Raw genomic sequence first — 72,089 nt, 5'->3', positions numbered from 1 at the left:
AACTTTGAATGTCACCTAAAACTCCTTTATCGTTGACTTTTACTGATTCCCGATTCCTAATGCAATATGGTCTCGATCGAAGCTCAAAATGCATTGGCCTAAATTTTAGAAATTGGATTCAAAAAAATGATTTCAATTAGGTTATGTTTGATTTTTGAAGCCCTTTTTTCCATTTTGCCGTTCTAGTTACGAAGTTTGGATCGTATGATGGTTGTAGTTTTGTGGTTTTTTGCGCATAATATGCCCACATTGCTAAGTGTATCCATAAGGATGCAGTAGGGTTCGATAATTGTATGCAAATCTGTATCTACACTTTGGTGTTAAGCCTTGACCTATTCTACCAGGGACTACAGTTTGGGCAACATTGCTCTACAGGATGTGGTACAATAGGTTATTTATAGCCTTCAGCTCGTAAGGCTAGGACAAACATTTAATCCTTCAATTTACTTTTGTGGCAAAACTCAAAATTTCCCTAAATCCAAAACCTTCAAAAAAAACTCCATAAAAACTGCGTTCAATTCCCAATTCCAAACCATCCACCAACTTTGCCTATTTTACAATCTCTTTCCTTCTTTTTATAACATTATTTTTTTTCTCTCGTTCAATTCAATTAATATTTCAAGTCATCGCTATGTGTGCTCTTTGAAATGAAAACGACGTCGAACGTCTGATGATGATGATGATGCCGATGAGTGTGAAGAGAATTGACGTAGATGATTATTGACAATCTTCAATTCTATGTCACATCCATGCACAGATATAGAGACACACTCGATAGATATTATATCATCGAACATGAGAATTGTTAAATTCTTGCCTGCCTTTTCATCTATCGAGTGGTGTGCGTGTGTGTGAGTTAATGGGCCGAAAAGTGAAATGTGTGTAGGGTTTAATGTGATCTTGATTAGTTCTCGTTTCAGTCATAGGGAGAGGATAATTTCCATTTTTTCTGCTGCTGCTGCTTTGTTGTTGTTGTTGCCTCTTGAAAGGGGTCGATGATAAACACAATGCTGTAATTTATGTCATATTTTTATGAGAGATGATTCCTCTTGTTCTCATTTATTATGAACATTAAAAAATATAAAGTCAGAGGGAGATGAGAAAATAAAAAAAGAAAACAAAAAACAAGCGACAAATTTATTTAAAAAAAAAATTTAAATTGTGAAATTAATTCACAGTTGGAGTTTATTGGAAGTGAAAAACTCTTCAGAAGGGAATTAAAAATTTTTGTTTTTTCGACACTCATGAAAAAAATTTATTTATTTGTATGAAACATTTAAAAATTTTTACAATTTTTAAAAAAAAGTTAAAATTATTTTTAATTTATGCAATAAAAAAACTTTTTAAATTTTTAAAAATGTTTAAAATTTTAGAATTTTTTAAAAAAAAATTAAAATTTTTAAAAATATGAAATATTTAAAATTTTTGAAAATTTCATGAAAAAGTAAATTTCAACTAGTTTTAAATTCAAAAATGTTTTTGAGTTTTTAAAAATTATTTTTAAAACTTTTAAATTATTTTTAAATTTAAATGAATATAAAAAAATATTTTTAAAATTTTTAAAACTTTTGAAATTTTTAATTTTTAAAAAAGAGAGATATTAAAATATTTTTGAATTTCTTTTAATAGTTTTTTTACAAAAAATTTTAATTTTAATTATTTTTTTAAAAACTATTTAAAATCTTTTTTTTAAAAAATTTTCAAAATTTTTGAAATCGCTACTTTTTTTAAATTAATTCCTAAAAACATTTTTTTTATTTCCATGAGTGTCGATTCATTAGAACTGAATCTTAATGAATGATTGTATAGATTAACGAGTTGTAGGTTCTATAATAAATATTTATGGATGAGATAATTGGATGCTTTAGAATTTTTTGAAAATGAATGTTACATCATATACATTTTTGATATGTAGGTATGCATTATGACAGCATGATTCTTGATTGTGAGAGGGTTAGAGACATTGATGAGATGCTTTAGATTTTATTGATGAGGATGAATGGAATTTGAGATTTAATTTTAAGGAGAATTTGAAAGGAATAAATGGATTTTTGTGCTTAAAAATGTTGAAGTTGTAGAACTGATCCATTATTTTGATAAGTTTTTGTTGGTTTTTATCATTTTTTGACACTTTGTGATGGTTTTTGATAAAATTTTGAAAGGTTTTGTTGATTTTGACATTTTTTGAAGATTTTTGATAGTTTTTGATATTTTTTAACAATCTTAGATCATTTTTGATCAATTTTTGACCAAGATTCAAAATTTTGTTCAGTTCTACACTAAACACCACTTGTTAAATGTTAAATCGAATACAAAAATGGTCATGACTCATAGAACGGCTCCTTAAGTGCACTACCCGTTAAGTGAGAGCAACCAAATTTTTTAAATCATTTAAATAAGCCAAAATGTTAAGCTACTTCTAATGCATAAAAGAAAAATATCTGCAAATGATGTGTTTATGAAGGTTCAAATCCTTGTTTTAATTATTATATGATAAATTTTTAGATGTCGATTCTTCCTTTTTTTTGAATTTTATTTCATTTTCTAACAATTTACATTATTTCTTGCATCTCATACAGAGTCTAAAGATCCATACTCCTTACCTGCATAAATTCCTCAAATAACAATCCCAACATCCGCAGACAATTCAAATTCACAAAAGGAATTCCATTTCACTCGATTAGTTCACCACCGTCGGCAGTAATTTAGATTTAATTTATGCAATGCGTGCCATTAAATAGAGACTATGTTCGCAATATGCCTTTTTGCACAAAAAAAACAGGGAGAAAGACTATAAAATTAATGAAAACAGCGTAGCAAACCCACAGCACTGCCAATTTATATTTTATTGAGCGATGCGATAATTATACGAATTTGAATGATTCATTGCAGCGTAGCAATTACGGAAATGCTCTTCATTTTGCAGTTTGATTGCATACACAACATACTAAATGAAATCTACAATAAAGAATCGAGGCATATAAAGTAGAACCAGAGTGTGGACGTCTCAAATTCGAATTCTTCGACATTCGAACATTTCGAACTCAACTTATTTTGAAATAAAAATTTCCGTTAAAAAATAACGGTCAAAAAAAATTTGAATTTAAGCTACAAAAATATTTTTTTTGAAAAAATTAACAGTCATTTTTGAGAATGCCACACTCTGAGTAGAACCTTGACGCATTACAAAAGAAACACGAAATAAAATTGTTGCATGTAAATTTTTTGTACCTTTGAGCAAATAGACCCAGTTTCTCCTTCAATTCGAGCATGTTTTTGCATTTAATTTTTTTTTTTTTTTTTTTACATTTTTCTGTGTTTTGTTATTTGTGAAACAACACAACGAATTGTATTTGCTGCGAAAGAACTATGTGAATGTTTAATTATTTATATTTATTGTTCGTTCAAAGTTACACATGCTCGTACATTATTTTTTTTTTGTTGCTGGTTCTTTTTTTTTAATTCTGCTCCGCTATTTTCATATCAAATTGTACTAAGGTACATGAGCGTATGTCTATATGTACATGTAGAATATGCCGTTCATGAACAAAATATATAAATTGTAAGTTGGAATCGATAGCGGGTTTTGCAGTCGGTGAATTAGTTGGACTTTTTATTTGAATTTTTGTCAACAAAAATTTAAAATCACAAAAAAAAAAGTTTACTCGAATTAATTGTAAATCTTAATATCAGAAATAACTGATTGGATTCGAACCCATTCTTTATTGGAATACCCATAAAATATTCATTTAAATTTCAAATTAATTGTTATGGAATTGTCAATATGCTACATTTAAATTATACACTCGGAAATTAGGGTACGTTCGCAAATTACATAATGCTTAGGGAAGTAGTGGATAGCCTGTGTGTCACGGCATATTATTTTGTCGCCAAGCGTGTGTTCTGTGAGACGCAGAACAGACTTATATGGACTGTACATGTTATCAGAAGGCATGTGGATGCTCTATTGATACTTACTTAATTTCTTGGCACGAGGGCCCCTTGCCGCGGATAGGAAATGTCTTAAGACAGCTCTATTGTTAAAGGTATTTAAACCCGAGTTTTTAGATGACAATAGATGCAGCGGTAGGCCAAAGAACTCATGGAAAGAAGCTGTCGATAGAGATAGTGTCACACTTGGAATTGGTAATTGGCAAGCGGTAGCCAGCGATAGAGCCAGCTTCAGGCGCCGACTGAGGGAGGCCATGGATCACACTTGATATGTACGGCCAGCGAAGTCAGTAAGAAATAAGTAAGCGATAAAATAGTAATTTGATGATTCGGAGTCAATGCTCAAATAAATTTGAGATCTTTAAGATGTTTAATTGCTGAGATCTTACGCTTCATTCAGTGCGCCTAGCCCAGTTACACTCACTCAACATAACTTACATTGGCAATTCAAATATAGTTTAATGTTAGAATCATTAAAGTCAATTTGAAATTTAAAGGAATAATCCGAAAAAGTAATGAGTTCGAATCCTATCAGTTGTTGATATTTAATTTTTAAATACATTATTTGAAACATTTTTTTGTTGCAATTTTATAAATTTCATTAAATTTAAACCGCGTTTATTCCAATCAGCCTTAACATCCACTTCATTCTTCTCAATTCCATTGAAAATTAAATTTCCTTCACTCTTGCTTTTTTTTATTTTGGTATATCCATATTCATACCAAGACAAAGTCCCAAGGGGTTAAATCGTGCTCTTGTCGTCGCCACAATATTAAAATACGGTAGAAAGGAAGAAGAAGTTGGGAAAAAAAATGTAAATTAATTAAAAACCATTATTCATTATTTTCGTATAAATCATGTGAATGATATGACTGGGTGGAATGAACAGTAACACAATAAAATAAAATTTAATTTTTTTGTAGCTGCTGGTCTTTATTTTATTTCCAAAAAAAGCAGCAATAATCATCAGCACAACAATTTTTGTTATTTGACTGACAGTGTGTGAAGAATAGAAATGAATGCAAAATTAATGACATTTTACTGTAAGTTTTATGTCCTTATAAGTCACTTAATTATAAGCTTGCATGCAAATTGAGCCACATTGTGTGTACATTTTAATTTCAATGTTTCATGTCAACGTGTCGTTAATGAAAAAAATTGGCGAAAATTGTGTACATTTACTCTATAATTTGGAGATGATTGGAGATTTCTTTTAATGAATAACGTACAATTGTTGGGGTCGCTTGGCAACGGCTGTTGTTGCTGTTCTGATGGACTTTTCATGTGGGAATTTTGCAAAAAAAAAAAAGATAAATAAAATAATAGAGCATTTTAAAAATTCTTTCAATTAATTGGGATTTGAACCTATGGCTGATGTCTGTATGTTATATAATTGACTTTCACTCAGATAGGATTTTTGGCTTTAAAGTATATTAATCACTAAGTTTGGCACAATTAGTGTTGTTTTGGATTATTTTGTGTCTTAATATTCATAAAACTAGTTAAATTAGGATTAAAAAATTAGAAAATTGCAAATAAAAAGCAAAAAAAAAAAATTAAATTCCGAATTGCAGCAGATGGTCGCTTTAGTGTTGCATGAATTCAGCTATAAACTATACTCCACAGAAGTATGATAAAACAATATCTCTAATTATTAGAGTTTGATTTCTTGCATGTCAGATGCGGAGGCCTACAGTTTTGGACAGTGTATCATAATTTCTCCAAGGAAGCAGGTCTACAATTTTGGACAAACCCTCTTAATTGCTGACGTTTCAGAGTTTATTTTAAATTCCTAATAAATTTCTCAACATTTTATTACATCCAAAAAATTCAATTTCAATGCCTATAATGAACAAAATCTCAATCAACAAAATTTTTTTATGATTTTTAAATTGATAGAAATTTTCTCGAGCTACCAACTGAAGCCATAAAAAAACAATTCGTGAATAATTTTTTTGGGAACGTTTGGGAATTACGTAAAACGCTTAAGGAGGGTTTTATATCTCTGATGGGGAGTCCAAGTATGCTTTCTCGCTATTGGGATCGGGATTTCCCGGGATATCCTGATCCCGAAAAATCCCGGGATCCTGAAAATTTCAAAAGTCGGGATCGGGATTGAAAATTGCAATTTTTAGGCAAATTTTGCATTTTAAATGTCAATTTTTGTCACGAAAATTTATCGGGACCGGGATTTCGAGAAAGCATAGGTCCAAGAGGTGGGGGTCTCCTTCTGGTTTACAATTTTTGTGCGGAAGTCAAATTTGGGTTCATGATTTTGATTATGGTGAGTTCCTATATCATTGTGTATTGGCAATTGGCAGGCCAAAGTCACCGATAGAGTGAGGTAGGCTATGGATCACAATTGATCTATACGGCTTTGAAGTAAGTAAGTAAGTAGTTCCTATTGATCCACTGTAAATCGTAGGGCTTCAATAAAGTGGTTGAACAGGTTTCTGTTCTTGGCTAGAACTGCTGATTCTGCTAATTCCTTGTGTTGATGATTCTTGATTAATGATTTTAGTACAAAGCATTCAAGTGTGAGGGTTGGATGGGAGCCTTAAAACTAAAGGTTTGGCCAAGAATTGCAGGCTTTCTTGTATTTTAGTTGCAGATAGTTTTTCGACTGTATATTATACTTCGTCCAAGGTTGCAGTCCTATAGTTTTGGACGAACCCTAACTAAAAACACATACTTAAGCGTTACTTAATTTCCGAACATTCTCCTCTTTTTTTTTGAATATTATTTTTATTGATCTAAAGAAATAACTTTTATTTTCACGTCTTTCGTGCAGCGAAACTTCGAAGAAAAAAAATTAAGAATGCAAAAAAAATTGATACAAAATGTTTATGAACTTAATGATGTCCAATAAACAATGAATCTTTTATGATCCAATATAATGACTGATCAAACAAGTTGATTGCATGTTTTTTTTTGCTTTCGGAATTTCATTCCACCCCACGGCTGTCTCATTCTTTTCATTTCCAATTACTTACTTTTTTTCAGCAATTTTTATTTTATTTTTTGAATTAAAAAAATTATTCACGAAAACAACAAAATTAAATTAATGTGAAATGAATTATTGCTCGAAAAAATGCGATGTGATAAAAAAATGCCTTTTTTTAAGACCGTCTTCTTGCTGCTGCCTTTTACTTTGTACGAAGAGAAACAAAATTAACAGAAAATTTAATTAAGCATGTTTTACGACACATATAAAATGAAACTTTTTTTTTTCTTCTTTAAATTGATGAGTTTTTATAGAAGTGTAGGGGGTTCTTGAGTCTATTGACTTGAGTCTAGGCTGATTTGTTTGATGAGTTTGAAGTTTATGGGCTGGGGATTTTAATACTTGATTTATTGAGACATTAAATTAGTTGTGAAATTTAAATTGAAATTCTTTAAAGGCATCTGAATTGCTACAAAGAGACTTGAATAGCGTAAATCAGCTGATCAATCAAAAATCCGGTCGGAGGTCGATGAGATTCTGACTTGGAGCCATTTTTGGTTCAAACTTGTGCAAATTTGTCTCAAATCTGGCAGATTCGATTAAAATTCGGCAGATTAGGTTCAAATCTGACAGATTCTTTTCAATTCCAACAGATTTGGTTCTAGTCTGGCAGATTCGGTTCAAATCTTGCAGATTCTGTTAAAATCTGACAGATTCGGTTGTAATTTAGCAGATTGGGTTCAAATCTGAACGATTTGGTTCAAATTTGGCCGATTCGGTTCAAATCCAGCAGATTTGGATCATATCTAGCAGATTCGGTTCAAATCCGGCATATTCTGTTCAATTCTGGCATATTTGGTTCAAATCCAGTAGATTCAGTTCAAATCTGGCAGATTCAATTCAAATCCGGCAGATTCGGTTCAAATCTGGCAGATTTGATTCACATCCGACAGATTCGGCTCAAATTCGGCAAATTCTGTTCAAATCTACCATCATGTCAGTATAAAGCCATCCTGGTACCGGATTTTGATTCAATTAAACGACTTGTGCTATTCTAGAGACTTAAGAAGGTCTGGCAAGTCATGAGGATCTAGTCATGCTTCCCAAACTCTTCCTCTAAATTAAAATCGAATTTCTGGTAACAAAAAAAAAAAAAAAAAAAAAAAAATCATCAAGAGGTGTAAATAAGTATTTTTTTTTTCTTCATAGAAATGAGTCATGCATGAACTTGCAATTAATGAATTTACATTTAATTCTTCTTTTTATTTTGTATGTTCTTAAATTCTCATTCAGATGTGAAGTGAAGAAAATTTGTTACACCCGCATAAACAGAAATGTGATGTGATGTAAAGTAAAATGTTGTCGAGATATTCTTCGCTGTTTGACTTTCGGTTTTTGAAATGGGAAGAAGTGTGGAGGTGATCTTATGGTAAATTTTGTTAGAAAGTTGGTGAGATTTTTGAAATTTTTTGGAATTTATAATCAAAATAATGAAAGTTTTCACCAAAAAATCTGAAATTCACCAAACTAACAAAAAAAAAGAAAAATTCACCTCACTAGAACCAAAACTCTATAAAAATTACTAAAAAATTGATTAAATTTACCAAATTGACCATATCCACCTAACTCACCAAATTCACCAAATTGACCATACTCACCAAATTCACCAAATTGACAACAATCTTGAATTTTAGTAGATTTTCACTTATTTTGGTGATAACAGCAAATTGTCTTAAATTACTACTAAAAAACTAAATTTAACACAAAACTCACAAAATTTGAAGTAACATGCCTTTGTAAATTTGCACAATTTTCTAACAAACTTCCCCCCGAGTGAGCATTCAATTTTCTAACGTACAAAGTTGAGGTTGAGTAAATATTTCCTCAAACAAAATAAAAATGAATCTCTTAAGCTCTTAAAGACGTTCTAATTTTCACATTTCTCATATTCATGTATATATTCATTATTGTCGACTCACAAAGCATTCGCTGCATGTAACACAGAACAGAATAGAGCGAGAGAGGGAGTCGAGTAGATTTTTCAACAATTTACTTCAGCAAATAAACATTATTTAATTTTGACAAACAATTATATTCATATGTACACATCTTTCGTCTTTCAATTTTCTGTATATTTCCATATTCTATTTTCATTGTAAAGTTGAGTCGTGAAGATGAACGATAATGTAAATGTAAATATTTCAAAGAACATCATTCTCATCTTACATCACGGCTATAGATGCAGAGGTGTAGTCAGAAGTTTATTTTCAGGGCCTTCACTTCAATCTTTCTGAATTTCTTGTATGGTTTTGAGTTTTTTGTATAGATCGCAATGTTACTAAGCTTAAGACTAAATTCACCATATTAGCCACACCCACCCAATTGATTACATTCACCAAATCGACTATATTGACTAAATAAACCATATTTACCTAATTGACCACATCAATCAAATTTACCACATCCACCAAATTGACCATAGGCACCAAATTGACCATATCCACCAAACTGACCACATTCACCAAGTTGACTTCATTTACCAAACTGACCACATCCACTAAATTGGCTACATTCGTCAAATTGGCCTTAATCAATCACCAAATTGACTATGTCATATAATTGACCAAATCCATTGAACTGACTAAAATCGCTCAACCCACTATAGTCACCATAATCCCCAATTTTACCTTATTCACCAAATTGACTGCATTCATTAAATTGACCAGATTTGTCAAATTAACCACATTCACCAAACCGACTACATTTACCAAACTGACTACATTCACCAAATCGACCATATCCAATATATTCACCCTATCCACCATATTGACCATCTACACAAAATTGACCATTTTCACCAAATTTACATACTTTCACCAAATTGTCCACATTATTGAAATTTATCACAATTTTACCAAATTAGCAACATTCAACAAATTGATTATATCCACTTAATTGACCACATCCACCAAATTGACCACATTCACCAAATAAAGGGCCAGAGAGTAAGCTCTCATACACCCCTGTATCACGCCATATAGATTCTATTTTTCATCATTTTAAGAGATTTTTCTTTTCTTCTTTTCATTTCATAAATTAAAACTAAATAGAAGTTTAAGATAAACACAAGGCATAAAGCATGTCTTATGATGCTCATGCACTCTCTATCGTCTCTTTTGCTTTTTTTCTTTCATATTTCATTATGTATATAGATGTATACACTCATTTATCATTTCTGTTAATTGTCGAGTTGCTTTTTCGTGTGTTTAAATAAATTAAGAATTCTTCTTTTTCATGTTATCATTTCAGTTAACTTGCTTCTTATTTCTCTTCAGATGGAAATTATGACTTGACTTGGAGATGAAATGAGGTTGAGTTAAGCTGTCAGTTTGACTAGATTCATTGCATATTGATAGATTTGAAACAAGTTGAATGAAGATGAACAGATTTTATGGTTTTTAAAGTTGTTGAATTGACTTTTATATTCGTGGAATGGAAGCAATAGAGTATGCTTTCTCGTTATCGGGAAAATTTCAAAAGTCGGGATCGGGAATGAAAATTCCAATTACTCTCAATCCCGAAAATTTATCGGGACCGGGATTTCGAGAAAGCATATAATAGAGACTTTAATAGAGAATAGTTAGGATTGATATTTTGAGAACTCTCTAGGTCTAGATGAGGATTCTATAGGTTGAAATTGAGTTGATCTTAGGTCTACAGATTAGTTTTTATTGTATTAGAATTCTTACAGTTAGTATTATTCTCATCTAAATTCTAGAGTTTAAGATTGACCGAATCTAAAGTTTGAATGGTATTTTTGACCGCATTTGGATCCTTTGGGGTTGAATTGACTCATTTTAGATTCCATAGAATAAAACTGATCATAACTCTCCGACCAAACAATCGTATTCACTAGAACACTGCTAAATCACTGTGTTAATGGTAAGATGCGTAGTTACGGTTTAAAAAATGCGGTTTGTTGCATTGTGCAGCTCGTGCTAAATTCTACAGATTAGGGTTGACCAAATTTAATATTTTTATTGGCCGGTTTCTTAAGCTACTCGGAATACTTTACCTTATTCATTCTTAGCTGCTCTAGGTTATCCTATCCCACCATATGTTAGTAAATTTAGGATTGGGGTACGATTATGGAATGAGGGTTATCCTAGGATAAGTCTACTTACCCGGGTAGGGTGAATTAAGGTGGTGTAACCTGGGTTACAGTATGGTAGGGTATCATGGCATGTTAAAGTAGGGTAAAGTATCCAGGGTAGGCTAAAGTAGGTAGTGTTTTCCGAGTTGGTTAAGAAACCGGTCTCTGTTGAACTTATCTGAGTAAAGAGTGACCTAATATAGAGTTTACTGGAAATGATCGACCTAATTTAAATTCTAATTAATCAAATTGATCTAGATCGAGATTCTACAGTATGAGATTTGGCTAATCTAACATCTACAGGTTAAGATTGACTTATTCAAAACTTCATGGTGTAGTATCAACCTAATCTAGTCTTTATAGGATGATAATAAACAGATATAGACTCTGCAAGTTGAATTTGACCCAAATTCAGCATTTTAGAACTTAACCTAGAATGTATTAGCATAGATAAGACCATACTACCAGTCATACCCCATCAAATTAAGATACCACCCTGCAAGCTAATCCATAATGTGCGCTTAATCCTCAAAAAATAAAGATCTTGATTCATTATTCACAAAAATTCCCATTTCTGTTTGCTTTTTTTCTTTTTCTATCACTCATTCGGCATGGATATTTGTATATACACAGACATGTGGAAATACACAAATCATATCTAGCATTTCTTCGGGTTTCCTCCTTCATCATCATCACTTCACGGTGTAATGGAATGGGAAATGTTAATTATCATAGTAAATTCAATATATATTTGTGCTGTATATTTTACTTATTCACATCTATTTACCCCCGACACAAAATCTCAAGTCTCATTAAATTGGCAATCACGAATGCTTTTTGTGTAGACAGAAAGGCTTTAAATTTGCAAATAAATTTAACACAAATGTGTGAAAAGAATGACGAGAAGTCTTCATTAAGCTATTAATTTTTTTTTTGTGAATTTCTTTTGCAAACAGCACTTTTTTGTGCTCATCGTGTGACCCTCGCTGCTTCATTTTGGGAACATTCATTTGTCTTCAAATATTCTCAAATGCGTGTACCACAAATGAATATGATTGATTAATGAGAACTCTTAGTTCCAGTGCGGTTTATTTGCCGACACATAAGAGAATCGATTATTCTCAGATGGCTGGTTTTTGTGTCTATTTGATGAATTCAAAAATAAATCAACATTGATAGATTTAAGTCAGTCTTGATTATTTGACGTTAAAAAGAGATCTTAACCCAGATTTGTTGAGTTTGAATAATTCTTTGTTATTTAGTGAAGAATAAGAGGTAATTGAATGAGATGAGACTGTTTGAAGATCAAAAGAATTGTCTGAGAAATGACGAATTTTATCTGAAAATTTAATTGGTTTGAAAAATTATGAAATTGTTTGAAACTCGAGCGATATAAATGAAGATGGCTCTTCTATGGAGATTTAAAGGTACTGCTAAACCTTTTTCATTAACAGCAAGTGGAAGCTGTCTCCGTTTCGCGGTCATATGGCTTCAAACCTAAATTTGGCCTTCTTCATTTGTATAGCTCGGGAAATAATTGTAAATGATGACTTTCTGGTGGTGAAATGTGGTGAGGATCTATTGAAAATGGTGAATTTTTGAAGTGGTGAATTATGAAAGGGGAAGGAAGTTACATTTTTTTCATGAAAATGCAGGTAAATGCATATGAATGCATAAATACATGATAATGGATCTACATTTAGAATCAAGTACTTAAATTTTGTGGTGAAGAAGGTAGAAATATATTCAAAATTGTAAGAATGTGGTGAAGATGGTAAGAATGTGGTGAAGATGGTGAGAATTGAGTTGAAGATGCTATGAAAATGATGACTTTGATGAAAATGGTAAGAATGCGATAAAAATTGTGGCTATATGCATTAAAGATGGTAAAAAGTTAGTGATTTTGATGAGTAATTTAATGTTAAATCAGTAATTTACAGCACAATTTCCACAAAATTAGATTTCTTAGTGAAAACTTTACTAAATGTTAGAGATACTTCCATAAAACTGAAGTGGATAATCCGATATTGAGAAAATTGAAAATTTCTAAGATTGCTGTAAAATTGGTGAGTAACTTGGCCATTTCATTGCTTAAAATCATGAAATTATGAACTAGTATCTAAGAAGTCATAAGATTTAGGATTGAGAATTAAAAGAATAACATTAAAATAGTTAATTATTTAACATCATTTCAAAAATCCAACACTAAATTCTCAAATTATTCTATTACAAACTAAGCATAACCCCAAAGCATAAAATTCCCAGAAACTAAACCCAACAACTAAAATAAATTAATCGCGCTCGGGTTAATAATTAATGTCATAAACGTTGACGTGTAATTTATCTTCTCACAAAACGAATGAGAAAAATCTGCTAGTAACTGCCTAATTAGACGATGATGATGATCGATAGTGTAGAGTGTATAGTCATCAAAATTGAATTTTCATGTAAAAAATGGAAAAATATTTTTTCATCTCAAAAAATATAAATTTATTATTAATTCCATCATTCATATTTTGTGTGCTGTGACATTAGAATGCTGTAAGGGTGGATAGAAAAATAATAATTTTTTAATAAGTTTGTCGAAGACATTTTTGTTGTTTGGGTTATTAAAATTAAGAAAACAAGGAGTTAATTGGATTTGAAGTTGGAATGTTGTGGAAAATAATATTGAGATTGGTAACTAACGCATTTTTATGAGTCAGATTGGTGACGCTACTCAGAACATTACTTACTTACTTACTGGAACCATACTCCGACTTGGAGCCTAGGTTGCTGCAAAACGCTTTCCATCTGACATTGCTGCTTGTTGTATCACAAAGCTTGTACAAATTCTCAGTTTTGACATCTAAATAACATTCCTTGATTACCGTTCTATGCCATGTGGTTAAGGTTAAGACGTTTCGCAGCTAATTGTTTAATAAGTGATGGTGCGTCAGATCACTGCACTCAATAGACCTACAGTTTATAGTGAGATCAGAATCACTCCTTTAATGACACTGTTACCAGATTATTGACTTTATCCTATAAAGGGAGCCTGTGAGCCGCGTTTCGATGCATATGATTTGAAATGAACAAGTGAATGAGTTACTTCTGATGAGTCTCCAACCCATGTTTGCTTGGACGGTATCATAATTTCGAGGTGTATTTCTGGTTACTTCTTAAATTAAGATAATGCATCGTGATGAAATTTCGCGTTTTATCGTTAATTATTCTAGTATTTTATCGGTAATACGGGTACGTCAGGGCTGTTCGGGTGTAAGATAATGAACAGTTCTATGACTAGTTCTATGACTAGTTCTACTTATTCATACTCAAAAGACATACGGCGAAACAAAGTCAGATATGTCTTTCACGCTGTAGTAACTGTTGATTCGTGGGCAACCTGTGTGCTACGGCATACTAGTGTGTTCACTCAATCAGTCACAATTATACTCAATTTTGTGGATACACTCATTAACATGCTCCTTGTCTATTTAGGATAGTGACTATAAACTCACAAATTTAAGCATAATTCTCAGAAATTTCATCAAAACACATCATATTACTCAAATTTCCAATCACTACCTCAAAATCCTCAAAAATCTTGAAATAAAATTCCCAAAATAATTTGTCAGTCAAACAAAGTTCAAACCATCACATCCATTCCCATTAAGATTATAAAATATAAAAAGATTTTTTACCCTCGATAAAAATAATTCCAATTTTATTCAATTGAAAAAGTTTTTAATAATTCCTACTTATCACGACTGTAAGTTGAATCCCGTTTGTCTGTGAGTGAGCAAGCGAGAGGATTACGGCGACATAATAAAAAATTGAATTCTCATAAAAATATTATTTTCGCCCCTTTTTTTTGTCCTTCTTCCTTTCTATAGACACAAAAACACAAAACTTGTCATCGTCTTCATCGTTTTTCTTTCATTGTTGTCACGAATTTCCTTCCATATATTTTTTTTGGTGCGGTGGCTGTGAGGCAGAAGACGAAGAAGAAGACCTCGAGCCATCCTCATCAACTGACATTAACATTTTAAGTTATTGTAGCAGAATTTTCTGACATAATCTCATTTTTCAATTTTTTTTTTCGTTTTTTTTACCCGCTTTGGAACTTATTAGCGGATTTTTTGAAGTTTAGTTTGCTTTTGGCCTCATTTTGTCTGAGCTATAGCTGTTGAAAGTGGCTGTTGACCATACTTTTCATACATTTCTCGTAAAAACTGGTAAAAACCTGACATATTTTGAAATATACATGTCAAATATCATTAAGCAGATTCAGTATCTATGTCTGAATATGAAATCGACGTCATTTTGTTTTTTGTGGGGCGTGAAACTACGCAAAGTTTACTTTTATAGCTCTAACTTTAATATATATTGACAATTTGATTTGAAATTTGGTATGTAGGTTTAATGACCATTCTTGAATATGGAACCGATGTTATAATGTATTACGAGGGGCATGCAACTACACAGAATTTATTTTAGCCTAAACTTGGATATATTTTACACAAATATAGCGGACTTTTTTATGTGGATTAAATGATTGTTTTAGAATATGGAACCAATGTCATGATCAATTTTCAGGGGTATACAACCACGATCTAATTTTAGGGGCATACAACTATGATCTATTTTAAAGGGTATAAAATTAAGATTTCTTTTGAAGGACATTTTACTACGATCTATTTTGAGAGGGATAAATCTACTATATATTTTGAGGGACGCGCAACTAAGATATATTTTGAAGAGCACAAAATTACGCCTGGCTAAATATTACATTGAACTAAAATCAATTAGGATAAACAAGATCTATTGCGTTGCATGAATTTCCATGTCATTAATAGAAAATGCGCTTCTGTTCATATTCTTTGCGAACATTTCTTACTCGTCTTCCTTCTTATTCCTTCATTTCAAGTAATGCTGAAAAATATTAAGAACATTTTCTTCTCTAGAAGTTAAATTAATAATAAATTGACAAAGATCCCGTATGAATTCTCGATGCCATTTATACCGTCATTACAATCAACCCCCTGCATCGCAATTCCCATACTATTTCTACATCTTATAAAAATCATGAAAAGAAATAAAAATCTTTTATAATGGAAATTTTTTTCTTCCATTCATCAGAATTTATTAAAGTGAAATTAATTTTTAGCACAATTTCTTGGAAGGTAAGAGGGTCGGTTTATGTCGAGAGGATGGAGTCATTAAAATTTAAGAATTGTTTTGGGTTGAAGGGATTTTTTTTTTGATACCTTCAATTTTCATATTTTTATGATTTCTTTTTGACTGATTGAGGCTGTTGATGAGTGTGAATAATAATGGGGTGTAAGGGATGGAAATGATTTGGTTGGCATTTGTATGGGTTTATTGAAATTGGCTTAATTGTTGGTTATAATTTAAGCTATTTTTTGACAACATCTGTTTAGGTTTTCTCAATTTCAGTACCTTTTTGTTCAGTTTTGTCAAAATTTGCTCACTTTTGTCAAAAGTTGCTCAATTTTAGTCAGTATTTGCTCAGTTTGGTCAAAAAATGTTCAATTTTAGTTCTTTTTTGCTCAGTTTGTTCAAAATTTGCTCAATTTTAGACATTTTTTGCTCAGTTTGTTCAAAATTTGCTCAATTTCAGTCAGTTTTGGCTCAGTTTGGTCAAAATTTGCTCAATTTCAGTTAGTTTTTGCTCAGTTTTTGTCAAAATTTGCTCAATTTTAGTTAGCATTTGCTCAATTTCTGCTAAAAGTTGCTCAATTTTAGTCAGTTTTGTCAGTTTTTTGCCAATTTAGTTAAAAGTTTGCTCAATTTCTAACAATTTTCTCAACTTTTTCCCAGTTTAACTCCCTTGATATCCAATAAATGACGTACAACGATATTTCCAATCAATTTGACCCAAAAATTTGCATCATCAACTTTGAAAAATAATTAATTCATGTCTGACGATGCTTCCAAAAATAGCAATAGACCTTTTTACAGTCTACAGTACAAAGTATGGTGCAAAATTTGTCAAATACGTCAATATAAATTTAAATTCATCTAAAATTTTTCATCATATTTACATCATGTAATGGAAATTGAGACGTGACGTAGCTAGCAACAGCGAAAAATCACCCAAATTCAGAGTTGCAAAACAGGTACCTGTGAAAGGCAAAAACCAAATTTTCCTAGCAAATCCATACAAATTGTCAAGAATTTGTACGGTTTTTAACTGTCACAGGTGCCAATTAAGCAACGCTGCTCAAATTCAACTAGATATTTCCTGAAATTGAACTTGGAATGTTAAGATCGATTGTCCGACACTCCAACTTCTACTTCACTGTTGCTTTTTTGTTTCATTCATTGGGATACGAACCGTTCCAAGAAAATGTTATTTATTGTATGAAATAAAAGCCCTTCCAAAGATTTCCGACAATCTGTGTTATCAATAAGAAGTCGGACGAGCAGAGTGAGAATTTTGAAAAAAAAAATAGTCATAACCGTTTTGTGTGTAAAATTAAAAATAGATTTGCAAAATAAAAATATACTTTCAAATTTCACCATCATATCTCGTGAATCTGCTTTTCTCGTGTATATGCCTAGTTTATAAAAAAATTTCAATCAGTATAGTTTCTAATTATTTAAAATAATGAAGAAACCAATTTTCGATAATTTTTGTTTTTGTTGTGATTTAAAAGTTGGTAGCTGTATAAACGTCTTTTTAGCTTTAATTGTCTCAATTGTACATTTAGTTGCAATTGGCATTTTTATGGGAATTTTTCGATATGCTGACGATTTAGAATGTGATGAATATTATAGACATAGACTTTTGGATATACTAAATGGATGTGCTTACGAGAAAGACGAGAAATTAGGATTATTCGGTTCAGATTTTCTAACGTACAAATGTAAGTATCGTGAATCATTCAACTTACTTACTTCGATGGCCGTACAGGCGGGTTCCACCTGCAAATTGCAAATACCAAATGCAATGCTGTCTCAATCGACAGCTTCCTTTCAGGAGTTCTTGGGTCTTCCACCTCTGATTTAAAGACCGTCTGATTGAAAGACCTTATTTAGTGGAGCTTCTACAGATCATCTAATAAAAGTTTCAGTCCGTCGGAGCCTGTTTACTTCTACGTTGTGGCTAGAATTGCGGAAAAGTACCTAAATCCAACTACTTTCCAAGTGATCTAATCCGGGTTGTTATGGTCGTTTGGACGAAATTCTAGCCAGAACACCAATGCCACTCATTTGTTGCATTAAATAAATAATCACTTGTCTAATAATTTCTATTTTACAGCGCTGATAAATTTGCTCTTTCTTGATTCTATCGTATCCATCATCACATGCGTTATCTTCCTCAAAGGCGTATACTCTGTAAGTATTTTAATCAATATAATATTTCCATTTAACGCAGCATGCTCATGTTGAAATCAGTGACCTACTCATAGATTACAATAGCCCAATACCTGCCACAATCAAATTCTAATCACAATTTTTATTAATTCTCCAGAGAAAGCCGACTCTCCTATTGCCATTCATCATATTTCAAACGATTAAACTAGTCGTGATATCAGTCGCGTTTTTATTCTACAATTATTGGCTAGTTATCGTTGCAGCTCTAATATTTATGTTGAACTGTTACCTGACAGCTGGACTTTACTCATTTTATGTTGCTTTGAAAAATGCGACTGCAAAACAAGTTTATCGCTATTATTAAGTAACTAATTAACAATAGATGCTTCGAAATGGTCAACGACAATATACTTGGAGCATGGTTATAATTGTTTCTTTAAATCAACAAATTTTAATTTTAGGAACAATTGTAAAATGTTGAAAAATATTGAAAAATATTGAAAAATACCGAAAAACTCCAAAAAGCATTAGAAAACAATGAGAAATATTAAAAAAACAATGAAAAATATTGAAAAACACTGTAAAACATTAAAAAAGCACTGTAAAACACTAAAAAACACTTAAAATCATTGAAAAACAATGAAAAACACTAAACCAATTAAAAAACGTGATGTTTTTGATTACCAAAATAAATAAGAAAGATTTGTTAATTTATTATAGTAGTAATGATTTGAAAGCTTTTTAATGCCATTTATTTTAGAGAAAAATGGTTTAATGAAATATTGATAGAAAGGGCTTTCTTTAAATAGAATTTAGGATGACAAGTGAGCGATTGTAGAAATTTGTAAACGATCTCTTGTCATGCGTGACTTATAAATTTTACATGACGTTGTTTTTCGCATAATTTTCTAAAAAAGAAAAATATTTTTTCAAATTTCACCATACATTGTTATGAAAATGCTTTCATACGGAGGATACGCACGAGTATCCTCACTAGTTTAGTGAGACAATTCAACCAGTTCAGACAATTTTCTAAAAAAATTCTAATGTTTGTTACAAAAATGAGGAGACCATTTTTCGATTATTATTGCTTGTGCTGCAGTTTAAAAGTTGGAAGTTGTGTCCACGTTGTTTATAATTTGATTAGCTCAATTATACAGTTTTTTGGAATTGCCGTTCTTCTTTATTTTGTAAAAGAAAATGGATGTGGTGAAGAATATAAACATAGGGAATATGATTATGATTATGAATATGAATATAGAAATAGATATGGATATATATCTAGTGAATTTTTTAACTTTAAAAAGAAAAATATTTGTTTGACGTTCGAAGACACAAAATGTAAGTATCAGTAAGCACACAAACCGAGTTAGAATAGCTGAATGGAATCTGAATCCGACTACTTGACCTGGGTTCGAATCCTGGGTAGGGTTTCTGATTAACCGCGTTTTTTCATAACCGCTGTTATGCTGTTATGAAAAAAACTCAAAACAGCTGTTAACGCGGTTAACAGCGGTTATTGCAAATTTTTAATAACATCACAATTTTACTATGCTAATGAACTTTTTATTGATATATTTTCTTGCTATTTCCCTCGTATGGTTAAATTAGGTTGCGTAGACCTACAAAAGTAAAGAAATTAATTAAAATCAAAGAAAAAGAATAATTTTTAATGATTAAACTCCAAAATTATTTTTTTCTTTTGAAAATTCATAAACATAAAGGAGTTTGCTGATATATTTGAATGCAATGCTGTTAATTTTGTTAAAAAATGTGCAAAAGTTGATCAAACATTTGCCAAGCGAAGCTTGCCTACACTGGAGCCTAGAAATTTGTAAGATCTCTTGACACTCTTTTTGCAACAACTTGGACCGAAATTTTCCTGAATTTTTTAAGGCAAGCTGCACGTAAAATGCCTTTAAATCCACGACAAGTTTAGTGAGACATTCGAGATTTTCTAAGAAAAAAAATTTTCAAAAATGAGGAAGACCATTTTTCATTATTATTGCTTTTTCAAAGGAGTTTTTGCCAATAATTTGATTAGCTCAATTTTTTGCAAAAAAAGAAAAATGGCATTTTCTTACAAAAATTGTGAGATTTCAAAATGAAATTAAATTTTTTTTTATTAAAAGCCTTCAAAATTTTCTTATTTAAAGCCTTTAAAATAAAAATTTGTGTTAGACACAAAATGACAGCAAAATTAATTTTCAATAAAAAATGCCGCTTAGTTAACCGCTTGCGTTAACCGCATTTTTAGGTAAAAAACCGCTGTTATGCTGTTAACGGTTAACCGCTGTCAGAAACCCAGGATTCCTGGGTAGTTAGGGACTTTTGGATGCAATTTTAAAAATTTATTTCTATTTTACAGCGAGAATAATTTTGCTCTTTCTTGCTTCCATCATAACCATCGTCACAAGCTTTATATTTTTCAGAGGCATGACTGCTGTAAGTATATTAATCAATAAAGCACACTAAACGATTGCCAGATTCAAATTTTTGAATTTTATTTCCCAGAAAGATCCGAAATTTTTGTTGCCATACATCATATATCAAGCAATTGAATTACCCTTGACTACAATTATGTATCTATGCTATTCTTCGAATTTTATATTATGGATCATGGCAATTCTTAAATTTATGATAAGCAGTTACCTGATAGCTTGTCTTGTTTGCTATTATTTGTCTATGAAAAATGAAGATGAAGATGCTGAGTATGAGCCACAAGTACTTGTACAACGACAGATGCCTCAATCCAGTCAGCCACAATATGGATACTCCCCAGTTCTTCCAACAACTTCTACAAATGAAGCTGTTAATGATAATTCAACAAATGATGTTGAAAGATATCAAAATTAAGTTTGAAGCCTTGCCCAGCCTTGCCATTCTGGAATCTTAAAAGTCAACATTGAAGTAATCTCAGGAATAATTAGACTCACGCAACGCACAGAACTCTGTTTTTTACATGTTTTATGGTTCTTAATAAAAAATTAAAGTTTATGCCAAAATTTGCTCAATTTTAATTACTTTTTGTCGAAATTTGCCCAGTTTTGCTCAGTTTTTGTCAAAAATTGTTCAATTTTAGTACATTTTTGCTCATTTTTTTGTCAAAATTTGCTCATTTTGCTCAGTTTTAAATTTGCTCAATTTCAGAGAATTCGCAAGCGGAAGCCAGCAGTAGAGCAAACTTCAGACGACATGTGAGAGAAACTATGACTCACAACTGATCTGTACGACAGGTGAAGAAAGTAAGTATGTCTAATAAATCAGAAAAAGCAAAGCGAATCTATTTTCGTGTAAAATATTCGAATAAATTCAAAACCGATCTTGTGTAACTCTTGTAAAAAATGTAAATGTAAAAATTTGACTTCCGGGTGGAACAAGGAAGGTATCTTTTCAATTTGTAGACTGTTTGACATACTAGAGTGCCGTCTTAATTTTTGGAAAATGTCACGAACTGTATGACGTGATCGGCTTCTGTCGAGGCTTACCATCAAGGTGTGCCACGAAAAATATCAGGCTGATCATCACTGACTTATCGGATAAAATAGTCCAGCGATTATTTAGATCCCATTTGCAAGAATGCACATAACGATGAGCTTTTGTGACAATAACTGGTCACTCACATTGTGTGGAAGTCAATAACCTGTATGTAATGCGTGTAAAATCATCAAAATAGAATAGATAGAGTTCATTGAAGTTTATATTTTTTTCGGGTGACCTTGAAGAAATACCGAAAATCATGCTCAGCATCAGTATCCTAGGTCAGGTTTAGTAGTGAATATTAGTTTATTGTGTAAATTCAAACACAGAAGTCAATTCTGCAAAAATTCTCAATTTTAAAAGAATGAAGGAACCAAAATTTAAACACTTTTGTTGTTGCTGTAGTTTAATGTTTGGTAGTTGCTTATACGTTGGACTTACTCTAATTAGCTCAGCTTATAAAATTCTTACAAGAGCTGACATTTTTGAGAGCAAAAGTAGTGGATATGGATATGGTAGTGACGATTTTGGTCTTAGAAAAATTGAACGTTTACAAAATTCAGAAGGTGAGTATCGCAAATATAGTTGACTTGGCTAGAATACCGAAAAAGCATCTAAAAAATAATTTTAATCCTACAGGTTATCAATTTGTGAGCTTTTTTGTTTCGGTCGCATACATTTTCTTATGCATTTTATTTTTCGTGGGCGTGTCAAATGTAAGTACTTTAATCAGTATTAACTGGAACTATATTTTAAATTTCTTTTATCATTTTCCAGAAAAAGCCGAAATTTTTGTTGCCATTCATCATATTTCAAGCGGTCGAGTTTGTCTTGACATCAGTTGCGCTTTTATTCTGCTTTAATATTCATGAGATGCTACCAATCTATGGAATTCTAGTGTTTTTAATAGGCAGTTACTTTACAGTTTGTTTATATTCGTATTATGTTGAATTTCGAAATGACACTGAGCAGTTTCATGATATCCCACAAGTTATTATGCCACAGATGTCTCAATATGGTCAGCCTCAATATGGTCAGCCTCAATACGGTCAACCACAGTATTTGTACTACCCTGTTCTTCCCACAACTTCAACAAATCAACAAATTTCAATTCCGGCCGTACCTAACGAAGCTGTTAAAGATAATTCAACAAAGGATATTGAAAAAATTCAAAATTAATTGTCAATTAAAGCCTTGCTCAGCCTTTCCATTGTGGAAACTAAAAAGCCTTCATTGTAGTAATCTCAGGAATAATAATAAATCTCAGGAAAAAATGTAAATTGCGTAAAAATTCAAACAAAGCTCCTTTTTAGAGACATTTTAAAAGTAAAATTTGTGTTAATAAAAATACTCAAAAGTGAGAATAAAAGTGCTATTTTAATGTATTTTATCCTTTTGAACAAGAGTTATCTGAACTATCGTTTTTAATACTTCTTGCAAGATCTTTACTTTCTTTCAAGAATTTGCTCAAGTTTTCCAAAAGAAAAATATTTGCTCAGTTTTTTATCAAAATTTGCTCAGTTTATGTCAAAGTTGCTCAATTTTAATTCCAATGTTTGCTCAGTTTTTTATCAAAAGTAGTTCAGTTTCCTGCAAATTGATTCACTTTTACTCAGGTTTTACACCCTTGATATCTAATAAATGACGTATATCTTAATATTTCCAATCAATTTGACCCAAAAATTTGCATCATCAACTATATGAAATAATTACAATAATTCATGTCTGACGATGCTTCCAAAAATAACATTAAATATTTTCACAGTCTACAGTACAAAGTATGATGCAAAATTTGTCAAATACGTCAATACAAATCTTTACTTATCTAAAATTCTTCATCATATTCCAATGATCTCATCGAAGGAAACTATTGATAAAGATAGTATTGCATTTGATATTGGATATTGGCATGCGGAAGTCAACAATAGAGCCAGCAGCAGACAACATGTGAGAGAGACTATGACTCACAATTGATCTGTACGACAGGTGAAGGAAGTAAGTAAATTTAATAAATCAGACTAAGCAAGACAAAACTATTTTCGTGTAAAAAATTCGGATATGTTCAAAAACGATCTTTTGTAGCTCTTGTAAAAAATGAAAATGTAAAAAAATTTGACTTCTGGGTGGAACAAGGAAGATATCTTTTCAATTTGTAGATTGCTTGACAAACTAGCGTGCCGTCTTAATTTTTGAAAAATGCCATGAACTGTATGACGTGTGTGGTTTCGGTAGAGACTTATCACCAAGGTGTACCACGAAAAATATTAGGCTGGTCATCACTGAATTATCGGATGGAAATTTTTCTTGATTATTTAGATCCCATTTGCAAGCATGCATATGAAGATGTGCTTTTATGACAGGAACTGGTCACTCGTGTTGTGTGGAAGTCAATAACTTATGCGTGTAAAATCATCAAAATAGAATAGATAGAGTTCATTGAAGTTTGTATTTTTTTCGGGTGACCTTGAAGAAAAACGAAAAGTATGCTCAGCATCAGTATTGTAGGTCAGGTGTAGTATTTAAAAATTAGTTTATTGAGTAAATTCGAACAGTCTTGACATCTTAAAAAAATGAAGGGAATATTTTTAACACATTTTTGTTGTTGCTGTATTAGCTTAAAGTTTGGTAGTTGTATATACGTTGGACTTACTCTAATTAGCTCAGTTTATGGAGTTGTTGAAAGACTTTTAACTTTTGATGGATATGGAGGATATGGATATGGTAGAGGCGATTTTGAAGAAGTTGAACGGTTCCTAAATTCAAAAGGTGAGAATCACTCTAATTGAGGTGGCTTGGCTAGAATACTGAAAAGGATCTAAAAATTAATTTTGATCCTACAGATTATAAAAATGTGCGTGCTCTGCTTTCCTTCGTATACATCATCTTATGCGTTTTATTTATCGTAGGCGTAGCAGATGTAAGTACTTTAGTCAATGAAATATTGCATTAAATAGATTACAGCTTCACTTCTACATTTCAATTCTTAAATTTCTTTTATCAATTCCCAGAAAAAGCCGAAATTTTTGCTGCCATTCATCAAATTTCAAGCAATTGAGTTTGCCGTGATATCAGTTGTGCTTTTATTCTGCTTTAAAATTCATATGATGCTACCTATCTTTGGAATTCTAGTGTTTTTAATAGGCAGTTACTTTACAGCTTGCTTATATTCCTGTTATGTTGAATTGCAAGATGAAATTGAGGAGCTTGAGGAAATCCCACATGAGATTATGCAACATATTATGATATTAAGAAACGAAGTTGTTAAGGATAATTCAACAAGGGATATTGAAAAAAATCAAAATTAATCGTTAATTAAAGCCTTGCTTAAGGAACTCTTTGACTAGCTTTGCCAATTTGGAAACTAAAATTCCAACATTGAAGAAATCTCAGGAATAATCAGGGGCCGTTCACTTATTACATTCGTTTTTATAGTGGGGAGGGGGTCTACGATTTTTGTTTGCATGGACATTTTGTAACAAGGGGGGAGGGGGGACTAAAAATCCGTTTTTTTGCGTAACGTAGTAAGTGAACGACCCCTTAAGAATCTCAGGAATTGTTTAGGAAACCGTCAGAAATTTTGAATTTAAAAAGCCGTTAAAATATAAAGATTTTTGATTTGATACAACACCTTTTTAGAAGCAATGGCTTTGTTTTATTGTACTTTTTAAAAAAATCAAAAGTATGAATAAATGTGCTATATTAATGTATTCTATGCTTTCGAACTAGAGTTATCCAAACTATCGTTTTTAATACTTCTTGCAAGATATTTACTTTCTTTAAGGAATTTGCTCAGTATTTGTTAAAAGTTGCTCAATTTTAGTCAATGTTTGCTCAGTTTTTATCAAAATTTTCTCAGTTTCTGTCAAAAGTTGCTCAATTTTAGTCAGTTTTTGTCAATAGTTGCTCAACTTTTGCTCAGTTTTTGACACTATTTGCTCAATTTTAGTATTTTTGCTCAGTTTTTATCAAAAATTGCTCAATTTTAGACAATATTTGCTCAGTTCATTGCAAAGATTCATAAAATAAACCAAACAAAACTAAAAATTTTCTGAATTTTTTGAATTCCTCGTAAAACATTCAACTATATTCGAATACGATTTTATAAAACACTTGATTTTGCAATCAGTATGTATAAAAAATTACTTTATGGTGGAACATGGAAGGCATTTTTCTAATTTCTTTTGAATTTGTCGACTAATTTTAGAATGTTTTTTCAGTAACCACCGGATAGAAAGGTTGACATCAGCTCAATATAAATTTTGACAATTTAGAGACCATTTGTAAGCATGCATACGAAGATGTGCTTTTATGACAATAACTGGTCACACGCATCGTGTGGAAGTCAATGACTTGTATGCTATGCGTGAAAAATCAATGTATAATTGAAATAATTTCTTTAAGAATGTATATTTTTTCGGGTGACCTTGACAACAAGCATGCTTTCGTATTTCACCATCAGTTTCATATAAACACTCCAGTGGTGTATAAAGTAATAAATTAGTATAGTGTATAAATTCTAATAGTTTTGACATTTTTTTATAGTTCTAAAAATACTAACATTTAATAGAATGGAGGAATCAACATTTAAGCATTTTTGTGGTTGTAAATTAAAAGTTGGCTGTTATATATACGTTGGACTTACTCTACTTGGCTCAGTTTTTCAATTAATCTTAATAATTCTCACTTTTATGAGCAGTGATCGATATGATGAATATAGTAGATATGGTGGGTATGGTGGATATGGTGGATATGGTGGATATGGTGGGTATGGTGGATATGGTGGATATGGTAGAGACGATTATGGATTTCGTCGATATTTTCTCAATTATATGCTAGAGGGATGCAAAAGTATTGCACTTATCCTAAATGCAGATGGTGAGTATAGCGAATTTCACTAACTTAGGTGAGTTGGTTAGAATACTAAACCTAAAAAATTTATTTTGATTCCACAGGGATTAAAAATGTGCTCTTTCTTGATTCCATCGTATCCATCATCCTATGCATTATGTTTTTCAATGGCGTGTCAAATGTAAGTACTTTAATCAATTAAAAGATTCCCAATTAAGGAAGAATGCTCATGTTGAAATCAGTGACTTCTGAAAACAGTGAATTCAAAGATTATCAGAGTCCAACATTAAATAGATTACAGCTTTTTTATTCATTTTTATATTACTATTTCCAGAAAAAGCCTAAATTTGTGGCATCATTCATCATCTTCAATGCAATTGAGTTAGCCGTGACATCATTTGCGCTTTTATTCACCTCGCCATTTATATTCTTCCTACCGATCATTGGAGCTCTACTGTTTTTATTTGACTATTATGTGACGTCTTGCTTTTATTCCTTTTACCTTGCTATAACAATTGAGTCTGCAGGAAATGCTAATGTCCCACAAGAAATTGTACACCAAGAGATACCTCTTAATTGTAAGCCCGAAACTAGTCATCCTGTTGCTTGTACATCTACATCATATGGGACGACTTTGATGCCACCAAGCAACAATACTGTTAATGATGATTCATCAAATTATATTTAAAAAGTCAAAATTAATCGTCATTTGAAGCGCTGCTTTAAGAATTATTTGCTCATTGCTTTACTGGATGACAGCTTTAAAAATTACGCTTATAGATTCAATTTGATTGACTGTCTGGATGAGACAGACAGTTAGAATGGTAATCCGACGCTCTAATCACTTGACCATTGCCGCTTTTTTGTTGCCTAGTTGGATAGTTTAGAACTACGATTAATTTGAGTTTACTTTCTGCTCACCAAATTCTGATCTTACTTACTTACTTACTTCGCTGGTCATACAGATCAGTTGTGATTCATGACTTTCCACAAGAGTCGTCTATCGCTAACCCAAATTGTGCTTAAGTCCATTGATCACTTGAGGAATTTTAACAGTTTTTTTAGAATTACAGCACTAACATTTATCACTATTTATTAACCAAAAAGCCTTAACAGCAATAAATTAAATATGCTCAAAAATATGTTCAATTAGAATGAAACAGAGCTCAAAGTAGAGTCGAGTCGAGTCGACTCGAGTCGGCCAGAAAAAATCAAGTCGAAGTTGAAGTCGATTACATTTGAGTTGAGTCGACTTCAACCATATCAACTTTGAGCTCTGAATGAAATCATATCATTAGTGCAAAATACTAAGAATGTTGCTTAAGATCTTAAGTTTTTGTACTTATTTAACAATTTGAAATACGCTGCTTTATTTTTTACGCACTTCAAAAATAAAACATTTTCTATAGTACTTAATACAGAGTTGCAATATAGGCACATGTAACAGACAAAAACCATACAAATGCATGATAATTTGTGAGGTTTTTCTTACAAGTCCATACAAATTATCAAGAAATTGTACGGTTTTTGTCTGTCACATGTGCCTGCTTTGCAACTCTGACTTAATAAAAAATAAAAACGAAAATTTTTTGAATTATTTATTTTGAATACCCCGTAATATATTTGATTATATTCGAAAATAATTAAGTATAACTCTCTGTAATCAATATGTAAAAAATTTGACTTCCGGGTGGAATATGGAAAGGATTTTTCTAATTTCTATTGAAATTTTAGACTAATTTTCAATTTTTTTAAAAGTAATCACTGGATAGAAAGGTTGGCATCAACTCAATATGAATTTTGAGTCCATTTTTAAGCATGCATATGAACATGTGCTTATGTGACAATAACTAGTCACACGCATTGTGTGGAAGTTAATGACTTGTATGCTATGCGTGAAAAATTAATGTATAACTGATTAATTCCTTTATGATTGTATTTTTTTCGGATGAACTTGACAAAAAAACGTGCTTTTTTATTCCAGAATCAGTTTTGAATAAGCACTCAAGTAAGGAATAAAGTCAATAAAATGAAGGAACCAACATTTAAATATTTTTGTTGCTGTTGTAATTTAAAAGTTGGTAGTTGTGTATACGTCGGACTTACTCTACTTAGCTCAGTTTTTCAATTTTTTGGAGGAAGTTCTACTTTTGACAGCAGTGATCGATATGATGAATATGATGAATATTATTATGGCGGATATGGTGGATATGGATATGGTGGATATGGATATGGAAGCGACGAATATGGTTTAAATTATATTGAACGACTCCTCAATTCAAAAAGTGAGTATCGCCAATAGCACTAATTGAGTTATATAGAATAGCACTATCTATGGAGTTTTAGTGTTTTTAATAGGCAGTTACTTTACAGTTTGCTTATATTCCTGTTATGTTGAATTGAAAAATGAAGCTGAAGGACATGTTCATGTCTCACAAGTAGTTGTGCAACAGCAGAAGTCTCAGTACGGTGAACCCCAATGTGTTTACTACCCTGTTCTTCCAACAACTTCCACAAATCAACAAATTTCAATTCCGGCCATACCAAATGTAGTTGTTAATGATAATTTAACAAAGGATATTGAAAAAAGTTAAAATTAATCGTCAATTAAAGCCTTGCTTAAAGAACGCATTGCCTTCATTGAAGTAATCATCTCAGCAATAATAAGGAATTTAAGGAATTCCTTAAATATTTTTTATGAAAATGAAGTTAAACCAAATCTCACAAGTATGTTGTGCAACCAAAAATTGCTTAGAATTAACTGATCAAACTGGATCTTGTTTTGTTGGTCTGGAATCCTACTGGATGTTGTTTTGTGGATCTGGAAGTTTTAACCAAAAATTTAAGATCAACAGAAAGTTTGAATTTTAAAAAGCCGTTAAAATATATAGATTTTAGTTAATATTTTACAGACAACGGCTCTGTTTTAAACATTTTAAAAATAAAATTTGTGTTATTGTAGCTAATAAAAATTATCAAGTGAGAATGAATGTATTTTATCCTTTCGAGTTGAAGTTATTTCAGGATTTCTTACAAGATCTTTACTTTCTTTCAGGAATTTGCTCAGTTTTTATCAAAATTTGCTCAATTCATGTCAAAAATTGCTCAATTTTGGTTAATATTTGCTCAGTTTTTATCAAAAATTGCTCAACTTTTGTCAGTAGTTGCTCAGTTTTTATTACAAGTTGCTCAGTTTTTGTCAATATTTGCTCAGTTTTTTTAAATTTGCTCAGTTTTTATCAAAATTAGTTTAATTTATTTTAAAATTTAACTTAATTTTGAATAATTTTAGTTAAATTTTGCTAAGTTTTTATCTAAATTTGCTCAGTTTTTATCAAAAGTTGCTCAGTTTTTGTCAAAAGTTGCTCAATTCATTCCAAAGATTCAAAAAAAATAAACCAATCAAAATGAATTTTTTTTTTTTTGAATTTTTTTGAATTCCGCGTAAAATATTCGATTAAGTTCGAAAATAATTAATAGAATTCACTTAAGAGTGTATTTTTTTCGGGCGACCTTGAATTAAAAAAAAATGTGATTTTTTATTTCACCATCAGTTGCGTGTAATCAGTCCAGTAGTGAATAAAGTAATAAATATTTTTAGTAAATTATTTTTTTAAATTAAAAAAATTTAAAATTTTAAAAGAATGAAGGAACCACTTTTGACACAATTTTGTTGTTGTTGTAGTTTAAAAGTTGGTAGTTGTGTATACGTTGGACTTACTCTAATTGGCTCAGTTTTTCAATTACTTGGAAGCTTTGTCACTTTAAAGAGTGATCGATATGATGGATATAGTGGATATAGTGGATATGGGGGATATGGAGGATATGGATATGGATATAGAAAGGACGAATTTGGTTTAGAAGCAATTGAACGTATACGAAATACAGAAGGTGAGTCTAATCGAGTTGACTTGACTAGAATACCAAAAAAGCATCTAAAAAATAATTTTAATCTTGCAGGATATAAAACATTGAATTCTCTTCTTTGCATCATATCCATCATCTTATGCCTTATATATTTCAATGGCGTATCAAATGTAAGTACTATAATAATTAAAATATTCCAAATTAAGGAAGAATGCTCAAGTTGAAATCAGTGACCTATACAAAGGTTATCAAAGTCCAAAATTAATTAGATTATTGCTTCACTATTATATTTTATTTCTTATAATACTTTTATTATTTTATAGAAAAAGCTTCAACGTTTATCTCCATTCATTATATTTAATGCGATTGAGTTTTGCGTGACATCAGTCGTGCTTTTATTCGGCTACGAATATCATTTCATGCTACCTTTGTATGGAATTCTAATATTTATATTTGGCTGTTACTTTACTGTTTGCTTTTATTCCTATTATATCAGTTTGCAAAATGAATTGCAAAGACAATCTAATGTCCCACAAATAATTGTACAACATCCAATGCCTCAGCCTCAATACGGTCAATATGTTTACTATCCCGTTCCTAAAACAGTTCCTATAAATCAACAAGTTCAAACTCCGGTCTATCCAAATGAAACTGTAACGATTGTCAACAAATAATATTGAAAAATAGAAAAAAAAAATTACAAAAATTACAAAAATCCTCGTGTTGATGATCGAGGGACTCAAAGCGCATTTTTGTCCCAACGATCAGTTATTGGTTGCAAAATTAGATCCAATAAGGTTCAAGGTCGACTACTTTCAAGGTCGAGATTTTTTTTAATTTTTTTTTTATTATTCAAACCTTTTAACTGTTATGACAAATTGAAATTTGGTTAGGGAAATACTGTAAAACATTGTAAAAACATTGAAAGACATTGAAAATAATAGTAAAAACATAGGAAAACCATTGAAAAACATTGTAGAAATATTGTAAAAATATTGAAAGACATACTAAACATTGTAAAAACATTGTAAAATATTGAAAAAAAAAATAGTAGAAATATTGAAAAACATAGTAAACATTGAAAAACATTGTAAAAAAAAATTGAAAAAAAATTGTAAAAAATTGAAAAACATTATAAAAACGATGTAAAAATGTGAAAGAACATTGAAAAACAGTGTAAAAAATAGTAGAAATATTGAAAAACATAGTAAACATTGAAAAACATTGTAAAAAAATTGAAAAACATTATAAAAACGATGTAAAAAATTGTAAAAACATTGAAACCATAGTAAAAACATTGTAAAAAATTTTGTGTGAATATGAACATTGTAAAAACACTAAAAAACACTGTAGAACAATCAATAAACGTGTAGTTTTTGTTTACAAAACATAAAGAATTGTTGAATATAATGTATTACTTCCGAAGTAAGTGAACGACCCGTTTGCTATGCGTAGAACATAACAATTAAGATTCGTATGACCTTGATTTTTGTATTAGATAGTACAAAAATAATTCCCAAATTTCACCATCACTCCTTATGGAAATGCTTATTCTCGTGTAGATCCCACCAGTATAGTGAAAACGTTCAATCTGTTCAGACAATTATCTAAGAATATTCTGATTTTTAACAAAAATGAGGAATCCAATTTTAAATTATTACTGCTTGTGCTGTACCTTACAAGTTGGAAGTTGTGTACACGTGGTTTATAATTTAATTGGCTCAATTATACAGTTTTTTATGTTTGGATTTGCCGCTATTATGTCAAATGATGAATATAGTGGATATGGTGGATATAGGAGATACGGTGGATATGGTGGATATGGTTCCTCAAGTTATGACCCATTTCAAACAGTTGCTATGGTTTTACTATTATCAAAATGTAAGTATCAGCAGAGTTGCGAAACAGGCACATGTGACAAGCAAAAACCATACAATTTCTTGATAATTTGTATGGATTTGGAAGAAAAACCACACAAATTATCAAGCATTTGTACAGTTTTTGTGGGAAAAGTACCAAAAATCTGACTACTTGACCTAAGTTCGAATCCCGGAAGTTAAGGACTTTTGGACACAATTTTAAAAAATTTATTTCTATTTTACAGCGGTGATAATTTTGCAGTTTCTGGCATCCATCGTGTCCATCGTCACATGCTTTATATTTTTCAGAGGCATGGCTGCTGTAAGTATATAAAGCACACTAAACGATTGCCAGAGTCTAATTTTTGAATTTTATTTCGCAGAAAGATCCGAAACTTTTGTTGCCATACATCATATATCAAGCTATTGATTTACCCTTGACAATAATCATATTTTTGTTCTTATTATACATGAGTATTATATTTTGGATATTTGCAATTCTTAAATTTATGATAAGCGGCTACCTGCTTCTTTGCGTTTATTCCTATTATCTTGATATGAAAAATAAGTCTGAAGGACATGCTTATGGACATGAACTTGTACAACGACAGATGCCTCAATATGGTCAGCCTCAATATGGTTACTACCCTGTTCTTCCAACAACTTCTACAAACGTAGCTGTTCATGACAATTCAACGAATGATGTTGAAAAAAATTAAAATTTGAAGCCTTGCTTTATTTCCCAGCATTGCCATTATGAACACCAAAAAGCCAACTCAGGAGTAATCTCATGGAATGGGATCGGATCCTAGTTGGTCACAAGTTTTATTTATTAACCAAACAATTCCTCAAAACAAAAAATAAATTTAAAATAACCTTCAGAAAATTTAAATTTTAAAAAGCCGTTATAAGGTTAAGATTTTTTGATATTCTTAAAATTATTCCACAAATTGACAATTGTGACTTAAATTTTACTGTATCTTGATATTTAATCCATTTCTCATTCTACATCACCCATGTGTGCCGCAGAACACAGTTTGGACCACACTGCTTTACTTTTTAAGCACTTTAAGCTCTATTTTTTATACGTTTTTTATTATAGAGCGGAAATCTGCTGTATTTTTGCCGGGACGCTGCTGTGCTTTTTTGCCTTGCTACTATGTCCCGACAAAGCCTCAAAATGTCTCGATTTTTCTAGATTTTTTTTTGACAAATTTTGAACATTTTTTTGAAGGTCCGGGTTCAAGCCCAGGACTGAAAATAATTTTTTCGGAATTTCAAATATTTTCTGCACTTTTTTGCAATTTTCGAACCTAATTTAACTAGTTCTTTGAATATTAAGACTCAAAATAGTCCAAAAGAACCCCAATAGTCCCAAACGTGTGTCCCGAAGTCCCGAAGTGTCCCGATTTTTTTCAAAAGTGTCCCGATATTTTGTGAAAATCCTCTGACCACCCTAGTTTTACAATATTAATAATAAAATATCAATAATGAGAACATTAGTTCTATATCAATGTAAAATGTCGTTTTTAATACTTCTTGCAAGATTTTTACTTTCAGGAAATTTGGTACAGTATTGATAGACAGATGAAACATATTTGTTCAGGTTTAGCAAAATTTACTCAGATTTAGCCAGTTTTTGTCAAAATTTTCTCAATTTAAGTCAGCTTTGGCTCAGTTTTTGCTTAAAATTGCTCAGTTTTAGTCGAAAATTGCTCAGTTTGGTCGAAAATTGCTCAAATTCTGTCAGAATTTGCTCAATTTAAGTCAGTTTTTATCAAAAGTTGCTCACATTTTGTCAATTTTTGCTCATTTTTAGAGACAGATAAATTTCGTATTTACGAAATTTTCGCGAATTGTTGCGAAAATTCGCATTTTTTGGCGATAGGTGCGAAATTTACAAAATTTTAAAATAAAAGTGAAAATCCGAAATTTTTTGAAATTTTAGCGGAAATTTTTAATGAATATTAAATTTCAAAGTAATTTAATGGAATATGTAACTTCAGGGCATAATTTTCGTGATTTCTGTTACGAAAATTTAATTTTATCTCATGAAAATTTTTCAAAAAAAAATTTCCGGTATGAATTTCAGTAACAGTTTTTTGAGATTCAAAATATCTAAAACTTTTATGTGCGAATCTCACAGAAAATAACATTGAAATTACAACAATGTTATGCTATAATGATTTGTAATTTCTTTAAATATATTTTTTCTGCCAAAATATTTAATAAAATTCATGTTTTTGATTGATGCGAAATTTCAGCGATATTTTTAATTTTAAAAAAAAAATAAATGCGAAATTTACAAAAAATAGATGCGAAATTTATCTGTCTCTACTCATTTTTCGTTAAAATTTGCTCAATATTTGACAAAACTTGCTTAGTTTTTCTCAAAGTTTGCTCAATTTTAGTCAGTATTTGCTCAGTTTCTGCTAAAAATTGCTCAATCAAGTCTGGTATTGCTCAATTTAGTAAACATTTGCTCACTTTTTGTCAATTTTTGCTCAGTTTCTTCCAACTTTTTGTCAGTTTAACTCCCTTGATATCCATTAAATGACGTACATCTATATTTTCAATCAATTTGACCCAAAAATTTGCATCATCAATTTAGCAAAATAATTAATTCATGTCTGACGATGCTTCCAAAAATAGCAATAGACCTTTTTACAGTCTACAGTTCAAAGTATGATGCAAAATACGTCAATATAAATCTTGATTTATTTAATAGCTTCATTATATTCCGATGTGCTCATAGAAGAAAATTGCTGATAAAGACAGTATTACATTGATATTGGAAATTGACATGCTGAAGACAGCGATAGGGTCAGCTTCAGACGACATGCGAGAGCGACTATGGATCATGTACACGGGTACAAGGTTTGAATTTACCAGCGTCATACATTCCGTTTACATACCAAAATTGATCAGCACAACCGGTGAAGTAAGGAAGTAAGTTTCAAAAATCAAAACGGGAATTTTTTGAATTTTTTTTAATTCCGCGTAAAATATCCGAATATATTCGAAAATGATTGTGTATAACATTTAGTTTTTGCAATCAGTGTGCAAAAAAATTGACTTCCGGGTGGAACAAGGAAAGTGTCTTTTCAATTTGAAGACTCTAGTGTGCCTAGGGATCCGAATTACGGATAACCATACCGACCGTTCCAGGTAAATATCCATTACCATCAAATTCCGATTACCGGTAATTTTCGGACCTCTATGTGCCGCCAATTTTTTTTGGAAATTCCATGAATCTTATGTCGTGTGTGGCTTCAATCGGAGTTGCAATCTGTGACAGGTCAACAGAAACAGTCCATTTGTCACAGGTCGTTACCTGTTGACAGGCTGACAGATTTGGCCTGTCACAGGTCTGATCTATCGCAGGTCACGTCTGTCACAGGTGATGGCCTGTCGACAGGCGAAATTTTTCTGCCTGTCACAGACGCGACCTGTCTCAGACGCGACCTGTCATAGACGCGACCTGTTACAGACGCGATGTGTCACTTGTCACAGGTCTTCACCTGTCGACAGGTCATATCTGTCTGCCTGTCACAGGTATCGCCTTTTGTGACAATAGCTGGTCACTAGAGTTGTGTGGAAGTTGATAACTTGTATGCTATGCGTGGAATATTAATATAGAACTGATAGAGTTCATTCAAGTTTGTATTTTTTTCAGGCGACCTTGAACAAAAAAACGAAAAGCATGCTTTCGTATTTCACCATCAGTTTAGTATAGGTCAGGTTCACTTAGTAGCGAATTTTAGTTTAGTGATCAAATTCGAACAGTTTTGACAATTTTTGTTGTAAAAATTTTAGAACAATGAAGGAACCAATATTTAAACAGTTTTGTTGTTGTTGTAGTTTAAAGACTGGTAGTCGGATATACGTTGCATTTATTTTATTTTTCTCAGCACTTGAATTGTTTCTAAGAATTATCAATGTAAATTCTGGAGATGGACCTTTTGATTTCGATGAACTTATGGGACTTAATAAATTAATGGGTTATAAATGTAAGTATGATATTTTGTAATTTAGTTACACTCATGGAAAAAATTTAAAAATAGTTTCAAATTTACACTCATGAAAAAAATTTAAAGAAAGTTTTTTAAATCTGCACTCAAGGAAAAAATTTAAAAATAGTTTTAAATTTACACTCATGAAAAAAAATTAAAAATAGTTTTAAATTTGCACTCGTGGAAAAAATTTAAAAACAGTTTTAATTTTACACTCATGGAAAAAATTTAAAAATAGTTTTAAATTTACATTCATGAAAAAAAATTAATTATACAATAAATTTTTATTCCACAGGGGCGAACTATTTTGGCATGTTTTGTAGTGCAGTATCCATCGTGACATGTCTTTTATTTTTCAGAGGCGTTTCTTCTGTAAGTATCTAATATCAAGCACAATCATATCCACACAACTCCAATAAATTTTCAATATTTCATTTAACAGAGCATGAAGATCCTTTTGACGCCATTCCTCATATATCAGTCAATTTATTTAGTTTTGGAGTCAATTATGTTGTTCCTCAATAATCTCATCTTTGGAATTATAGTATTTTTCCTACGCGGCTATCTGACAATTTGTGTTTATTCCTATTATGTTACTATGAAATATCCACCACGTGTACCTCCATATGCATTTGAACAAGGATCGCCTAATTATGCACAAGGATCACCTACATATGTACAAGGATCGCCTGCATTTGCTCCACAAGTATATGTACAGCAAGAGATGCCACAAAACTATCAGCCCCAAAATGCTTACTATCCTGTTCCAACAGCTCCTTCTAATCAACAAACATCAACTCCATATTTTCCAAACTTATATCCACCACAACCTTACAATCCTAATATTAATGGAACTACATCATATGGACCGAATTCAATGCCACCAAGCTACAGTGACTTTACTGATAATTCAACGAATGATTGTGAAAAATTGCCTGAAAAAAGTCAGCACTAATGTCGTATATCCATCATTTGTAGCGTTACTTAAAGCAGAGTTGCGATGGTGCAGAAGAGGTGATAGGTTCTGGCAAAAGATGACCTGTTACAGGTAGTTATCTGTTGACAGATAGATTTCTTTGGCTTGTCACAGACTCGACCTGTCACAAGCCACACTTGTCACAGGCCACTCCTGTCACAGGCCACTTCTGTCACAGGCCACTCCTGTCACAGACTCGACCTGTCACAAGCCACACCTGTCACAGGCCACAGTTGTCACAGACCACACTTGTTACAGACCACACCTGTGACAGACCACACCTGTGACAGACCACACCTGTCACAGACCACTCCTGTCACAGACTCGACCTGTCACAAGCCACACCTGTCACAGGCCACAGTTGTCACAGACCACACTTGTTACAGACCACACCTGTGACAGACCACACCTGTCACAGACCACTCCTGTCACAGACTCGACCTGTCAAAAGCCACACCTGTCACAGACCACTCCTGTCACAGACTCGACCTGTCACAAGCCACACCTGTCACAGGCCACAGTTGTCACAGACCACACTTGTTACAGACCACACCTGTCACAGACAACACCTGTCACAGGTCTTCATCTGTCGATTGTTTCAGTTGACCTGTCACAGATTGCAACTCTGACTTAAAGAATGATACCTAACAGACAATGAGTATACTCACTTAAATGAGCGTACTTATGAGGATACTCAATCAGTAGAGCTAATGATTCTCAATTTTGTGAGTATATTCATAAGTATGCTCCTTGTCTGTTCGGGAAGATACTTAAAAACTGATTTTAATGCCAAAGTGTGAAACAATAAAGCAAATTAACTTGATTAATGAACTTGAGTTCAATAAAGATTTAAATTTTTAGCGCATTTTTTGAAACTTGTTTTCACTTTGTTCGTTCGTTCGGGCACGGTGCTTATCTAAGCAATTAGATATCGTAGAGAGCTCAGGTTTGTTTTATTAGCTCCGTGCTGTTGTTTTATTGCGGGCAAATGCATTTAAAAGTTTCAAATTATAGCATAAATACTATAATTAACAATTTTTCATTTTCAGAAACAACAACACGTTTATTCATTGTTTTACAGTGTTTTTCAATGTTCTGTAATGTTTTTACCAAGTTTTTATAGTGTTTAACGAACAATGTTTGAATTTTTTCGTAACCGTTATTTGGTTTGAATTATAAAAATCCGTTAAATGACGAAATTCTTAAAAATCAAGTAAGATGACTTGGAATTTACTGGATCTTGTTGTTTGGGTCTGGAAGTGACCTGGATCCTACTGGATCTTGTTTTGTGGATCGGGAAGTGGCCTGAATCCTACTGGATCTCGTTTTATCTGTCTGGAAGTGGCCTGGATCCTACTGGATCTTGTTTTGTAGATCTGGAAGTGACCTGGATCCTGGGACAAAAATGCGCTTAAGTCCCTCGATCAAAAACACGAGGACTTTTGTAATTTTTTATTCTTGCATTTATATTTCACCATCAATTTCTCTATACGGTGTACTATTATAGTCATCTTTAGTTTAGTGAATAAATTCGGCAAGTTTAGATCTTTTCTAAAAATAATCAGCAAATTTCAATTTATTAAAGGATGCATATAGCAACTGTTAAATATTATTGTGGTTGTATTGATTTAAAAGTTGGTAGCTGCATATACGTCGGAATTGTTCTAGTTGGCTCATTTAATCTTTTGTTTAAAGTGATTTACGATTTAGAAAAAGAAGTACAATTAAGCTGTAAGTATAGTAAATCCAACAAACCGAGTTGACGTGACTTACTAACTTCCTTGGCTGGGGAGCACGAGGGCCCATTGTTGCGTGTAGGGAATGTCTAAATCCGTCCATTGGTTCTTCTCTATCCGTTTCATGGCTACTGTTTGATTAACGAGCGTGGGCTCGTCAGGTCTCACACTCAAACTTAATCTGCTTCATTAGTACCGCACCGCCTTAGCGGTTTGGCATAGCCAGAGCTGCCAAAACAGACATCTGTGACAGGCAAAAACCATACAATTTCTTGATTCTTTGTAAAGTTTTTCTTACAAAACCATACAAATGATCATGAAATTGATTGGTTTTTGCCTGTCACAGATGCCTGTTTTGCTACTCTGGGCATATTCAGGAATGCATCACGGATAGGTGGAAGGAGGTACTTGGGTAGGAGAGGCTGAAGGACGGTGTATACCTGTATTGTGCGTTATACTCTGCAGACCCGTGCACAGTTGACGTGACTAGAACATTAAAAAGACATTTAAATCCATTTTCTATTCCTGGGATTGAAATTGGGTCGGTAGGGTCGTTAGGATCGCTTTGTTAGACATTTTAATCCAGTGTTGGGTATAGCACTACTTGGTGGTAAGCCTAGACTGAAACCACATATGACAAACGGTTCATGGTGGCATACAGGTTGCCCGCCACTCAATTATCTGGACAATGACCCCGTTTTCTTTCAAATTTTTCCGTTTTTTTGTGAAATAGAAATAAATTTAAAAAAAATAATAATTTTTATTCTGCAGTCATCAAATGTGTGTTACTTGGATTATCTATTGCATCCATCATCACATGCCTTTTATTTTTCAATGGAGTGTATTCTGTAAGTATTCAAATTATTTGCCGAATAAGGCAGATAACTCATGTCACCAACCTGTTAGAACTGATGACATTTTAACTATTTTATTTCATAGAAAAAGCCGAAACTTTTGATTCCATTCATCAATTTAGAAGTGGTTACCTTTTTCCTCACATCAATTTTTGTGTTATTCGTGTTTGACATTTTCTCTGGAATTGTAATACTTTTTTTGGGCAACTACCTGACAGCTTGCATTTTTTCCTATTATATTGCTATGAAAAATGAATCTGAAGGACATGCTGATGCTCCAAAAGTAATTGTACAGCCCCAACAGATGCCTCAAAATTGTCAGCCTCCTACTGCTTTTTATCCTGCTCATCCTAATGCTTCTACGTGGACAAATGAGACGAATTTGATGCCGCCAAGCACCAATGATGTCATTGATAATTCAGCAAATAACAATGGAAAAAACCCTGAAAAAAGCCAACTTTAATGCGGATTATCGTCCGTCATTTGAAGTGTTGCTTAGTGAATGCTTTGTTCAGCTACTAAAAACATCAATAAAGTATTATGCCCTAAATTATATTTAATTAGACTAGTTTAGATTAGCCTAGTACTTTTTACAGAGTAATTGATAATAAAGGTCAATGAAGTTCTTCCTTAATGGAAGCAGCATTGGTCAAGTTGCTTATGAAGTCGAACAATCAACTCCAAAGGCCCGGGTTCGATCCCAGAGATAGTCTAGTTAGATTCGGGTGATTTGTCGCTATTCTAGTCACACTAACTCGGTTTGTGTGATTTGTGTGGCTAGGTATGTTGTATTGATATACCCTTGATCATGCAGCGTGTAGAGTTAAGGAAAGCAAAACGTCCATATGGACAAAAAATAGTCGTTTCTGCATGATAAACATATTTTTAGCATTTTCAATGAGATTCAGCATTCAAAGAACATTAAAAATCTCATAATTTCACAATTTAAATTTTAACGGATTTTTCAGATTCAAAAATTAAGTGTGGTGAATTTTTTGAGGTGAAATGCAAGGGACATGTTCAGTTTTTGTTTATGATTTTCATTAAAATTGATCAAAACAAGAGAATGAAGTTAAATATCTAAATAGCCGCTTCTGTCATAAAGGAACTGAAGAGAAGTAACTTAGCATACTATCGATCATCAATTAAAGCAACAGATCAGATAAATCGTTCCAATAAAGATTGTTGAAGTCAAAATTTTCAAGCATAAAACATGAAAATTTGTTTTTGTGCGAATATTTGGTTCCTCGTTTTGTGTGCAAAGTAATTCCTAATGACTAGACTATGCGTGAAAAATAAAAATAGATTTTATAGTGTCAAAGACTGAATATTTTTTTCTTTTTTTCAAACGAAACGAAAAGAATATCTTCAGAATTTCACCATCATATCTCGCGCATGCATCAATATTCCTTACTTTGATGTAGTTTAGTGGATAACTTCGACCAGTTTAGACTCTGTTACTTAAAATTCTAATTTTTAAACAAAATGGTTAATAAAAAATTTTGTTGTTGTTGTGATTTAAAAATTGGTAGTTGTATATACGTTGGACTTACTCTACTTTCCTCAATTTTTCAACTTCTTAACATTGGCAGTTTTAAAAGGAATGATTATGAACCATATGAATATAGTGGATATGGAGGATATAGTAGCGATTTTAGTTACGAATTAAGAGAATTTGAAGAATTACGAAATTCACCTCGTGAGTATAGCGAATCATGCTAATCTAGTTGACATGGCTAGAATACCGAATAAGCATCTAAAAAATAATTTTGATCCTACAGAATATAAAATTATGAGCTTTTTTGATTCAATCGCATACATCTTCTTATGCATTTTATTTTTCGTTGGAGTAAATATGGTAAGGAAGAATGTTCATGTTAAAATTAGTGACATTTCTAGCGCATTTTTGAGTTTTTTTTAAAAAAAGGCAGCTTTATAAGACACCTGGCTCGGTCGATCGGTCGGCTGACGTTGAAAACTTCGAAACTAGACACCGTAGATAGCTCGGAATGGTTTTAAACAGAGTTGTCACCTAAAAATCTATTACAGAACAAATTTGCCTTCTTGTAGGCTTAAATAGCCAATGCCCATATCTAGACAAAGGCACTGCCTAGCCAAAGGCAATAGTTTTTGCCTTTGCCTAGGTACTGCCTTTAATAGGCATGGCTATGTCTAGGCAAACCTAGTATTTTTTGTAAAAATGTGAAAAAATCACGTACCTACTCAAATATAGGCTAGGTTTGCCTAGGCATAGGCATAGGCCTGTGGGCAGTACCCACAGGCACCTATCTGACAACTCTGATTTTAAAAGATCAGTTCCATAAAGTTATTGCTACGCCGGGCATTTAAAAGTTTCAAATCAACACATAAATATGTCACATACATAACATTTCATTGTTTTACAGTGTTTTCCAATGTTTTTCGATGTTTTGACAGTGTTTACTGAACAAAGTTTGATTTTTTTTGACCGTTATTTGGTTTGAATTATGAAAATCCGTTAAATGATGAAGTTTCTGTTTTTTAGATCTGGAGCTGATCTGGATCCTACTGAATCTTGTTTTGCGGGTCTAGAAGTAACCTGGATCTTACTGGATCTTGTGTTGTTCTCGTTTTTTTCAGTCGGGAACTGATCAATTACTGATCGCTGAGACAAAAATGCGCTGAAGTGACTTGATTAGAACTAATAATTTTGTAATTTTTTTTTTATTATTTTCTAGAAAAGTCCATGTCTTTTGCTTCCATTCATCGTGCTACAAACGATAGAATTAATCTTGGGATTATTTTTGCTTGTAATGATGTTTTTTACATTGCCTAAAGTGTCTTTCTTTTTATTAGTAATATATGTGCTAATGTGTTGCTTAGTATATGACGTTTATTCCTATTATGTTACAATGAAAAATGAACCTGCCGAACCTGTATATGCTCCACAAGTAGTTGTACGACAACAGATGCCTCAATACGGTCAGCCTCAATATGTTTACTATCCTGCTCCAACAGCTTCTACAAATCAACAAGGTCCAATGGGTGCTGTTCCAATGTTTTATGCACCTCAACCTTACAATCCAAATGTTTGTGCATCTACAGCAGATGGGACGAATTCGATGCCATCAAGCAACAATGTTGTTACTGATAATTCAACAAATATTAATGAAAAAGTACCTGAACAAAACAAAGAATAATGCGCATTATTGGCACAGTTCCTGAAAATCTAGTCAAAATTGAAGCTTTCTTATATAATGTTAATTTCTATAGTCAGAATATGTTAACTAGTGATATAGTGGTGTCCAATTTTTGCTTGAGCCACGGTATACTTTTACAGTACAAAAATAAAGTAATATGCTTAAATTTATGCATTTGCTCTTCTGTTATTTCACAATTTATAATTTAACGGATTTTTCAGATTCAAAAATTGAGTGTGGTGAATTTTTTGAGGTGAAATGCAAGGGACACGTTCAGTTTTTGTTTATAATTTTCATTAAAACTGATCAAAACAAGAGAATGAAGTTAAATATCTAAATTAACGCTCATTGCCGCAGAAGGAACTGAAGAGAAGTAACTTAGCATACTATCGATCATCAATTAAAGCAACAGATCAGATAAATCGTTCCAATAAAGATTGTTGAGGTAGGAAGAATAGAATAGAATATAATGTTGGGTTTGGTTATAGCAACGGCACTGCGATCGATGATCTCTATAAAATGCTTATGTCCTTGATAAAACCAACAATGTCCAAAAATCGCTGTTTTTGTATATCCTCAACAGCCGCGAATTCCATTCTAAGATGTTTAACACGCAGTCTACATCAATAATATACTTATATTTGTATAGAAAATGGTTTTCATAGTGTGCAAACGAAAAGGATATCCTCAGAATTTCACCATCACATCTCGCGCGCATACGTACTCCTTTAGTCCGTTGGGTGTAGTTTTGTGGATAACTTCGACTAGTTTAGACTCTTTTTTTTAAAAAATTCTAATTTCTAAGAAAATGGTTAATAAAAAATTTTGTTTTTGTTGTGATTTAAAAGTTGGTAGTTGTGTATACGTTGGACTTACTCTACTTTACTCAGTTTTTCAACTCCTTGTCATTGGCAGTTTTGAGAGTAGTGGATATAGTGGTTATGGAGGATATAGTGGATATGGAGGATATAGTGGATATGGAGGATATAGTAGCGATTTTAGTGACGAATTAAGAAAATTTGCAGAATTACGAAATTCAGCTGGTGAGTATCGATTTGACTTGGCTAAAATACCGAAAAAGAATCTAAAAAATAATTTTGATCCTACAGAATATAAAATTATAAGCTTTTTTGATTCCATCGCAAACATCATCTTATGCATTTTATTTTTTATTGGAGTAAATATGGTAAGGAAGAATTCTCAAGTTGAAATTAGTGGCGCATTTTTTTTTTTTAAAAAGGCAGCTTAGTAAGACACTTGGTTCTAGGGTTCGCCCAGATGCGCATTCCTGCAGTTTCTATTGTTCTAGATGCGTATCCAGATGCGCATCCAATTGCATCCAACTCCATCCATCTGAATAGATATTTACAATTTTTAATTTTATAAACAACAAAAACATCAAAACATGTTTTCATTGTTTTACAATGTTTTCCAATGTTTTTCGATGTTTTTACAGTGTTTTTACAGTTTTTACTGAACAAAGTTTAAAATTTTTTGTCCGTTATGTAGTTTGAATAATGGAAATCCGGTAAATGATGAAGTTCTTAAATTTCTAGTATGACTTGGAAATTTCTGAATCTTGTTTTGTGGGTCTAGAAGTGAATTGAATCCTACTGGATCTTGTTTTTTAGATCTGAAACTGATCTGGATCCTACTGGATCTTAATGTGTAGGTCTGGAAGTGACCTGGATCTTACTTACTGATCGCTGAGACAAAAATGCGCTGAAATTACTTGATCAGAACGAATAATTTTGTAATTTTTTTTATTATTTTTTAGAAAAAGCCGAGTCTTTTGTTTCCATTCATCGTGTTTCAAATAATAGAATTATCTTTGGGATCATTGTTGCTTGTAATGATGGTTGTTGCTTTGCCTTTTAAAGTGTCTTTCTTTTTATTAGTAATATTTATAATAATGTGTTGCTTTGCATATGACGTTCATTCCTATTATGTTGCAATGAAAAATGAACCTGCTGAACATGTTTATACTTCACAAGCAATTGTACAAGAGCAGATGCCTCAAAACGGTCAGCCTCAATATGTTTATATTCCTGCTCCAACAGCTTCTACAAATCAACAAGTTCCAATGGGTGCTGTTCCAATGTTTTATGCACCTCAACCTTACGATCCAAATGTTTGTGCACCTACAGCAGATGGAACGAATTTGATGCCATCAAGCAATAATGTTGTTACTGATAATTCAACAAATAATATTGAAAAAGAACCCGAACAAAACAAAGAATAATGTGCAGCCGATAAGTCATTTCACAGTTCCCTAAAAATCTAGCCAAAATTGAAGCTATCTCATATAATGCTTATTTCTATATTCAGGACATGTTAACTAGTGATATAGTGGTGTCCAATTTTTGCTTGAGCCACGGTATAATTTTACAGTACAAAAATAAAGTAATATGCTTAAATTTATGCATTTGCTCTTCTGTTATTTCACAATTTATAATTTAACGGATTTTTCAGATTCAAAAATTGAGTGTGGTGAATATTTTGAGGTGAAATACACAGGACAGGTTCAGTTTTTGTTTATGATTTTCATTAAAATTGATCAAAACAAGAGAATGAAGTTAAAATTCTAAATTACCGCTTCTGCCACAAAGGAACTGAAGAGAAGTAACTTAGCATACACTCAATCATCAATTAAAGCAACAGATCAGATAAATCGTTCCAATAAAGATTGTTGAAGTCAAAATTTTCAAGCATAAAACATGAAAATTTGTTTTTGTGCGAATATTTGGTTCCTCGCTTTGTGTGCAAAATAATAGCTAATGACTAGAATATGCGTGACAATTAAAAATAGACTTCATAGTGTCAAAGGCTTTATGTTTTTTTGCAAACGAAACAAAAAGAATATCTTCAGAATTTCACCATCATATCTCGCGTATGCATCAATATTCCGTACTTTGTTGTAGTTTAGTGGATAACTTCGACCAGTTTAGACTCTGTTACTTAAAATTCTAATTTTTAAACAAAATGGTTAATAAAAAATTTTGTTATTGTTGTGATTTAAAAGTTGGTAGTTGTATATACGTTGGACTTACTCTAATTCTCTCAATTATACAATTTTTTGGAACTTGGAGCAGTGATAGAGGATATGGATATAGAAGAAATGGTGGGGTTTTTGAAGAATTTGCAGAAATGCAAAATTCAAAAGGTTAGTATCGCGAATCACACTAGTCTAGTTGACTTGACTAGATTACTGGAAAAGCCTCTAAAAAAATTATTTGATCCTACAGGATATAAACTTGTGAACTCATTTATTTCGTTCATATATATCTTCATATGCATTATATTTTTAATAGGCGTAGCAAAGGTAAGAACTTTAACCACAGCTTAATAAGACTCCATAATCGACCACTAGTTCGGTCGTTCGCCTGAACTCGAGATACCAGCAACCAGACATGGTTGGGAACTAATCAGTTACTGATGGCTAGGACAATAATACGCTGAAGTGACTTGATTAGAACGAATAATTTTGTAATTTTTTTTATTATTTTCTAGAAAAAGCCGAATCTTTTGCTTCCATTCATCTGGTTACAATACATAGAATTATCCTTGTTCGCATTGTTGCTTGTAATGTTGCTTGTTGCTTTGCCTTTAAAAGTGTCTTTAGTTTTTGTTTTAATATTTGCATGGTTGTGTAGCTTAGCAATTGACGTTTATTCCTTTTATAATGTAATGAAATATGGACCTGACGAACTCCGAAGCTCCGAAGCTCCACAAGTAGTTGTACAACAGCAGATGCCTCAATACTGCCATCCTCAATATGTTTACTATCCTGCTCCAACAGCTTATACAAATCAACAAGGTCCAATGGGTGCTGTTCCAATGTTTTATGCACCTCAACCTTACAATCCAAATGTTTGTGCATCTACAGCAGATGGGATGAATTCGATGCCATCAAGCAACAATGCTGTTGCTGATAATTCAACAAATAATATTGAAAAAGTACCTGAACAAAACAAAGAATAATGTGCATTATTGGCACAGTTCCTAAAAAACTAGTCAAAATTGAAGCTATATGTTAACTACACTTTTACAGTACATCAATAAAGTAATATGTTCAAAATTATGCATTTGCTCTTCTATTATTTCACAATTTATAATTTAACGGATTATTCAGATTCAAAAATTGAGTGTAGTGAATTTTTTAGGTAAAAAACAAAGGACACGTTCAGTTTTTGTTTATAATTTCCATCAAAACTGATCAAAACAAGAGAATGAAGCTAAATATTTAATTTAACTCATCTGACACAAAGGAACTCAAGAGAAACAACTTTGCATCTAGCTAAACATCAATAAGAGAGGATAAATCGCTCCAAAAATTAGGATTTTGGGGGAACTTTCTCAGTAATTCTCTCTTTTGAGAAAATGTTTGGTTCCTCGCTTTGTGTGGAAGTTGATATCAAATATTGTTCGCAAAAATAGATTTCGAAGATTGAATATTTTCGGACGGCCTTGAAAAAAAAAAACGAAAAATAATGTGTTCTGAATTTCACCATCACTTCTCGTGCTCATACTTTTTTCTTAGTTTTGTTTAGTTTATTGCGTAAATTCGACCAGTTTAGATACTTTTTTTTAAATAATCTTAAAATTCCTTAAAATGGTTTCTACACATTTTTGTCGTTGTTGTGATTTAAAAAGTGGTAGCTGCGCATACGTCGGTGTTAATTTGGTTTTGACAGTTTTGGGCTTACTTGGATCATTTTTTTTGTTCACGGAACGGGAAATTCGCGGTAATTATCGCGGATCATAGTAACCGAATTGATGTGGCTAGAACAGCGGAAAAGTATTTAAATCCGACTACTTTTCCCTGTTACTAAGCACAGCTGATTTACAGTCAATTTTAAATTATTAACTTTTTCTATAGGTGAGCAGGTTTTTTTCACCTTTTTACACTCTATCGCAACTATCATCATATGCTGTTTATTTTTCAATGGCGTGTCAAATGTAAGTACTTTAATCAGTATCATCATAGTCCAATATTAATAATAGATTACTACTATGCTTTCCCATCTGGTTTCGTCACGGTTACGTCTCGGTTCCGTTTTGGTTCCGTCTCGGTTCCGTCTTGGTTCCGTCTCGGTTCCGTCTTGGTTCCGTCACGGTTCCGTCTAGGTTCCGTCTCGGTTCCATCTCGGTTCCGTCTCGGTTCCGTCTCGGTTCCATCTCGGTTCCGTCTCGGTTCCGTCTTGGTTCCGTCTTGGTTCCGTCACGGTTCCGTCTCGGTTCCGTCTTGGTTCCGTCACGGTTCCGTCACGGTTCCGTCTCGGTTCCATCCCGGTTTCTGGATCGCGAAAATCTACCGGGGCCGGAACCGGGACGGGACTTAACCAAGATTTAACAGTCTCAGTTCCGGTACCGGCATCGAGAAAGCATAATTTACTACTGGATTATAATTCTTAAATTCTTTTATTATTTTTTAGAAAAAGCCGAACTATTTGCTTCCATTCATCATATTACAAGTGATTGAGTTATCCTTGGCAGGATTATTGCTTTTAGTCTTGCTTTTTACAAATTTGGCAGGGTTTCTCTTTTTACTTGTAGTATTTTGTATATTCTGTTCCTTAACATATGACGTTTATTCCTATTATCTTTTGATGAAAAATGAATCTTCTGGACATGTTTATCCTTCACAAGTAATTGTACAACAGCAGATGCCTGTAAATTATCAGATGCCTCCAAACTATCAGATGCCTCCAAATTTTCAGCCTCAATATGTATACTACCCTGTTCCAGTAGATGCTACAAATCAACCAATTTCAAATCCAGCCATGCCAAATGCATATCCACCACAACCTTACAATCCTAATTTTACATATGTTCCACTTTCGATGCCACCAAGCAATAATGCTGTTCCTGAAAAATCAACAAATGAAAGTGAAAAAGTACCTGAAAAAAGTCAACAATAATGTGGATCATTGAATGCCATTTGAAACTTTACTCAACTTTACTTAACTTTACTAACGCTTTTAATAGCTTTTTAAGAAACTAGCTACAATTGAAGCAATTTTACTTACTTACTTACTTCGCTGGCCGTACAGATCAAGTGTGATCCATGGCCTCCCTCAGTCGGATCCTGAAGCTGGCTCTATCGCTGGCTACCGCTTGCCAATTTCCAATTCCAAGTGTGACACTATCTCTATCGACAGCTTCCTTCTATGAGTTCTTTGGTCTGCCACGAGATCTCTTGAAGCAATTTTATATAATGTTAAATTCTATAGCCTTATATACATATATGTTAACTATCCTTTATAGCAGTGTTTTTTGAATTTTATATTAGGCAAGGTACTCCTTTACAGTACAACAATAAAGTATTATGCTTAGAAAATTATGTCTAGTTTTACTTCGACTTTTTACAGAGGAATTGATAAAAAAGGTCAATGAAGCTCTTACTTAATGGAAGCAGCATTGGTCAAGCTGGTTAGGAAGTCGGACAATCGACTCCAAAAGCCCGGGTTCGATTCCAGAGATAGTCTAGTTAGATTCGGGTGTTTTATCGCTGTTCTAGTCACACCAACTCGGTTTGTGTGATTTGTGTGGCTAGGGTATGTTGTATTGATATACCCTGGGTCATGCAGCGTGTAGATTTAAGGAAAGCAAAACGTCCATATGGAGAAAAAAACAGTCGTTCCTGCATGTTAAACATATTATTAGCAATTTCAATGAGATTCATCATTCAAAAAACATTTAAAATTCTACATTTGTTCACAATTTAATTTTTAACGGATTAATCAAATTTAAAAATTGAGTGTGGTGAATTTCTAAGATGATTTACAAAGGATACGTTCAGTTTTTGTTTATGATTTCTCACAAAACTGACCAAAACAAGAGAATGAAGTTAAATATCTAAATTCACGCTCATTGCCACAGAGGAACTGAAGAAAAACAACTTAGCATATACTCGATCATCAATTAGAGCAACAGATATATAATAAAAATTGTTGAGGTAGGTAATTTTCTCAAAAATTTCAAGGAAAAAAACATGAAAAATTTACTTTTGTAAGAATGTTTGATTCTTCGCTTTGTTTTGAAGTTAATAGCTAATAGACTATGAGTGACCAAAATAGAATACATAGAGTTCATCAAATACTGAATTATTTTTCGAACGACCTTGAAAACAGCATGCTGTCGTATTTCACCCTCACATCTTGTGTACATGCGTATTCTTTAGTTTTGTTTAGTTTATTCTCTAAATTCGAGCAATTAAGATACTTTTTTATTTAAACAATTAATTAATTCTAATAATTATTAGAATTTTATTGGCGTTAATTCTATTATTATTATATTAGTAGGATTAGAATGTTTAAACACCTAAATTGCTTTTCTTGTTAAGTTTAGGTATTTAAAGTAATTTACGAATTAGATAAAGGAGTAAAATTAATGCGAAGGCATTGCGAATCACACAAACTGATTTGACGTGACAAGAACAGTGGAAAAGCATTCAAATCGATGTTATTATCTTGGAATTGATAATGGATCGTTAAAGTCTTTTTTTGTTGACATTATAACCCAGAGTTGTAAATGGTTAACCATGGTGGTAAGCCTTGACCGAACCCACATATGGAATACAGTTTATAGTGGCACACAGGTTGCCGATCACTTGCCAAAAATGAACAATGACCAAATGTTGGTGTATCTATATCATATGGACTGAAGTCGATGGTTCCAAGCTACAATGCTACATCCCATGATGCGTTCCTCCATTAAATACACGTGCACATGAAATTTGCCTTTAGACAAGACTCATGTTGGTCATTTCAAAGCCATTTGTAAGTCAAAGTGGCCATATGGTGGACCAAGCAGTCATTGCCTGCCTTGCAGATCATTTAAGTCAATAAGCTGACAAAAGCGTCACCACAGAAGTGGTTCTGATCCAACTATATGCTGTAGGTCTAATGAGTGAAGTGGTCTGGTAAATTGTCACTCATTAAAGAGTCATTACCCGCTGAATGCCCAAGTCCTCCGACTTGGAGCCTAGGTTGGTACAAAAAGCCTTCCATCTGACTCTGTTGCTGGCTATATCACAAAGCTTGTACAAATTCTCAGTTTTGACATTAAACTGGCATTCCTTCATTACTGTCCTACGCCATATTGTACTTGGAGCACCTGGACGCCTTTTACTTTGTGGATTCCAAGCAAGGGCAGTATAGCAAACTTATGTCTCACCCCCAGCTACAACACTATTCCGTTTTCGAAGTGTGTGACCTATCCAGCCATATTTACACAATTGTGCAGAATGCACTAGTGCAGCTCTGGATCTCCATAATCTTAGTTAGTCCTTCATTTAACAAAAAATTTTCAATTCCAATATTTAAGGACATTATAATGAGTTACTTACTTTCTGTTTGAATTTATTCATTCAACTACTTTTTTCTCATTTAATTTCACAAGAACGCTGCAACTACTCGAACAAAAGTCTCTTGAGGACCACTCGAGAGCTTAAAAATTTCTTCAAATAAGTCGTTAATTGACTTTTTTTTCATATTTTTCTGAATGAAGACTTTTATTTCCATTCAACCGACTTGTGCACTCAATTATCCATAATAATAAAATTCCTTCTTGTACACCCTTCAAAAAAAAATAATGAAATTTTTTTGTTCAACGGCCATAGGCACATAAAAGTATAATAATGATGCAGTACGGAGAATTACAATTTTCTAAAAATAATATTTATTCTAATTTTATTATTGAATTGTTATTTGCTTTTCGCATCAGTTACGATGTTATTCGCTTGTTTGCTTTAGAATTTTTAATATTTTTTTTTTTCTGTTCTGTTTTGCGGTTGAGTGACATAAAGCATTTGACAGACAGTTTGGTGACTGACTTTATTGGGGTTGAGAGTTAAATTGAGGAAATTTGAAGAATGATGTTGATTGAAATAGACTGGGAAGCACTTATTTACTTACTGGAACCATGCTGCTCCGATGTGGAGCCTAGGTATCTACAAATGGCCTTCCACCTGACTCTGTTGCTGGCCTTATCACAAAGTTTGTGAAGGGAAGCACATTGCATAGAAATGATCGAATTTTTGGTCTGAAACTGACCTAACTCTGTCATCAGACCGACTTGACTCTGGCCTTAGACTGGATTTCATCGAATATGGCTTGAAACCAGAGTCAACCTATCCTGGAGCCAGAAATTCAGCCATTTCTTACGTCGTATGCTTTTTGGGAAGATTTGCACTTCGTATTAGCATTTTCAAGCAGTAAGCAACCAAAACACAAGCTTCAGGCCCCAACTATGGGAGGCTATAGACCATAATTGATATGTATGACAGACAAAGTAAGTAAGTGACTAGAATGACACAATGCAGATAATTTTCCAATTCAGCCAAGTTGCTGTTAAGACAGGTTCGTGTTTTTCCGTCAACACGGTGACTTAGCAGCGTGCTAGCGGCTAATTTTTGACTCTGCATGCTTCCTTACTTCGCTGCCCATAAAGATCAATTGTGATCCGCGACCTCCAGTCACGAGTGATTCTACAGTCAAAAACTGCAGTCCTACCCATCCAAAATGCAGAAAAAGCAGGCTTTTGACTCTTGGCCGACCCCCCAAAAAATACGCTATATTCCCATCTCAACCCATTAACTTCCCTACCAACCACTTAAGTGTACATAAGAATATCGAATATTTGTCTATTCTTGCGTATTTTCATATATTTCATTTTTACGAGGAACGGCTAACAACAGCACAAAAATGAAATTTTTTCTCTGTTTCCTTCCAATAATAATTCAATATGTTTAAGCATTTGTCACGAAAGATACTTGAGCCAGTTCAATATCGAATGTATATACGTACGTACATTGTATATTATTCCGTTGGGGTTATGTTACTTTTTTTATATTTTTATTTCAACTGCCGTCAACATTTTTACTTTACATTCTACATTATTTATTTCTCATGCGACATGTTTCAATGAAATGAAGGATATATCATAGGAAGGATGTATGTGAATTGGTTTTGGATGTATCCCTTTGAGGCATTTTGTGTGGAATTTGGGAAAATTCACATTTTGCTGTTTTGATGGGATTTGAACCTACTCGAAACTGTTCCGAGTAGAATAGGCAGTTAGACCACCAAACAGGCAACTAGACCGGCGTGACTCTGATTTGATACCGAACTCAAACAAACCATCTAGGATGATGCCAGAGTCACGCCAGTCTGAGACCGGAATTCAGATCAATCAACCAGAGTTGCAAAACAGGCACCTGTGACTGGCAAAAACCGTACAAATTCTTGGTAATTTATATGGTTTTGTAAGAAAAACCTTACAAATTATCAAGAATTTGTACGGTTTTTGCCTGTCACAGGTGTCTGTTTTGCAACTCTGCAATCAACCCGACCTGCGCTTTTTGGGGTGCTTTGGTCAATCCAAATTCGAAGATATTTGAAGATATGATCATCTCAGCCAGAGCCGACCATAGTCAGATGGTAAAATTGTAGGGATCTGAATAGTTAAAAGTTATTTAATCGAGTAGGACTCGAACCCACATCTAGCAATTCCGATTGAATGTCCCTAGTCCTAAGCTATCGAGGAATACTCGACTATGTAGTCAAATGCAGCATTTAAGTCACACAGTTGTCTATTTTGCCTGATAAAACCTTTAACAGTTCAATGCAGTCACTAAGGCGCAACCTTCATACATCAACACTTTAACGGCAATACATGGGAGTGCCCTATTGGCTGATATCCGCTGATTTCATCAATGAGACAATTTTTGCACTCAGATGCACACTTCCCAAAAAATTGTCAATTTCAGACCTAAATCTTACATAGAACTAAGGCTATTTCAGACTCTTGGCAATGTCTAGCCTGTGTCTATCTAGACATGTCATGTTACGAAATGTCTAGCATGATGGAATGTCTTGTCACTTAAGCAGCCACAATAACAATCCCTGGATATGACATATTCCACAAAATTTAACCACAAGGACAAAACTTCCTCATACTTTAAGGAATTCATTTTCAACCTAAGTCTTTACGCCATACGAATTACAATATTCTCTTTTTTCCCGTAGCATTCAAATGCGATTTCTATTTTCAGAATAAACTTTCATAAATCGCTCATTCGCTTTTTATGGAAGCAAATATACAATATGTGTGTATATAAATTTAGCTATCTGAAGATGTATGAACGAATTAAGACTAAGACAGTATTTTATTTTTGGAATCGAAAAGTGGGGGTGGATGTACGTCAAAATTTATGTGATAGCAAAATTGACATACATTGAGTTGTGCTCAATTTAGGGCATAAATCTTCTAAACAGTTGTTCCAGAAAACCCGTCAAAAGTTCACTCATGAATTAGGAATTTCAATTTATTTGTTATATAATCGACGTTATTGATCTGTTTGTTTGGGTATTTGATAGTTGGGAAGGAAGGTAGGCATGGAAAGTCTCCCTGTTTCCTTGCCTTTTAGGGAGACATTAAGGCAAAGAGTTTGGGATCATGACATGGAAGCTTGCATTAAAGCAAGCAGTAAGTCCGGTAGTAAGGCAGGCAGATAGTAAGGCAAGGAGTATGGGATCAAGACAGGTAGGCAGACATTAAGGCAAGCAGTAAGTCAAGTTGTAAGGTAGACAGTTAACAGACAGTAAGGTTATTCCCTCAGGGAAGAAGGCAGTAAATAAGCAGGAAATAGGACAGGCAATAAGGCATGGAATAAAGTAGTTAATATGACAATAGTAAGGACAGAAGTAGTAAGACAGGCAATTAGCAAGCAAAGTAGGCTAAAATGCAGTTAAGATGCAGTAAGTTAAGCAGTTAGGACAAGCAGTAAGGTAACAGTAGAAGTATGAAGGCAGGCATACAGGCAAGCAGTATTACAGATAAGATAAGCAGCAGACAGCAGTAAGACAGCCACTAAGGCAGGCAGTAACAACAAGCAGTTAATGACAGACAGTAAGACAAGCTCCTAAGATAAACTATAAGACAGGCAGTAATACAGCCCAAATAAGGCAAGTTAAGACAGCCACTAAAGCAGACACTAAGACAGCAATTTAGGGAAGCAGTAAGGCAGATTGTAAGGCAAACAGAATGACAAGCAGTCAAACATACAGTAAGGCAGGTTGTATGACAGCTACTAAGTCAGGCAGTAAGACAGACACTAAGGAAGGCAGTAAGACAGCCACTAAGGCAAGCAGTAAGGCTACTGAGCAATAAGACAGACAGTAAGGCAGGTTGTAAGACAGGCAGTATGACAGACAGTCAAACAGACAGGAAGGCATCCTCGTAGAAGCTAAAACAAGCCTCAAATTAACATTCCCAACCAAACCTAACGAGCTGCTTTACTAGTTACTTATTAATCACCATGAAACTCAATTACACACAGAGTAGAAGCGAACGGAACCTTCGAGCATAATAAAATATTTTTCTCGATCCTCTTATCTTCATTCATAATTCATTCCTAACTTAAAGGATTTATTTCAAAAAAAAAAATCTCCCTTTCCCCTGCCCTCTTTTTTATTTCTGTTCATTCCTCTTACTTTATATCTCGGCTCGTTTTTGTGTGCTTCATAGAACAGCACGGCACACAATTGTGAATGTGCATAAATTATTTTATTTGTGCATTGTATGCTTTTCAATTACTTTAATGCTGTTTTTCTTTATTGCAGCTGTTTTGCTTTAAGGAAACCGAATCAGTTGTGCACATTGTCCTTGGGATTCTGATTTTTATTTCAATTTAAAGAACTGGATTGTAACTTTAATCTGTGAGATTGAGAAAGGTTGATAAGTGGGTTGAGAATATAATGGATATTCAAGGTGTGATTTTTTTGTGAGCAGTTGCAATGTTCTTGGGATGGGGATTGATATTTTTTCTGGGAAAATATTGTGGATTGAACAAGTTTTGGGTAAGTTTAATGTCTGATGATGTTGCAGTTGCAAGAAAATAATGAAATTTCAGGACTACTTACTTACTTCGCTGGCTGAACAGCTCAAGTGTGATTCATGACATCCCCCAGTTGGCATCTAAAACTGGATATATCGCTGGCTACCGCTTGTGACACGGTGATGCCATGACACCATGATACCATGACACCATGACTCTATGACACCATGACACCATGACTCTATGACACCATGACACCATGACTCTATGACACCATGACACTAAGACAACAAGACAACAAGACACCGTTCAGATCAAGTATGATCCATGGCCTTCCTCAGTTGGCGCTTGAAGCTGGCTCAATTGCAAGCTACTGCTTGTGACATGGTGAGACCATGACACCATGACAACATGAAACCATGACACTATGATACCATGACACCAAGACACCTTGACATCAAATGTAAGATCAATGGACATTCCTCAGTTGGTACCTAAAGCTGGATCTATCGCTGGCTACCGCATGTGACACGGTGACACCATGACACCATAGACTTTAAGACACTAGACACTAAGACTCTAAGACTCTAAGACATTAAGCCACAAAGAAATCGAGACATTGTACAGATCAAGTGAGATCGATGGCCTTCCTCAGTTTACGCCTGAAGCTTGCCAACTTCAGAATTGCAAGACACTAGTCCAAAAATTCATTATTTTCACTTACCATCCACCACAGATGCATGCATTCATCGACCATTAAGTCCTGAAAAAAAGTCATTAAAACAATATTTTTCAGTTTTCACACTCGACTGACTCCTCGACTAGATGACGAAGGATAAAAAACTCATTATAATAATCTATGATTCTCAATCTACTGTAAAAAAAAAAATTTCGGAAGCATAACGTCATTTGATGGCTGCAATCATGTCCCTCACTGACGACCCTCTACGGCTCATTTATGACACAATTTAATGTTCTACCCTTCCTTTAACAATTCGAGAATAAAAATTAAAAATCATTATTGCTTTATACTGTATATTGAATTATATCTTTGATGAAAAATTTCCTATTTATTCTGATTTTTATAATATTTAATAAAACATCAATGTCATTACATTTTTTACGAGCTTATGAAGCAATTGAATTGATCCAATTTGAAGCGATTATAAATCAAATATCCGCACCCAATGCGATGTATTGAATGTACTGACAAACATAATACAATACACGAGGCAATAATGTCTAGAGTCTATACTTTTTTGTTGTTAACGATGAACTATCTTCAGTGTTGTTATTGATGATTTTGATTGGTTCTGATGCATTTATGCATCTCGATGACTAGATGCACAGATATCCAGATACTTAGATACCCAGATATCGAGATGCCCAGATAACCAAATACCTAGATATTCAGATACCCAGACACCTAAGATAACAAGACATCTAGACACACAAACATCTAGACACCATTAGACACTCTTGATAAAAACATCTAGACTCAAAAGACTCCTAGATACCTAGACACCAAGATAACTATGATACCAAGACACCAAAACTACTAGTCACCAAGACAACAAGATATCTAGACATCTAAGATACTAGACACAAGACATTAAGACACCAAGATACCAAGAGACACCAAGACACAAAGACACCTAAGATACTTAAGACAAGACACCAAGCCACCTAAGACACCAAACACTTAGACAGTCACCTAAGATAGCAAGACACCAAGACACCAAGACACCTAAGATGCCTAAGACACCAAGACACTTAATACACAAAGACACCAAGACACCAATACACCAAGGCACCAAGACACCAAGACATTTAGACATCTAAGATACCAAGACACCAAGAACCTATGACACCATGACACCATAGACACCAAGACACCAAAACCTAAGATACCAAGACATCTAGACACCTAAGTACCAAGACACCATAGAACCATGACACAATGACACCATGATCCAAATTGACATCAAAACACAAAAATCATACCTTGTTGGAGATCAAACTGAATCATTTTGTCTAGTCCAGGTAATGTCACTCAAGGCAATCTTTATCTAAAGATTCATGATCTTAGTAGATTCCCTAAAGTTTGCACCAGTAACCAATTTCTCTAATGCATCCTATAAGTACACCTCAGAACCTCATCCTACCTTTCACATCTCCCATTCCACCTCTGACTGTTTCAATGCAGTCACAACAATTGTAAAATAGTTCTTTCAATATTCTTCATCATAATTGAATTAATATTTATAATGTTAAAGAAGAAATCATGTTATATATTAAACATATTCATATACGAGTACATGAGAGAATGCTAAAAAAGATGAAAAATAAAAAATAAAATATGGAAATAAATCATATGGGTATGAAAATGTATAAATCATGATTTATTTATGTAAATTTCCTCAGCTCATGTGTGCATGTTTGTTGCCTTTTTGTGCTCTTGTTTTCTTCACGCTTCGAATGAATAAAATAGATTTTTTTTTTCGTGTTACAATGCTGTAACGAGGAGTTGGTGAAGGGTGAAGAAAAAATATAAAAAAAAAAGTTTTGAGAGTAATTAAATATTTAATCTAGATTGAATGACACAGCTAACTAGCCAGATGTACAATATCAGTTTTAAAGTGTCTTTTGTCACTTATTTCTGGAATTTTTTTTTATATTTTTAGTGGAACAAATTGGGTATTTATGGGGATAGGTATTTAAGATGGAATGTCTGTTAAAATATTGAGTTCATAGGAAAGGAATTGAAGTAGCTTATTATGGATTAAGGGCTTCACATAAAGTATGATTTTTAACGGATCCCGAGGATAGGTGCCTAACTCTTCTTCTTCTTTTGGCCGTACAGTATAAAGTGTGATCCTATGGCCTTCCTTAGTCAAAACTGCCTTGAAGCTGGCTCTTTCGCTAACTACCGCTTGAGTCACGTTGACACAATGACACCAAAACACCAAGACTCTAAGACATCTAGACACTAAGACATGCCCAAGTGGATTAATAAATAATTTATCATGGCTCAGACAAATTTTATCACTAAACAAAGGTTCGATTCCTATTCAACTAGAATAGTCACTAAAATTCTCTTGTAGTCGACTTGTTTCTAACTCACGTTTGCAATTTTTACAAGCTTCGGAGGTTGATCGACTGTATGGCAAATTGTCATTTATAAATTACACAATTTTTGTAATTCTCTTCCTACTGCACTTTCAATTATTTACTGTTGGAAGCCATTATTGAAATTCAATTCCAACACTTCTTCTAACAGTTTTTACGCATACAAGTTGACATTTCTGGATTTGAATCTAATCTTTTCAACTTTACTAATATACTCATTACTTATAACCTCTTTAACATATTCTTCATTCCTAATTACTATACCTAGCCGACAAAGAAGCGTGCTCTCAAGGGCAGAGCAACCAAGCTTTCGTTACACCGCCCTTGGTTGGAATCCGCAAGGAAAATGGCGGCTCTAGAGTTCCAAAAGCTACTTAGCACAGAACAGTGATGGACAGAATTAATGTCAGCTCAACGTGTTGACAGGAGAATTGTACAAACTATCTGACAGAGCCAGCAACAGAGTCATATGGACAGGCCAGTGAGTGAGTAAGTAATAGGAAGCTGAGACCAGACTCACGAGAATGGTCATCTAGTAAATTTAAGTTGAATAACCTCTCAAAATCATGATATATGCCTGTTAAGGTGTTCTAATTGTAAAAAACCATCTAAAAACTTTGTCGTGTTCTTTTCATCATTCCCATATTAATGCCATGATGTTGTTGTTGATGAATTTACTGAAATATTTAGAACAAATAAATTCACATCGATGAGGGCGAGAATGAATTACTCAAAAATTCACATTCATTGCCCGCATTTTTCTCATCAAGCGTTAAATAAAAAAAATTTTATTTTATTTTTCAACCGCGACTGCTGTAGGTAGATGTGAAGCTGAGTGATTTCTTTCCCGTCTTCAAAAGAAAGTGTAAATTGAATGAAATGTGTAATTTATTTGCTCTCAAGTAAAACATGTCATTTGCGTGTGAATTTTTTTATATTTTTTAATAAATTGCTTCTCATTTTTTTATATGTTTCTTATTTATTCTGTAAATGTGCACAACACAGGAAAAGGGACCGTAAGTTTTTTTTTTTATTTTCTTTCCTTTAAACTTCCTTTTAATGTTATGGCAAATTAATAATGAGTTGACGATGACTTTTGTAAAAGGTGATGTAATGGCGCATTTTTAGCTGTTTTGGACTTTTATTAAAAAGCGACGGATCCAGCTTTGGACGTCAACTGTTTGAGCATTTGACGTATATGCCTAAAATGCAATAAGTAAGTAAGAAAGTCACAAAGTGCCAAAAACATTCCCATAGCCTCCAAAATAACAGCACCAAATGTACAGCAATTCCTGAAATTTAATATCGCGCAAAAACTACAAAAAAGAATTCTTTTTCTTCTTCCTTCTTCTTACATTTCTGTTTCACATCGTTATGTCACGGAAATTATGCTTCATTTAATTAAAAAGTTGTCGCAGTCATAATTTCAGTTCTCTTCAGTTCTGCTTCTCTCGTCTATTTTCATGTGTAATATATGAAATATTCGAAATTTTTTTATTTTTCGGGTTCAGTCGGTGTGACATGTTTTATGAGTCTCAGGGCGGATCACAAGATTTTTTTTAAAGAAAAATATAATATTTCTGTGGAAATTGTAAGTATTTAAATTATATATCCAAGTCAGATGTATGACCCATAAAAGTAATCATCATTATCGTTCATCGTTGTCGCAATTAAAATTGATAAATTAGTTTTATATACAGCTTGATTACGGTTAAGTATGGTTGTAAGTTCTTCATCCCCCTCTGAGATATTTTTTTTAATGATTCATGACTATATACTATCGGTGCTGGTAAATCAGCAATTGAAAGTGGTTCGTACATGTGTACATAATTTTATTTAATTTCAGTTCTTTTTTTTGAAATTTTGTTATTTAACGGCAGAACGAGTTCGCACTATCTATCCTCTGAAAATGGGTTCTTATGACTGCAGGAGAAATGAAATCTCATGAAATATTGATAATTAATTAAAATTTTTTTTGTTATTTACTGTGTGTGTAATAATGAAATACGTTATTTCCTTTATTATGAGAAGCTATTGAATTATGGGAAGAAGGAAGAGGTTTTTATGAATGGTATGAAAGGAGAATTTTGGGAATGGGAAACAGGCGCATTTGCAGGAGTAAGAATGAAATCTTGACTGATTTTTTTAGGTCATGTACTGAAATAAATAATAAGTTCAAAGGTATAATGGATTGAGAATGGACATCCAGCGTAGTTCCAGCTTCAGACGTCAACTAAAAGTGACGTCAGTTGATGTGTATGCCAAGCGAAGTAAATAAGTAACAGTAGTCCAAAATGACGCCAAAACATTCCCATAGCCTCCAAAATAACAGCACCAAATGTACAGCAATTCCTGAAATTTAATATCGCGCAAAAACTACAAAAAAGAATTCTTTTTCTTCTTCCTTCTTCTTACATTTTGGTTATGTCACGGAAATTATGCTTCATTTAATTAAAAAGTTGTCGCAGTCATAATTTCAGTTTTGAGTTCTGCTTCTCTCGTCTATTTTCATGTGTAATATATGAAATATTCGAAATTTTTTTATTTTTCGGGTTCAGTCGGTGTGACATGTTTTATGAGTCTCAGGGCGGATCACAAGATTTTTTTTAAAGAAAAATATAATATTTCTGTGGAAATTGTAAGTATTTAAATTATATATCCAAGTCAGATGTATGACCCATAAAAGTAATCATCATTATCGTTCATCGTTGTCGCAATTAAAATTGATAAATTAGTTTCGTCACATTCTGAGCCTGATTCGAGCATTTTTTTGCTGTATGTGGCAATTAAGTATGGTTGTAAGTTCTTCATCCCCCTCTGAGATATTTTTTTTAATGATTCATGACTATATACTATCGGTGCTGGTGAATCAGCAATTGAAAGTGGTTCGTACATGTGTACATAATTTTATTTAATTTCAGTTCTTTTTTTTTTGTTATTTAACGGCAGAACGAGTTCGTGTATGAAATGGAATGGAATGGGTTCTTATGACTGCAGGAGAAATGAAATCTCATGAAATATTGATAATTAATTAAAATTTTTTTTGTTATTTACTGTGTGTGTAATAATGAAATACGTTATTTCCTTTATTATGAGAAGCTATTGAATTATGGGAAGAAGGAAGAGGTTTTTATGAATGGTATGAAAGGAGAATTTTGGGAATGGGAAACCTTTTGGCGCATTTGCAGGGGCGAGAATGAAATTTTGATGATTTTTTTTATTGTATGACTGAAATGGATTGTGAAGATGCAGAGCTGGAAGTTTTCTTTGAGGTTGCATGAATTTCATTGACTTATTTGCGATTTAAACACTCATATTGTTTGCATTCTGTTGTTTCTTTACACATATTTGGTCCGAAGATGGTAAGTTGTCATTGCTATTTTGATTGTCAGACTACCATCCATCAGGCAGGGCTGTTTGAATAGGATCTAAGTCTTTGTTTTGAAGAAAATTCATCCTAATAATATGGCAGTTCAGGATGCAACGGAGCATTTACAGAGGGAACATAGAACCAGCGAGTATTTTCCCAGTATGCACTTGATAATTGGTCTTGATGTTTGGACTCAGACTTCACAAAAATCTAATTTTTCATACTAGCTATTCTAAACTCGTCACACTCATTAGTTGGAGCTATCTTGAGCTTCTCACTTTATTGAAATCGTTCAAATTTGAGTTCTTTAGTGACACACAAAAGTCATTTTTAGGTCGACCAACATGCCAATTTGTTAGCGGCTAAACGCTACAGAGACGTAGAAGCTACTAATAAGTTCGTGAATTTTTATTTGACGACTGAAATGAGATTCGAATCGAATTTTTGATTAGGTTCTTTACATGGCTAATTATAAGAGTTTTAGAACTATTTTTCGATAAGACATTCAGATCTGGAAGGCCACCAGGAATAGAGTTTCTAGGAGGGTTGGACAAATATTCGAACACGATTTTGCCCGATCCTGGTTTCTAGTAGCCGTTTTCTAAACACTGATTACAATTTGACCCAAAAATCCAGATCTCGAAAACTCCGAAATTGAAAAAGAAATTGCAGTTGTCGAAGATTTTTTCGGTTATTGATTGAAAATTGACTCTAAATAACAAGCAAAGAACATATTCATTTGGTACCACAATAGCATCACAGTCGCAAGAAAGCATATTCTTTGTGTCTGTTACGTTGAATTGTTACAAATCAAAATTGTTGATAGAATCATTTTCAAAAATATTCACCTAAATGATCTAAAATGTCTGTTTCTGAAATCTTTATTGAGATATTTTACCATTTTACCAATTGTTCATATAAACTTTGATAACTTTCCCTCAAATATCAAACTAAAATAACTTTCCATCATCATGTCAAATCCATAAAACACGCAATCTAAGAACATATATTCAACGAACTAAAATAAACAACATGAAAATTCACTCGAGGCAGCCAATTTTTAATCCCATAAAAACATTAAGAGAATCCAGCACCGTAAAAACATAAATAAAAGTTGCATTGAAATAGCATAAATAACTACAAATCATGGGAAAATAAAGCATACACATAATATGTTGTCATTCTTCCAGCTCCATACTCTTAAATCTTACTATCAAGCGTAAAGTTTTAATTTATGTGCTATGTGCAATTTTAAGGGCCAGTCAGATGAAAATTCAGGCATTTTTTTTGTTGTAATCACTCGATCTTCCTTTTATTCCTCGCACATATCTACATTAAAGTTCATGGAAGTGGAACAAACATGTTATAATATGGCACGGTAACAGCACAACATGATATGAAGAATTGTATAGTAGCCGTAATGAAGATATATTTGAAATAGCATATCATTTTCCCATTGTGAAAGTTTTACATTCATAAGAATGTGTGTGCCTTGATGTTTCTAACAAAAGACCACAAAAAAGAATTTTTTTTACGAGTGCAGATTTTTTTATTATTAAGCTAGGGGATGAGAACGCAATTGAATGATTCTTAATGTTCACTCGATATGGCACATTAACCAGAAATCCTCATTAAAAAATATTATATAGAATTCATCAAGTATGATGGTTGGATTTTTATGTCGAAAACAATTGTTGAATTTTTTAGATGAAATTCTTTACAGCTATCAGCAGCACTTGTGTGTATAATTTTATGAGATGGAAAAAAAGTTCTTTTTTTTAGCGATGAAATATGCATTTTATTGTTCATTTTAGAGATTGTTGATGAGTGGGAATTATGGAAGATTGCATTTTGGGGTGAATAAATTGATGGAAGTTGAATGGTTGTTGATGAGTTTGAATTTGCGTGAAGTTTTTTGATGGAAACATGTTGTTGAAAATCTGCTGAATTTTAGATTTGAAACTTAATTTAGTGCAATGTAGGCAGCTCTTTATCCTCGAAGGCATACTGGGTAGAAATGGTTGAAAATGCAGTTTTAAGTCGATTTGATTCCGGCCTGAAGTCAGATTTCACTAAAAACTGAACTGAAACCAGAGTCACGTAGGTATGGAGCTGGATGGTATGGAGTTGGGCTAGATATTTTAACGATGTGTAATTTCTGGGTTTGATTTAGCATTTATAAGCTATAGAAATATTTGGCATTTAGATTTGAATCTTAACAATCTTAGTCTGGAGTCAAAGCAGAGTGGAATTAAGGTTATCGAATATATAGACAGTTTAGACAATTCTGTTTTGCAAGAATAAAGCCTCTAAGGTCGAATGGTTAGGACAATCAACTGAAAATCTGATTCACTCTTCAAGTGAGTATTTGGGTTCGATTCCCCGTCAGAAGCCGACTTTTCAATCATAATAAATGATTATTGTCGATTTGACAAGAATTCGAACAATAATCACGACTTTACACTTAGTGAAAATGCAATTGCAACAGCTTTTAACAGTTTATTGACACTAGCAGTCTGGTGAATAGTTTAATTAGAATTTTAGGAACCAATAAAAGGACAAACTCATAATTAGATTGATTTATGATACTTGCTCCAGGAATCTGATGAACAATTTATGTGTAAAGGGAATTGTTTAATATTTAAGGCTTCAGCTCTATAGCAACACATTAATAACATAAACAAAGACCTTCTTCGAAGCATAACTAAAAATATCCAAAAATCTATTATCAGGCCGACTTTACTTTGGATTAAGACTCAATTTCATCTAATCTAGTCAAAAATAAGAGTCATGTTTGCTTGATGTCCAAATTTCTGTTTTGTTCTGTAGGATTTCCGGAGCTAGTCAATTCATTAGTTTTTAATCCCGAGAGTATCCCCCAGGAATTGTGCACACTTAAGCTCGCAAACTGCCTCAAAACATACTCACGCCTATTAAAATTCTACGAAATTTACACGATTCCTACAACATTTTAATACCAAAAAAACATCACACAAATGCGCCATATCCACCAACTCAAATTCCACCATCACTTTCCAATTTCATAAACTCTTCTCTTTGTTTCTCGCCGTTTCTAGAAAAAAAAATGAAAACTCATTCAGAACGACACACGCAAAAGAGTCATCAAAGCATAACCGATAGTAATTAAGTATATACAATTATTATTTTTTTCTACAACTCATACACGCTGCTTCTAATGACAACGGTTGAAATTAAAAAAAAAATAAAAATTGAGAAGTTGCTCATGAAGAGGAAAGATAATGGTGTTAAAAACATTAATTTCATTTAAATGGTGCTTTAAAGTGATTAGGTACATATGAAATATAAAAATGTGAAATTCATGAACTTAACGAGCGATATTAAGTCTCATTGTTTGACGAAATTGAAGGCGGCCAACTCATTTTCTATTTTTGATGAGTTTATTCAGTATTTTATGATTATAATCTTGATAGTTGAATAAGGTTTTGTGGATGGTAATTTGAATATTGCTGGTATTTCGATGTTTTCTATTGTTGATGGTTTGTAGAAAGAATTTTTTAATTTTATGGAGTTTTTGTGGAAGTTCTAAGAATTTTTGAGAAGGAATTGTTGCGGTTATTTGGTTCATTGTTCTTGATGACTTTGTAGTTTTAAAAAAATGTGCAATGAATGTTGAGGTAGGAATTTTAAAGTATATTGTTAAAATTGGCAGAATTAAATAACATTTGTGGACACAATGCCGAACATCAGAATGCTGCGAACTGCATTTTGTGACATAAAAATGAGACGTTATCAACCATCAATTATCCTTTGTACAGCCATTTATCTCACTTGATATTAACGAGTCTAAATTAAGTCTCTGTTTATTTTAATGACTTCTATTTGACATTAGAGAGTCTAATTTAAATTAAAAGAGCCTCCGTTTAACCAATAGAGTCTCATTTAACTTCAGTGAGCCACATCTGACCCCAAAGAAATTTAGTCGACTCTAATGAGCCTCATTCTAACCTAACTAGCCTTATTTGACAAAGATTTATTCGACAAAAAATAAGCCTCATTTGATCCTAAAAAACTAAATATTGGCTCTTAAGAGCCTAATTGGCTTCCAAGGTGCCTTATCCTTGCGAGAAATTACCTAAATTCATTTGAATATAATGAGCTTCAAAGTTTAATTTGCTTCTTATCGGTCTCCCTTCGACCCAATTTTGAACAATACGAGCCTATTTCAATCTATTACGACTCATGCTAATAATAACGAGTGAATCTATCCTAACGAGCGTTAGTTGATTCCAGAGCTCAAAGTCGATGTGGTTGAAGTAGACTCGACTCAAATGTAGCCGACTTCAAGTCGACTCGAGTTGACACGTTTTTTGTTTTGAGACGACTCAAGTCAACTCGACTCGACTTCGACCTCTGGTCGATTCTAACGAGCCTCAATCATCCCCAATGACCTATATAGGATTCTAACGAGGCTGATTTGACTTCTAAGAGCTTAATTTGAGCCTTATTCAACCCAAACTAGTCTTATTTTACTTAAATTAATCTCATTCGACAATAAGGCGCCCCAATTCCCAACAGTAAGTTTCAATTGAGCCTCTAAAGCACTAAATTGACCTCCATAGGTTTAACTGCACTAAGAACAGTCTCAACATTGCTGTCAACTTATTATAAAAATGCAATAAGATCCATCAAATCCCACAACTGTTCAACTAATCCATCACATCGAATAAACTGCGTCACATTGCCATAAAACCTTCAAATTTTCTATTCCCATTTATTTTTCCATTAAGTTATCTATCATAATCATTAACATCGCCACTCTAAAAATAAACGTCATTGTCCGTGCCTTTTTATTATCAAAAATTTCCATTTGTTTTAAATTGCCAAAGAATATTTTTGTCCCTTCTTAATTACCAACGAAAAAAAAAATATAAAAAATTCCCTCCTTTTATTTTAACAAAGTTTAATGAGTTGGAAAAATTGCCAGGAGGATGTCAAGGAACAGAAATTAATTCTCACTCAGTCGGAGTTCCTTTGAATATTTATTTAAAAAATAGGAAAACACGACAAAAAAGGATGCATTAAATCTGCTTGAGATCACACAAAAACATTAAAAACGGCATATCTGCCTGCCCTACTCAATAAAGCAAATAAGACTTGACATATCAATGCGGCAGATGACGTTTTTTTATATTTTTTTATATTTTTAAGACGTATAAAAATTTTTCCATTTAATTTTTTTTTCTCTTCCTATCGCAAATGAGGAAAGTTTTTATCGCTTTTTGTGCCCATCCCTTCGGCAAAAAAAATGTAATAAAAAAAGAGAGAGGAGAAAAATTAACATCCTAAAAAGAGATTTGTTTAAAGTATATATTTATTTTACAATTTTATCCCATTTTTAGTGGATTTAGCTGAGTTTGTTGGAAAAAGGGTGTGGGTTAATGGGTCAGTTTGTCGAGTCATTATTGTTGAGGATAATTTAATTTTGTGGAATTGAATTTTAAATTTTTAATTTTTTTAACTTTTTATTATTTAATTTTCAATATTTAAATTAAAAATTTCAAATTTAAATTCAAAAATTTTTCAAATTTATTCTTTAATTTTCAAATTTTTTTAATTTTTTAAATTTCAATCTTTAAATTTTTCAAATTTAATTTTTAAATTTTTCAAATTTCTTTTTAAATTTTTTAAATTTTAATTTTAATTTTCAAATTTTTTTTCCATTTAAAACTTTAAAATCTTCAGTTTTTGTAAAATCTTAACATTTTAAATTTTAATTTTTTAAATTTTTAGTTTAAATTCTCAAATTTTTATAAATTCTCAAATTTTTTCAAATTCTTAAATTTTTTAAAATTCTCAATTTTTTGAAATTCTTAAATTTTTTAAAATTGCTGAAATTTTTTAAATTTTCAAATTTTTAAAATTCTTTTTATAAAAAATTTTTTTTTAAATACCTCTTAAATTTTTGAAATTTTCTAAAGTTCAAATTTTTATAAATTCTCAAATTTTTTAAATTTTAATTTTTTTAAAATTTTCAAATTTTTTTAAAATTCTTAAATTTTTTAAAATTTTGAATTTTTTAAAATTTTCAAATTTTTAAAATTCTCAATTTTTTAAAATTTTCAATTTTCTTAAAATGTTAATTTTTATTAAATTTTCAAATTTTTTTTTAAATTTTCAATTTTTAAAATTTTCAATTTTTTTAAATTTTTTAATTTTTAAATTTTCAATTTTTTTTTTTAATTTTTTCAAAATTTAATTTTTTTAAAATTTTAAAATTTTTTTTTTTTTAAATTTTCAATTTTTTTAAAATTTTAGAATTTTTTTAAAATTTTCAATTTTTTAAAATTTTCAATTTTTTCAAAATTTTCATTTTTTTAAAAATTTTTAATTTTTTAAATTTTTTAAATTTCTTTAAAATTTTTAATTTCTTTAAATTTTGTTTTTAAATTTTTAATGAATTTTCAACATTACTAAGTTCATGCATAATTCAAATATTTTTACAAATGCGCATCCAAATCCTTCTACCTTAAAGCTATCCCCAAACGACCACCTTTCTTTCCTTCAGACATCACAAGTCTCGACTAAGTACACATTTCGTAAAGCCTATCTGAATAAAAAAATGAAAAAAATAAAAAAAAAGTTGTATAAATAAAATAAATATATTTCATATATTGTTTGCAATAGAGAAGCATTGTAAACATATCTAAGAATTAGCAGGTATGCGATAATTCATAAAGATTTATATTAGTGCATGCTTTCCATAAAAAGATGGCAAAGACGAGTGAGAGAAAGAAAGAAAATTGGAAGGAAATCTTAAATAACACACACCTTAAGTTATCTACAACAAAGCAACGGCAACGGCAAAAAAATAACATGGCAAATAACAATTGTGAATAGAGATGAAAAGAATGGAATGATTGAGAAGTTGTAGAAAGTGTTTAACTATGAACACATTCATCACTATTATCTTGCAATTTATTTGCTTGAAAATCGTCTTAATGGAAAAAATTAATATTTGAGATCTTTCAGGCATACAATAGAAATAGAGATGAAAAATTTGTTGGTTTATTTTGTTAAGTAAATAAAGTTCGTGATAAATTGGATGTTTTTGCATATTTTGAGGAAGGGACGTATTCAGGCAGACCCTTCCAATGCTATGCTCAAGCCGAAGTCTAATACCGAAGCCGCCGAGTCTGAATTCAGAAGATCAAGCCGAAGTCTGGATCTAAACCGATGCTCAAGCCGAAGTATGAATCCGAAGCTCAAGCCGAAATTTGACTGCCGAAGTTTGAATTACCTCAAGAAGTCTGAATCCGAAGCTCAAACGAAGTCTGAATTCCGAAGCTCAAGCCGAATGTCTGAATTCCGAAGCTCAAGCCGAAGTCTGAATCCGAAGCTTAACTCGAAGTGTAAATCCGAAGCTCAATCCAAATGTCTGAATTTCGAAGCTCAAGCCTAATGTCTGAATTCCGAAGCTCAAGCCCAAGTCCAACTCCGAAGTTCAATCCGAAGTCTGACTCTGAAAATTAAAGCTCGAAGTCTGAATCCGAAGCTCAAGCCGAATGTCTGTATCCGAAGCTCAATCCAAATGTCTGAATTTCGAAGCTCAAGCCGAAGTCTGAATTCCGAAGCTCAAGCCGAAGTCCAACTCCGAAGTTCAATCCGAAGTCTGACTCTGAAGCTCAAGCCGAAGTCTGAATCCGAAGTTCAAACCTAACTCTGACTCCGAAGCTCAAGCCTAATGTCTGAACTTCAAGCCGAAGTCAAATACCGAAGCTCAAGCCGAAGTCTTGATCCGAAGTTAAATACCGAAGCTCAAGCCGAAGTCTGAATCCGAAGCTTAACTCGAAGTGTAAATCCGAAGCTCCGAAGTCTCCGAATGTCAATGAAGTTGAATCCGAAGCTCAAGCCGAATGTCTGAATTCCGAAGCTCAAAGTGTGAGTCGAAGTCTGATTCCGAAGCTCAAGCCGAAGTCGAAGCTGCATCCCGAAGGTCAATCCGAAGTCTGAATTCCGAAGCTTAAGTCTTGAATTCTCCGAAGTCTGGATCCGAAGTCAAATTGACGTCTGGCTCCCAAGCTGGCCAATTTCGACTCATTTTTGTGAATCCTGCAATTTAATAGTTTTTTTTTGTTAAATTCATCCCATGCACATCTCACTCTACCATCAAAAAACCTTCCCCTCCGGACCCTCCTCCAATCTCATCACAACGTGCTAAACATAAAAAATTCAAAAAACATCAAGATTTGCTTTTAAAATTTACAATAAAAGATCTGTACGTGTGAAGTGAACACATAAAAAGCTAGAAAATAATACAAAAAACAGTGCCTGAAGAGAATTCTCACTTCTCATCCAAAAACGGAAATGAAATTCAAATAGAAAAAATTTTTTTGTATTTTTTTTTTCAGGCAACGCCAAATTCGGCATCAATTGTCAATTAATTTTTCATTCAATACCAAATGCTTCAATTTTTTATTGTTATTTCCATTCCGTTCCTCGATTATTGTTTGTGAATTGCAACTTCAATCAATATATACGAGCTGTACACGCCCACATCACAATGTTTGCTATTAATTCACATCAATTGTCTCACATATATGCGATTATAAAAGAAAAAAATGACTTTTGCATGCTATATTTGTGCTGTATATTATGAATATTAATTGACGACAGTTGCATTATTATCTCTCCTTTTTTTTAACTACAATAACTGACAGTGTCAACTGTAAAACATTTTGACATGTTGGATGATACCTCCATAAAATATGCAAATAAGCGTAAATTTATTGCAATTGCACTTTACCATCATAAAATGTCTTTTAAAAGTCACATATTTTTGTTGTGTGAAGTATTTTACTAAATGGGGTGTGCTGTGTTCATGTTTTGTCTGCATGATGATTTGTGAATTTGTCAGCTCGTTATCTAGGTAGATTGTAAGCATGGTGGCTCGTTAGTTCATTTGCTTGTTCGTTATTGGAATCTTGAGATTGTCAGCTTGTCCGTTCGTCATTGTCCGCTCGTTCGCTCATCCGCTCATCCTTTCGTCGTTCACTCGTCCACTCGTCCTTTCGTTCATTCGTCCACGCTCATTCACTCGTCCGCTCATCCACTCGTCCACTCGTCCGCTCATCAACTCGTCCGCTCATCAACTCGTCCGCTCATCCACTCGTCCGCTCATCCTTGTCCGCTCATTTGTCCGCTCATCCATTCGTCCGCACATCCATTCGTCCGCTCATCCACTCGTTCGCTCATCCACTCGTCCGCTCATTCAGTCGTCCGCTCATTCAATCATCCGCTCATCCACTCGTCTGCTCATCCACTCGTTCGCTCATCCACTCGTCTGCTCATCCACTCGTCCGCTCATCCACTCGTCCGCTCATCCACTCGTCCGCTCATCCACTCGTCCGCTCATCCACTCGTCCGCTCATCCACTCGTCCGCTCATCCATTCGTCCGCTCATCCACTCGTCCGCTCATCTACTTGTCCGCTCATCCACTTGTCCGCTCGTCCAATCATCCGCTCATCCACTCGTCTGCTCATCCACTCGTTCGCTCATCCGTTTATATGCTCGTCCGCTCATCCA

At 32.8% G+C, this 72,089-nt stretch overlaps 4 protein-coding genes and 5 long non-coding RNA genes across 9 annotated transcripts; all 9 read left to right on the top strand.

Annotated features, from left to right (window-relative positions):
• Positions 1-17,659: 17,659 nt before the first annotated feature.
• On the top strand, positions 17,660-19,008 carry LOC139092056 (uncharacterized). Its single transcript, XR_011544564.1, has 3 exons — positions 17,660-17,921; positions 18,317-18,393; positions 18,530-19,008. It is a non-coding gene; the product is annotated as an uncharacterized lncRNA (long non-coding RNA).
• Positions 19,009-24,539: 5,531 nt separating this feature from the next.
• On the top strand, positions 24,540-24,974 carry LOC139092039 (uncharacterized). The gene is made up of 3 exons (XR_011544562.1): positions 24,540-24,618; positions 24,693-24,769; positions 24,861-24,974. It is a non-coding gene; the product is annotated as an uncharacterized lncRNA (long non-coding RNA).
• Positions 24,975-30,289: 5,315 nt separating this feature from the next.
• Positions 30,290-31,255, top strand: LOC139092064 (uncharacterized). Its single transcript, XM_070642350.1, has 3 exons — positions 30,290-30,591; positions 30,661-30,737; positions 30,891-31,255. Exons 1-3 carry the CDS (start codon positions 30,345-30,347, stop codon positions 31,239-31,241), a joined length of 675 nt encoding a protein of 224 aa, XP_070498451.1. The 5' UTR covers positions 30,290-30,344; the 3' UTR covers positions 31,242-31,255.
• A 924-nt stretch (positions 31,256-32,179) lies between these two features.
• Positions 32,180-33,463, top strand: LOC139092065 (uncharacterized). The gene is made up of 3 exons (XR_011544565.1): positions 32,180-32,448; positions 32,672-32,748; positions 32,810-33,463. It is a non-coding gene; the product is annotated as an uncharacterized lncRNA (long non-coding RNA).
• A 2,694-nt stretch (positions 33,464-36,157) lies between these two features.
• Positions 36,158-38,263, top strand: LOC139092054 (uncharacterized). The gene is made up of 3 exons (XM_070642340.1): positions 36,158-36,436; positions 36,735-36,811; positions 36,882-38,263. The coding sequence occupies exons 1-3, from the start codon at positions 36,247-36,249 to the stop codon at positions 37,392-37,394; spliced, it is 780 nt and encodes a 259-aa protein (XP_070498441.1). The 5' UTR covers positions 36,158-36,246; the 3' UTR covers positions 37,395-38,263.
• A 724-nt stretch (positions 38,264-38,987) lies between these two features.
• LOC139092066 (uncharacterized) lies at positions 38,988-40,545 on the top strand. Its single transcript, XR_011544566.1, has 3 exons — positions 38,988-39,146; positions 39,923-39,999; positions 40,091-40,545. It is a non-coding gene; the product is annotated as an uncharacterized lncRNA (long non-coding RNA).
• Positions 40,546-41,433: 888 nt separating this feature from the next.
• Positions 41,434-43,317, top strand: LOC139092049 (uncharacterized). The gene is made up of 3 exons (XM_070642336.1): positions 41,434-41,704; positions 41,787-41,863; positions 42,723-43,317. The coding sequence occupies exons 1-3, from the start codon at positions 41,491-41,493 to the stop codon at positions 43,182-43,184; spliced, it is 753 nt and encodes a 250-aa protein (XP_070498437.1). The 5' UTR covers positions 41,434-41,490; the 3' UTR covers positions 43,185-43,317.
• Positions 43,318-43,992: 675 nt separating this feature from the next.
• LOC139092058 (uncharacterized) lies at positions 43,993-46,506 on the top strand. Its single transcript, XM_070642344.1, has 4 exons — positions 43,993-44,227; positions 44,294-44,370; positions 44,962-46,347; positions 46,430-46,506. Exons 1-3 carry the CDS (start codon positions 43,993-43,995, stop codon positions 45,424-45,426), a joined length of 777 nt encoding a protein of 258 aa, XP_070498445.1. The 3' UTR covers positions 45,427-46,347; positions 46,430-46,506.
• Positions 46,507-47,513: 1,007 nt separating this feature from the next.
• LOC139092041 (uncharacterized) lies at positions 47,514-49,524 on the top strand. Its single transcript, XR_011544563.1, has 3 exons — positions 47,514-47,929; positions 48,064-48,143; positions 48,620-49,524. It is a non-coding gene; the product is annotated as an uncharacterized lncRNA (long non-coding RNA).
• Positions 49,525-72,089: the final 22,565 nt, after the last annotated feature.

The sequence above is a fragment of the Chironomus tepperi genome, unplaced genomic scaffold, assembly GCF_022539635.2.
Source record: "Chironomus tepperi strain 1889 unplaced genomic scaffold, CSIRO-AGI_Ctep_v1 contig_286, whole genome shotgun sequence".
Taxonomy (NCBI): domain Eukaryota; kingdom Metazoa; phylum Arthropoda; class Insecta; order Diptera; family Chironomidae; genus Chironomus; species Chironomus tepperi.
The sequence above is the reverse complement of the archived record's forward strand: the minus strand, read 5'-3'. Positions and strand labels throughout refer to the sequence as shown.

Excerpts from the sequence above, each read along its gene's own strand:
- LOC139092064 (XM_070642350.1), top strand. The coding sequence starts at position 30,345 with ATGAAGGAACCACTTTTGACACAATTTTGTTGTTGTTGTAGTTTAAAA. Across the intron at positions 30,592-30,660 it reads ACGTATACGAAATACAGAAG|GATATAAAACATTGAATTCT; the intron begins GTGAGTCTAATC and ends TTAATCTTGCAG. Across the intron at positions 30,738-30,890 it reads ATTTCAATGGCGTATCAAAT|AAAAAGCTTCAACGTTTATC; the intron begins GTAAGTACTATA and ends ATTATTTTATAG.
- LOC139092054 (XM_070642340.1), top strand. The coding sequence starts at position 36,247 with ATGAAGGAACCAATATTTAAACAGTTTTGTTGTTGTTGTAGTTTAAAG. Across the intron at positions 36,437-36,734 it reads TAAATTAATGGGTTATAAAT|GGGCGAACTATTTTGGCATG; the intron begins GTAAGTATGATA and ends TTTATTCCACAG. Across the intron at positions 36,812-36,881 it reads TTTTCAGAGGCGTTTCTTCT|AGCATGAAGATCCTTTTGAC; the intron begins GTAAGTATCTAA and ends TTCATTTAACAG.
- LOC139092049 (XM_070642336.1), top strand. The coding sequence starts at position 41,491 with ATGGTTAATAAAAAATTTTGTTGTTGTTGTGATTTAAAAATTGGTAGT. Across the intron at positions 41,705-41,786 it reads AGAATTACGAAATTCACCTC|AATATAAAATTATGAGCTTT; the intron begins GTGAGTATAGCG and ends TTGATCCTACAG. Across the intron at positions 41,864-42,722 it reads TTTTCGTTGGAGTAAATATG|AAAAGTCCATGTCTTTTGCT; the intron begins GTAAGGAAGAAT and ends ATTATTTTCTAG.
- LOC139092058 (XM_070642344.1), top strand. The coding sequence starts at position 43,993 with ATGGTTAATAAAAAATTTTGTTTTTGTTGTGATTTAAAAGTTGGTAGT. Across the intron at positions 44,228-44,293 it reads AGAATTACGAAATTCAGCTG|AATATAAAATTATAAGCTTT; the intron begins GTGAGTATCGAT and ends TTGATCCTACAG. Across the intron at positions 44,371-44,961 it reads TTTTTATTGGAGTAAATATG|AAAAAGCCGAGTCTTTTGTT; the intron begins GTAAGGAAGAAT and ends ATTATTTTTTAG.